The 61142-nt window shown below is 41.5% G+C and overlaps 1 protein-coding gene across 1 annotated transcript; it reads left to right on the top strand.

The window, feature by feature from the left end:
• Nucleotides 1–32300: 32300 nt before the first annotated feature.
• NRSN1 (neurensin 1) lies at nt 32301–51021 on the top strand. The gene is made up of 4 exons (XM_007116245.2): nt 32301–32410; nt 34269–34341; nt 39840–40037; nt 49364–51021. Exons 3-4 carry the CDS (start codon nt 39849–39851, stop codon nt 49760–49762), a joined length of 588 nt encoding a protein of 195 aa, XP_007116307.1. The 5' UTR covers nt 32301–32410; nt 34269–34341; nt 39840–39848; the 3' UTR covers nt 49763–51021.
• Nucleotides 51022–61142: the final 10121 nt, after the last annotated feature.

The raw sequence follows: 61142 nt of genomic DNA, 5'->3' as shown, positions 1-61142 counted from the left end.
AAAAACCAAACAACCCAATCCAAAAATGGGCAGAAGACCTAAATAGACATTTCTCCAAAGAAGATATACAGATTGCCAACAAACACATGAAAGAATGCTCAACATCATTAATCATTAGAGAAATGCAAATCAAAACTACAATGAGATATCACCTCACACCAGCCAGAATGGCCATCATCAAAACATCTACAAACAATAAATGCTGGAGAGCGTGTGGAGAAAAGGGAACCTTCTGGCACTGTTGGTGGGAATGTAAATTGATACAGTCACTATGGAGAACAGAATGGAGGTTCCTTAAAACTCTAAAAATAGAACTACCCTATGACCCAGCAATCCCACTACTGGACATATACCCTGAGAAAACCGTAATTCAAAAAGAGTCATGTACCACAATGTTCACTGCAGCTCTACTTACAATAGCCAGGACATGGAAGCAACCTAAGTGTCCATCAACAGATGAATGGATAAAGAAGATGTGGCACATATATATAATGGAATATTACTCAGCCATAAAAAGAAATGAAATTGAGTTATTTGGAGTGAGGTGGATGGACCTAGAGTCTGTCATACAGAGTGAAGTAAGTCAGAAAGAGAAAAACAAATACCGTATGCTAACACATGTATATGGAATCTATTTTTTTTTTTAATAGTTCTGAAGAACCTCGGGGCAGGACAGGAATAAAGACGCAGATGTAGAGAATGGACTTGAGGACACGGGGAGGGGGAAGGGTAAGCTGGGATGTAGTGAGAGAGTGGCATGGACATATATACACTACCAAATGTAAAATAGATATCTAGTGGGAAACAGCTGCACAGCACAGGGAGATCAGCTTGGTGCTCTGAGACCACCTAGAGGGGTGAGATAGGGAGGGTGGGAGGGAGAAGCAAGAGGGAGGGAATATGGGGATATATGTATATGTATAGCTGATTCACTTTATTATAAATCAGAAAATAACACACCATTGTAAAGCAATTATACTCTAATAAAGATGTTTAAAAAAATAGATAAAATAAAATTAATTAATTAATTTTTAAAAAACAGGTCTGTCCAAACCAAATGAGAGCTATAGCTCACAGTGTAGGATGCATGGTTGCCAGAGCTACAGTAGACATGTGGTTCAATAGCTTGGGCAAGGTAAAAAAAGAGCAAGGTGGAACTAAATGTACCTGGGGAAACCAGTGTAAGTTTCAGAGAGGAGGTAACACTTGAGCAGAGAGGATTTCAAAAAGAAGAGAGAGTAGGGAGGAAATGAGGCATTTCAACCTAAGGAGCAATCTCCTACTGGGGTTTGAGTGATGGGGATCAAATGAGCTCTGATAGCTATTTAAATCCAATACTTTCCACTTCCTTGCTTGGGACAGTTGATCTTTTCACTTGATCTGTTCACTTCAGTAGTATTTATCCAGCAACTACTCTGGATAAGGCACCACATTAGGCACTGTCATGGATACAAGGAAGATTCCAAAGCACACTCCGCCTCCAAGGATCTTCCTCGAGGAAGGAGCTGACTAGGTTAGCTCACTCTTTTTTTTCTTGGCTGCACTGCACAGCATGTGGGCATCTTGGCTCCCCAACCAGGGATCAAACCCGTGCCCCCTGCATTGGAAGCGCTGAGTCTTAACCACTGGACCACCAAGGAAGTCCCGGTTAGCTCACTCTTTATCCCTTTTCTTCCGGTCTCACAAGGCATGTGTAGTTCTCCCACCCTGGCATAGAAAGCAGGTACAAAATGTTTCTGATTAGAGCATAATTCCTGTTACTCTAAGATTGACTATCTCAAATAACAGAATACAGGTTATAAAGAATAATTTTATTTTCAGGAGAAGCAAAAATGTGTCAGTGTCCAAAATAATAAATTTGAGAAATAATTAGGACTCTAGTTTAACCTAGACTATGAATATGAAATGTGATCGAAAAGTGAGTTGACAGAGAGAGTATGACGTTTCCATGGAGCGCACTTATGATGAGAAAATTCCAAGCTGGAAAAATGAAGAGGTGAGCTCATGGTGCAGGCTAGGGAGGAGAGTCAGAAATTGAATCCAGTTATAGACCAAATGTTAATGAGCCTTCTTTGAGGCTGGTAAACACGATGAGAGGTTATGTAGATGGAAGGAAAGTGATTAGAAAATCTACTGCATTTTTAATAAATTTGAAAACTTATTACATTTTCTATGATTGTATGACAAAGCACGATTACACCACTTGTGCACACTCTCTTTGCCCCAGGGAAAGCTCACTGGGTGAACAAGATGTGCCCCCTTTTCCTGTGGGTTCCATAGTCAAAGGTGATAGGAAAACATGGAAATAAGCACTACTGTTACTACTAATGGTAATAATAGTAGCTAACATGTAAGGACTGTCTTTTATGTGGCCAGTGCTTTATCTCTATTTTCTCTAATCCTTACATATACTCTGAGGCAGGTATTATTAACTCCATTTTACAGGTAAGTTGACCAAGACTCAGAGAAGTTTAGAAACTTTCCCAAAATGACACAGCTAGTAAGTAGAAAACCCAGACTAACTTCAAACCAAGATTCACTCGAAAGCCCACGGTTAAATGCCTCCTCCAAAAGGCTCATATTGCTCAGAGTAAGAGAAGAGATTGCCATCTCGGACATGGTAACTGGTGGCTGAACAAGATAACAATGCAAGAGACCAGGATTCAAATCTTGGGTGTGCCACTTGCTGACTCTGTGAACCTTGAGCAAGTCACTAAACACATGGACCTTATGTACAGAATGGAAGTGGTTCTTACGAGAATTAGCATATCTCATTTCATGTTACAAAAGTGCCAGAACAATACATAGCACATAACAAATTCTCATTTAAAGCAAGTCGAACTGAGTAACCAAGTATATTTCACTTTAGGAAACCAAAACTAATACGCCAAAATTAGAGTTAACCAAACTCATATTTCCATTTCCAAAGAAAAGGATTCCTCTAGGATACCATTAACAGAAGGATATTCTTAATGTGTGTAAAATATACTTTAGTTTATAAATATTAACTTTATACAGCTTCCCAGGCACATTTATTTCATTTAGCAAAGTGTACCGGAAGTCTAGTAATTGAGACAACACATTCCCCTTTCATTTCTAGATTTTAAAAACCGATCTCAAAACAAATCATTAGAAACATCATAAAACTTAATCACTCTATTATTTAATATTCAAATCAATGATGACTTACAAATGGTGAAGGAAACCAGACTGTACTATGTGCCTCTCACATGCTAGGTTCATTACATAAGTTTCACTAGGCAGCTTTACTCATAAGGGCCACAAACACTACACTCTTGATAATTCCAGACCCTGGGATCGTGTCAGTCATCCAAACTCCCAGAGGAACAATCAGTCTAACTACAGAGATTTCTCTCATCTGTAATAATAGTGACTTCAAATATTCTCTTATCATCAGACTATGTCTCCCAACTTTGAGTTTGAAAAACGTGTTCATGGTATCTTTAATTTAGAGCCGATTTAAAGCATGGATTTCTCAGGAAGGAAGGAACAGAGGGAGGGAGGAAGGAAGGAAGAGGGAAAGAAAGAGAGAAGAAGAAAGAAAGAAAGAAAGAAAGAGAGAGAGAAAGAAAGAAAGGAGAGAGAGAGAGAAAGAAAGAGGGAGGAATGAAGGAAGGAAGGAAGGAACCTTTACCTTTGCCCACACATGGACCACATTAGGCATGCAGCACACTCATTTATCCAGGAGATTGATGTGATAGCCACAAGGGATTCATTTACAAGGGGAAACTACAACCCTCAAAGAGGCAAAAAGTTAGCGGTAAAGCCTCGTGCATTTGCAGGTCTATCTATCCTACCATACCCCACCCCAACCTCCCCGCACCTTTTTATTGATTGCATGGTCTTTTGTAGAACTAATGAACTGCTGGATGAGGTGTGAATTTGGGCTCCTTAGCTTGTATTTGGCAAGACTGCTTCCCCTACCCTGACAAATTAATTACCTGTGAATACCTCCTAGCAGCCCCGTTCTCTCTTAGATGAAAGAACAGTGGGTACCTGACCGTGCTCACCATTTCAAAACAAGAGCATAATAAATGAAGTGATCAAAACACAAGGCTCTGACCTGGAGCCAAGGACAGAGAGCCTGCTGAGGGTTCTTTTCGACATTGTTTTCCTCAGCATCAAGTACCACAGAGCACAAGTCCGAGGAATGCCAGCAGAATAGATTTAATATTGCCATGTGGGAGGAAGGAAAAGCCACAGGGGCAAAGGAGCTGTTAGAAGGAGATAGGCCCCTAGTAACTGGGAGGCTCAGCCTGGAAAGTTCTCCCGGAGAGGGAGAGCTTTCAAAAGATGGAGGAGAAAGAGAAGGTGAAGCAGGAGAAGCTGCCTACCCTAATCGGAGACAGAACAAGGGGAAGCCCCACCTGCACAGGGTGTCAGAGCTGGTTCTGCGAACACCAGCTCCCTGTGTTATATTAGCACTTAGGGCTACATTTTCATTATATTTACAGGAGCTTGCTTCCAAGTTACCTTGCAATTTCTCCTTAATTGTTCCACCTAGATCTGAGCCTCCAGCTGGTTTTAAATGTCTCAAGGGCAGGAACCAAGGTGGCCATTTCATTTATAACTTTCTACAGGGCTGGGCAGCAAAAGAATATTTGTATAATGCTTTCTAGCTTACAGATGGCTTCTTGTACATCAGCCAGCCCATTTGTTCTTCATCATAACCCTGAGAGGTGGGAACTATTATTATCCTTATTTTATGTGATCAGTGCACACACAAATGCTGCTTTATCTGTGGATGATTACTCCATTTTGTTAAGAGGCTAATATATATATATACACTTTATATACTGTGTACCTATAACATATATAGAGAGAAGAGGAAAACATGCACAATTTTGTGAAAGACGAACTATATACAAGTTAAAGGCTTGGAGAATTTTACATATACGCTTTAGTTTCGAATACCTCCCAGGAGTATAAAAGGATGTGACAAAAAAATGAGATTACATATGATAGGCCTTGGTCTTCAAGTACATCCAGCTGAGAGGCTTGCAGAATTCCCTGGAAGAGAAGTTCCTTATCTGTCAGCACAAGGGGTTCTCCAAACCTTGTGGACACCAAGCACCATCTACAGCTGAATAAGTAATATGTCTTATACATACATATCCAGTTTATAAGTGATGCAATCATACTCAAGAATTATTTCACTCACAGTAGCCTTTTATCATATATGTATTCTCAAACAACAATTCCTAGAAGAATAACTGCTTTCACATGAGAGCCATCATATGGGGTCTCCACACAGTAGATGGTCTTACTGCCCAAGAGCCCGTGTAATATCTTGGAATGGACCCTGGGTTCCTGAGCCCCAGATGACCCTCGGGACATGTGTGAACAGGTCAGATGCCAGACTGGAGAACATATCATAAGCATCAGCTACTCCTGAATGATGCTTGACCTCTTTAATCAAAGGTCTCTTCAGATCTCATCAGTGCTTTGTTCTAAAGAGACTTCAATCAGGGAAAAGGGCTCATCTAAGGAGAGAAACAGTAAAGAGAGAAGATGGCTCATCACCATCACGATCATCTTCACTTGTCCCAGCTGATCCTATTTGGAAATCCAGGAAATGCTCGGACAGAAATCAGAAATCCATGTTTGTCTTCCTCATAAACAGTATCAATATCATCATCACTTCCCCCAGAATAAAGCTATGCATTCAATATGATATCAAACAAAGCCCAGTAAATTTCTTCACAAAACATTCAAACTGATTCTCGAATTCATTTGGAAGAGCAAATGGGCAAGAGCCAAGATAATTTTATAAAAGGGCAGAATTGGAACCAGCCCTCCCACATGTCAAGACATTAAACACTAAAGCAATTATATAGTATCGGTGTCTGAATAAATGGATTATTTGAAGAGAATCAAAAATAAAACAGAGCTCTGTATATTTAGGAATTTATTTGATAAAGATGACACTGTAAATCTATGAAGAAAAAGATTAGTCAATAAGTGATGTTGGGAATAATGGATTTTTGAAGCAAAAAAAAAATTGTTCATATGGAGATTCTATATGAATTAAAGACTTAAATATAAAAAATATACATACAGCTATAAAAGTGCTAAAAAAATTAGGGAATATCTCTGTGACTCTGAGGATAGGGAAAGTTCTCCTTAAACAAGATGCAAAAAAAGTGTAAAAAAATCACAAAATCACAAAAAGAATGATAAATATAGGCACATCAAAATTTAAACTTCTATTTATCAAATGACATCATAGACTAATTGAAACATATGGAAAAACTGGAAGAAAATATTTGCAACATAGAGGACAAAGGATCAGTATCCCCTATTAATAGTAGAAAAATGGGCAACATATATTACCAGGCAGTTCACAGAAAAGGAAATATAAATGTCCAATAAAGATGTGAAAGGCTACTCAATCCCACTGGTCATTAGCACATTAAAACCACAAATGATATATCTTTTCTTTTTTTATCCACAAGATTAGCAAAACTGTTAAAAGTGTTGACAAGTTTGACAAGAGGATAGGGAAAAGAACTACTCTTGTGTGTTGTGGTTTGAAATTTAAACTGGTAGAGTCACTTTGCTGGCCATTGTGCAGAAGTGGTTGAAGCTAAAAATGTGTGCACCTTTTGATCCCACATATCTAATTCCTGATGGCTTCCCCTAGAGAAATACTTGCACAAGAGAGCTGGAAAGGTATTTATTGCAACATTGCTTTCGTAAGTGAAACACTAGAATTTACCTAGATATCCATCAATAGGGAAATGGCTTTAAAACATATCATGCACACTTAATTAGGGACTCTGCAGTAATTAAATATAATAAAGTTATTTTACATCTATTAACTTGGATAGATTTTGAAAACATAGTGAGTAGGAAAAAAAGCTGTAGAATAATACTATTGATATGTACTTTCTCTGGGGCAAAAAAAGAAATTTTATATATTTCAATACACAGCAAAAGACCAGGAAAGATACACCAAAAAATGGCAAGAGTAATTACCTCTCAATAGAGGGGTAGAAGGCTAAGAAGGAAATTTTTTTAAAATAATTTTTAATCGATTTATTTATTTTTATTTATTTATTTTTGGCTGCGTTGGGTCTTCGTTTCTGCTCGCGGGCTTTCTCTGGTTGCGGTGAGTAGGAGCTACTCTTTGTTGCGGTGTGCGGGCTTCTCATTGCGGTGGCTTCTCTTGTTGCAGAGCACGGGCTCTAAAGCGCAGGCTCAGTAGTTGCGGTGCACAGGCTTAGTTGCTCCGCGGCATGTGGGATCTTCCCAGACCAGGGCTCGAACCCGTGTCCCCTGCATTGGCAGGCGGATTCTTAACCACTGCGCCACCAGGGAAGTCCTAAGAATGAAATTGAGGAGGAGAGATGGCTTGAAGGAAATGGTTTTGTCCTTATCTATAATATCTATAATATTCAATATTTTTACAAGGGATGACTTATCTATATAAAATTAAAATTTAATTTAAAACTGAAACTGTTACTTGGTGTTTGTTGAAAATTTATGTCAGACACTATGCAAAGTCCTTTATGGGCATTACTTCATCCAAAACCCAAAACAAGCCTCCATGTGTTATTATTCCCATTTTACAGGTGAGAAAGCTGAGCCCAAGAGATAGTAAGTTATGGGTGTGCTGTCTTCTACTAGAGTGAGTTTAAAGGGTACTTAAAGATAGCATTTCTCCTGGCTCGCCTAAGTCTTTCTCTAAAACGGATGTCGGGAACTTGAATTTCTGGGTCATAAAGTACACTCAGATTCAGCTTCAACAGATTAAGTCAACTTGACCCCTCAGGGTTGCTATGCCAATTTATACCAGAGTAACCCGTTCAGCTGTTAGAAGAGGAGAGACTGGCCCAGGGACCAGAAGACTAGTTAGTCCCAGCGCCCAGGGTCACCATCTTACCCACTATATCCTACCACAGAACTTCATTCCAGTCCCAGACTGACGTTTCACACATGTTGAGCTGATGGGGCAATGGTTGACATCCATTAAGTGAGAGTCAAAGGCCAAACAGTGTTAATCTTCCACTGAAGGGGCCCTGCAGCTACTGGCAGTGGGTTTCAACTGAGTTTTCTTTTAAAGCAATTTTCTCCTTAGTGATGTATCATAAAGAAATGAGACAAGTCTCATTTGGAAACACTAATGAATTATTTAGCATGGGCCAAGCAAAAAGGAAACACAACCTCTGTTAGACTCATCTGGGGTAAAGGAAGACATTTTGAAGACACAGGTTAAGAAGAGTACAGGACATGGGGGAGCAGAGAGTTATGTATTTATTTTTTTTGGCTGTGTTGGGTCTTCATTGCTGCACGCGGGCTTTCTCTAGTTGCGGTGAGCTGGGGCTACTCTTCATTGTGGTGCGCGGGCTTCTTATTGCAGTGGCTCTTCTTGTTGCGGAGCATGGGCTCTAGGTGTGCAGGCTTCAGTAGTTGTGGCACATGGGCTCAGTAGTTGTGGCTCATGGGCTCTAGAGCACAGGCTCTGTGGTTGTGGTGTACAGGCTTAGTTGCTCCACGGCATGTGGGATCTTCCCGGACCAGGGCTTAGAATCTGTTACCCCTGCGTTGGCAGGCAGATTCTTAACCACTGCGCAACCAGGGAAGCCGAGAGTTATGTATTAAAACAGCTCTCTACATAGTGCCCCTCCCTCCAGGGGACCTCCCATCCAAATCTATCCTGTACCAATTCACAAATCTTGACACAATTCCATTTGACTGATGTTGTCCCTGTCTTTCACTAACCCAGGAAGTAAGGATAAAGTCCCTCAGTCTGGCATTCCAATCTCTTTCTGCTGTTTCCCCGCTTTCTGGTCTTTGCCTTTATTCTCCCATAGAAACAGGATGTGGCTAAATTTCTGAGCTTCACAAATGCCTTCTTCTTTTTCTAACTGAGGTAACATTGGTTTATAACAATGTTTCATGTGCACAATATTATATTTGACTTCTATATACACTACAGCATGCACACCATGAAGAGTTCAGTTCCATCCGTTGACCCTCTTTAACTATCCTGACCTCCCCTCATCCCCCTTCCCCTCTGGTAACCACTACCGTATTCTCTGTATCTATGTGGAATACAAAACAAACAAACAAACAAAAATAAATAAGCCAAACAAAATAAACACGAGTGTCTTTGTAAAGAGCCTATCCCCACTGGTACTAAGCACCCCCTTACCTCTGCACAGAGGAAACCTGACTCTGGAAACTTAGACCCGGTTTGTCCTCACACCAACAACAGGCCAGACCTGTCCAAATCTAAAATCCTAGCACATTCTCTAAAGATTTCAACTAAGCTTGACAGCAGATTCAATCACAAGTATGTGTGATAAAGAGGAAAACGTCACAACTTACAGCAGCCATTTCTGCCAGCAATGGGAACAAAAAGATGTTTCTCCACAAGGTAAGCTTTTTGAAGAGGCAGTCTGCTGCTAAAATGGCTCTCCAAAAGAAAACATAAACAAACCAAAAGCACAACAACAACAAGTTCGTAGCATTTACTAATGACTATGGTGTAAACACTCCTGCTCTGGCCAATTTCAAACTATCCGTGGGCCCTAACTTGAATATTTAACCATCACCTCTTTCAAGCCAGCACTGGCAGACTCCATCACACAGAAGACTCTGATTGGATTCTTTTAATACGTAAGGTAAGCCCAAAGGCAGAAAAACAAATAGCAACTGAATTCTCTATCTGTTCACTGAAGCTGGCAGTTGACTCAAGCAACTAAAGCAGTAAAAGGAGGAGTCTGAGGAGGAGAGGAAGCCAATGAGAAACTTGTGATGATCTCCTCTGAGGACTTTTAAATCAGGCAGGTTATGTTCATTTGATTTAAGTGATTTGCAATGTTGTAATATAAATTCCCCCTGTAACTCTGAAGCTCTTGGTACGATCAGGCTCCCTCTCAACCCTGTGGAGATAGTATTCTTGGGAGCAAAAGCACACCAGAGGGTTTCTAGCATGGAATAATATTCATTAATTCAACAGGGTGCTGAGGCTGAGACAATCCCAATAAACTGGATGAATTCAGTAGAAGCAAGTAAATAGAGTTAATGAAGGAAAAGAATCCATCTCATCCTATTCATTCAAAAGCCCCCCAGAGAGACTGGGAGCATCCCACTGCCAGAAGAATAAAGGTTCAATTGAATTCCATTTGACTTTCAAAAGCCAGTGTGACCCCAGTGAATATCTGTATTACAGAGTCAAATTAAATTGCTTTCTTTCATGTTTTGCCTTTATGTATGTCTCAGACACCAAAAAATAAAATAAAATGAAATAAAAATAGGGCAGACTGGAAGAGTCAGTCCCAGTGTCAGTTGATGTGAGCCTAGCAGAAAATAAAGTTGGTTATGAGCAAAGTATGTGGCCAAGAAATCGTAAGTAGAACGACAGATCTGAACCGAAGTCCAGAAGGCAAGCATGGGTGAGGGAGGAATAGGAGGGAAGGGTTTTCCAAACGGGCAAGTAAGGTTCTGTGTCTAGAAAGTCAATACAGTTGAGTAGGACAAACACTGAGTGAGCCAAAGATAAATGAGCAGCACCTCCAGGACCAGGGACCCAGCAGAAGCAGAAGGGAGAGGCCGGCATCCCAATAGATGGCTCAGAAGCTAAAGGGGCAGCTTTCCCCAGGTGGCTGGACGCTGATCATCAAAACAGCAGCAGATGCTCTGTGCCCAGGCGTGGGGCCCCCTCCTCCACGTGGGTGAGCCAGGTTGTGTCTGAGGTCTGCTAGAAAGAGGCGGGATCACAGCCTGAGGCTACCTACAGCTGACAGTCTCCTCTGGTGGTTTTAATGATCTCTCAGCTCTGCTCGCAGGGCACGTGGCAACACTGTAGGCCACAACTTCTTTGATTCAACTACAGGCGGACGACCAGTCGTCATCTTTTGCCGTTTTTTTTCCTCTCTGTGCGAAGCCAATTCTTAAGGAGAGGCTCCTGCCAGTTGAAGTTTAGTTCATCCCTTGCAATGAGCCTGCTGACTCTAACTGGGCAACTATCTTTCACCTTTGGAAACCATAAAGGAAAACACAACATAACAGCTTTGGTGAGAGGAGGGGAATATTTTAATGGAAAACTTGACCATCAACAAAATAAAAACTAGGAAGCATTAGTGAACACCAAATACCCCAGGAGCCCCATAGCAGCTGTAATGTAGACCAGGAATGTCATCACGTCTGGCTACTTGGAGTCCTTTTTGTCCCCCTTTGCACAGAGAGCAATGAACTAAAGGAACAACAGACCTATGAGAGGGCTGATTATTTTGAAACGCTTGCACATTTTTTTTCCATAGGAATAAATTCTTTTGGTCTTTAGCCCCATGCAGCTCAGAAGAGAAGGAGCTTGGCAATTAGCATGCCACTTGCACACTCAGAAAATCTCACACAGTCAGATACACCCTGGAATTCATCTTGGTGATTTTATTAAGTCTCACTCAGCTCTAAATTACTGATTCTGAGCTCAGAAATGGTACCACAGGGGGCTGAAAGAGGTCATTTGGATTCCCAGCGTTTCCACGTCCTCCTGAGTCTTCTGGCCAACACACCATTGCTGAGGAAATTAGGCAAGAATCTAAGGATCTAACCATTTCTCAAAGCCCTCACTTCTCCCCAGCCCCCTGACACCCCCCAGCTCTGACCCCTGTCCTTTCCTGGAGGTCTTCCCACATCCAATCTCACCCCTTCCCAACTTCCACGTAGCAACGCAGAGTGATCATTCTAAAGAACAAATCTGATTACATGATTGCTCTGTTTAAAAGCAGGTTAAGTTTTGCTTAACATGATCTGGCCTCTGCTTTCATCTGTAGCTTTATCCTTCACCACTGGCCTCACCACATGTCCCCAAGCTCCAGAGACATTAAATTTCAGGTCCTGGAGCACCCTTCCTCTCTTCAGTCTCTGGACCTTCCTACTTGCTGTGCCCTTGGGCTGAAACAATGACTCTTTTGCATCTTTGCCTAATTAAGTCTGATTCACTCCTTCCAGGTTGGATGCAGTTTACTCTGGGAAGCGTGTCCTGATCCCAAGGCCTGGGTGAGGGACTCAGCAGTGCTGGCCAGCATCTGCCACAGCCCTTATCACACACTCCTTGGTAATACGCTCTGACTGCTTGTCTGGTCGTCACGGCCACACTGTCAGCCAGAATTCTGCAAAGCCACAGGATATGTACATTATTGCACAGAGTACATGTACAATCAATACCTACTGACTATATAAACGAAAACAAGAAGCATTGAGTAAGTACAATACACTGCATCTGCATTATCTCAAGTACATTAAAGAAAGATAGTAACACTTGCATAAAACCTTAACATTTTTTTTCTGATTTTGTGTGTGTGTGCAAATCTCTGAGCCCGTCACAAGTGTTAGATTAGGGGCCTGACAGGCAAGTGTTAGTTTGCAACCTCAGGAATTACCCCAGGTGAAGTCTGGCCCCCATGCAGAGAGGCAAGGAGAGACAGAAGAGACAGGCCATCCAGACTGGTAGGTGGTGGGTTTAATAAGCAAGGGGCCTCACCTGCGAGGCTTATCTGGGTGGCTGCAAGACCAGGAGATCTCCGCACCCCCCTCCCCACCAGAATCTTAAAAGCTTACGTAGAGCCCTTAACTGGGTTCAGTCACATATTCAGTCCAGATGTTGATTCAGTCAACAGCACACTCTCTCTAGGCTGTGTCCTTGAAAACAGCCCCCACTGCGGAACAGTGGGCACAGTACATATTCCAAGGATGGAGGAGAGGGCATGATTGCCTGGCTCCAGCTCAACGGTCAACTGGCAGGCACATCCTCTCAACGGCCTCCTCCAACAGCAAGCCATGAAAGTTGGGAGATTTGCACCTTGCCTAAAGTCCTCGTGCAAGGTCTTCCTAAAACCTGCGCTAGATGCCCTCCACAGGCAACCCATTACTGCACATAGGGGAAAAAAATCTGACCTCTGGCAAAGAGAAGAGCCTCAATGGGTTCTTGCATGCAACATTTAGAGAGCAAAAGAAGTCACCATGCAATCTATGATTATCTTCAGAGAATTTTTAGGTTGTCAACTGTTTTCCATTTTCTTCAAATTCTTGGAAGAAAAATAATCACATTGCAGACAATTTCGTTTGTCCATTTCATTTTTTAATGGGAATATATTAAGGTGAGAGGAGAAACAAATCTCAAGAATCAAAGAAAGAACCATTTTCATGACACTATCTAGCATCAGTCAAAGGGCAAATGCAGGGAGGAGGCCAGCTGAGGTAGGAGAGGGAAGCTGGCCAATAAGAGAGCCCAGCTCGTCTGTTTCTCTGCTCTCTTGAACTTGTTATTGCTGAACAGACCTTGATTCGAGAAAGTTCCACCCACACCCAGAAGCTGCTAAGAAGCCCTGACTAATTACCTGTCAGAGAGACAGAATGAGAGAGAGAGAGGGAGAGAGAGAACCATAGCCAGTCGTTCCTAACTGCCTCCAAGGGAACAGCGCAGTTGTAAGGGTTTGAAAGCATTTGGTGGTAACAGCCCTTCCTCAGCTGTCCTCCTTACAAAACAGTCTACAAAAGCTTCTTAGCAGCAAGAAATCAACAACAAGACATTAAGCACCCACTATGTCCCTGGTCTTGTGTTTGGTGTAGTCCAGTATTTAAGGAAAGTATAATAGGCAGAGCCTCTGCTCTCACAGAATTTCAAATCTCACTGGAGAGCAAACGCACATGGAAAAGAGAAAGGTACACCACGGACAGAGAGCTTTGTTGAAAACAAAAACATTGAAGTCCAACTTGCCAAACCACGATGAAATACCATTTCACAACCACTAGAAGGACTAAAATCAAAAAGGCTCAGAACACCCAGATGGTACTCTCTTACACGCTGGTGGGACTGTAAAATGGTGCAACCACTTTGGAAATCTGTTTGGTGGTTTCTGATAAAACTAAACATATACTTAACCCAAAGATCCCACTGTGGTACACAAAAGACATGAAAATATATGTCCACCAAAAGGCTTGTATGAGAATGTTTATAGCATTCTTAATCATAAGTAGTCAAAGCCGGAAACAGCCTCAAATGCCCACTAACAGGAGAATGGATAAATTGTGGTATATCTTTACAATGGAATGCAACCCAGTGATTAAAAATAGTTATCTACTGATATATGAATGAATCTCAAAATATTATGTTGGATGAAAGAAACCAGTATAAACACAAATGAGTATATACTGTATGATTCCATTTATATGAAACCCAAATGCAGGAAAAATGAATACATTGTGAGAGAAATCAGAAAGCTGTGGAGAGTACAAGTTACCAAAAAGATGCAGAGAACTTTCTGAGGGGGATGGAAATTTTACATATCTTATTTTGGGTGGTAACTATATAAGTGTATGTAACTGTCAATATTCATCAAATTTGTCTTAAATCCATGTTTTATTTTATGTTAATTGTTTCTCAATTTAAAAAAAGAAAAAAGCCTAATTTGCCAATTTGGCAAAAGAAGCCCTATTCAGAGTTGCCAGATCTTCCTGGTCTGTATAACTTTACTACCAAGTCCTTCCTTCTTAAACCTTTTATATGCCCCAAACCTCCCAGAAGAGGGACTTGTCAACATCTCCAGGTTTTGAGAATAGATACGGTCTTTGGGGAAGGCAGATATTATTATTCCATTTTACAATAGTAAACAGAAGCTCAGAGAAGTTAAGCAACTCTCCCAGTGTCACCAGCTGGTTAATGACAGAACCAACATTCAGTGTCAGACTACCTGTCTTTAAAGTTGATATCCTTTTCAATACCCCTATGACATCATTCTATAGGGTAGATACTTCCCAAAAATTCAGTACCAAGATTCTGCATCTGGTGTTCCAAAAGAAGGAGGAAATTTTATGACCCACGGAGTTTCTCAGGGAAGGGGAGATTAATACCCATTAACAAGGAATAAGAGGAGATTTACTCAAGAACAAGGAAAAGCAAACCTTTGCAATGTATCTAACAAACAAATCTTAACCTCCAAAAGACATAAAGACCTCCTACAACTCAGTGAAGAAAAGCCATTGAAGAATGGCTGAAAGATCTGAAATAGCAATTTACAGAAGAAATAAAAAAGCCAAAAAACATGCTCAATCTTTTTAACAATTAAAGAACCACAAGGTAAATAATGAAATATGAATTTTGTCCATAAGTTTGTCAAATGTTTTTAATCACTGATAACATCCTATGTTGGCAAGAATTTGGAGTATTCATATATGTAGTGTAAGAGAGTTAAATTGGTACAGCCTTCTGGGAAGACAACTTGGCAGTATCTATCAAAATATAAAACATAAATTCTCCCCAACTCACAATCCCACTTTCATTGTACAGAAATACTAACACAAATCCACAAAGACGTATGTCCAAGGATTTTCATTAAAGCATTGTTTGCAACGAGAATAATTAGAAGCAATATAAATGCCCATGAAAAAGGAACTGATTAAATATATGATGCTAAACCATAGTAAAATACTATGCAACTGTTAAAAAGAATCAAGTGGTCTTAAAGTAGCAAAGAAAGGGTTATACTTGTAAAGTTGTCTATGATAAATAACTAAGTGGAAAAAGAAAGCTGCACAGAATATAAATAAAATGTTGCCATTTTTATTTTAGAGCAAAGTAGGCAGGAGCTAAACTATGCCCTGAGCAATGATTCCTCATTCACTAGACTTTCAGGTATTGAATAAGATTATGTATTTGAGCATAGTAGGAACTCAAATACGATTTGAAATTTAATTTCAAGAATGCTAATTTAAGCAACCAGCAAAGAGGACAGATGCTGATTCTTGGCAGGAATCCTAGGATTCCTAGGAGTTGAGGCAAGGTCCCATCTTGATAATCCACTAAAATATAAATGACAGCAGTGTTTTTTGTTTCTTCAGTACATCAGAGTTTATGAAGTACTTTCACGAGTATTCTCTCATTTAATTTAATACTCTCATCAATTTCTTGAGGTTGGCATTGTCATCCTCATGCTGTGACAAGGAAATCTTCCAGTAGGTTAAATGAATAACACATGTCGACTCTAGAAAGCCAGAGATCAAATCTGACCACTTCCCCCACAGGATCCCAGGCTCCTATCACAGTACATCACAAAAAGGGTGAGGGGACACTCAAAAATTTATTTGACGAATGTGTGAACGAGTGAGTAAAAGTGAGCAAATTTGCCCCCAGGTCTTCGGTTTGTTGATTGAACCTCTTTCTGTTACCGACTCGGGTCCTTGGACTCGAGGACTGCTCAATAGAAATTGAGCAGAGGCCAGAAGAGGAACTCAGGCAAGGCTTTACTGGGACTCATGCTGCAGCACGAGGGAGTGGAAACAAGTAACAGGTGCCCTTGCTCGCTCCCTGAAGAGCGCGACCTAGTCCCTTTAATGGGGTGAGGGTGGGGGCAGATCGATGGGTTGGGCAGGTGGGATGGGATGGCTTAGGTGCTCTGCTGACCCCTTTGGTGGTGCTGTGTGTAGGGATCCCGTGCAGGACCCTGCTTTTGCTCCCAGCACTTCAGAAGTGGCTGTTGGGTTTTGGCCTTTTTGTATCTTATTGTTCATAATTCGCATGCAATTATTTTTAGTCCCTTGTAGTTTCTTTGTATTCTGTTGCTCGAGGGAATGCTTGTCTAGGTTTAAGTGCTCCAGTAAAGGGTCCCAGGTCCCGGACTATCTCATTTCCACTCGATGCCACCACGGCCAGGAGGTAGGCAGGCAGGAGGTGATCAATATGAGACAAGAAGGTCTCAAGAACAGAAACCAAAATGTCCAGCAGCCTCATCGCCATCTCCTATAGCAGTGAGAGCCAAACTCTCTAGGGCAGAAGCAATGGCACCTAGTTCTGAGCGCCTCTGCGGCACAGACTTAGCAATGCCAACAGATGCCAGCAGGGCAGTCTCTGGGGCTCTCCCATTACTGTGAGTTCTAGCTCCCACAAACTCCCTGATGTCTCTTGCATCAAAACGTGGTGGAGTGCGGCAGAGACCTGACTTCACATCTCTGCTCTTCCCCTCACTACCTTCATGGACTGAGGCAAATCATGTAACTTCTCTGAACCTGTTTGTTCACCTGCAAAAGAGAGATGCTAATAGTTGCTACCCAGCAGGTATATGAAGGATTAATGGGATCATGAACAGCATCTGATACCTGGCAAACACTCAATAGTTTGCTATTAGTTTCTAATTATGACATGGTAGGAAAAACATCAAAAGTATGGCCACAGAAAATGTGCAGAGAACACAGGAAGCCAAGATGTATGTGTACAGATGTGTGCGTGCATGTGTATACATTCACGTGTGTATGTGTGTATGTGTGTGTTTAAGGAGAGTGGGGAGTCTGGGTCCTGAGCAGAGGTGGTTTAGTGTTTTGATAACAGAGAAAGGGCTATTTCGAATAAGCCCTCTGAAGAGTGAGGTTCTCAAACTGTGTTAATGCCCTTTTGGAAAACCATTAAGACAGTTCTCAGGCCCAGACTAAAGGTTGGAGTCACCCCAGGCATCTCTCCCCTGCCTGAGTGGCCTCTCTAACATCCTTTCACACACATGGGTACAATCGGGGCTCCTGTAGAAAGAAGGCATTCTAATTGGAAGCTTGCTGTTCCATCATTCAGCCCCCCAAGTAGTAATGTTTCGTTACCTGATTATTGTAAAGAATGAAAGTGATGCCACAATTTGCTGAGCTTTTGTGATCCAATCGCATTTGTTAATCAAGAGTCTCTATTCTAACATGGTACCAAAATGTTAGTCCTTCAAATTGGAGATGCCTCCATTAGCAATTTTTTTCAGAGTCTATAAACACTGGGGAAATGAAAAGATAGCTTTTCTGTTATCACTCTCATCTCCCACCAGAGATTCTTCACACTCCCGTTATTAATAGAGCAGTGCCAATCACAGGGACTCAGCTGTGTTTTTCCCACTGGCAATGTTGCCACGATACTCTGAGCAGGCTGCACCAGAGGGGCAGAGCCTGGGCTGGGCTGTCTTTCTCACTAAAACCCTCTAATACAAGATCTTAAGAAGTGTCATGGAGTGGCACAGGCAGCAAAGAGGAAGGGAAGGCTTTTCAGAACAATCACGTGGCTCCCCATACCACACCAGCCCCTGCTCAAAAACCGAGCATCTCCCCAGCAAAACTGCCTCTGCTTTCTGTTTCTTTCCACAAAAGAAAAAAAGAGCAGCTGTGGCATACTCCTCACCAGCCTGCCAGAATTCTAATGAGCTCACATGGGGATAGCCTGCAAGGATTGGTGGAGGCCACCCATGGCACTTAGATACATAGTAATGTAGAAAGCCATAGGGTTGCAGGGGGCAGTGAGGAGGGAGGGAGAGCTGGCTGAGTATTGCTAAGGTAAAAGGAAACCGGCTGGCCCCTTCCAGTAGTCTCTACATGAGCTGTCTTCTAGAGTCTCCAAGTAATATTCCTAAAAAGGCCAACACAGAAGTTTCTGTTTTGGGACACCAACACGTGTAGATCATTGTCCTAATGCTGAGTATATAAAAATGAGCATAGCACAGGTCTGGCCCTTGAGGAACTCGCAAGCTAATATTAAAAGGTCCTTGGAATTCCCTGGCAGTCCAGTGGTTAGGACTCCACGCTTCCACCGCAGGGGGCACGGGTTTGATCCCTGCTGGTAGTCAGGGAACTAAGATCCCGCATGCCCTGTGGCACGGCCAAAAAAAAAAAGAAGGTCTACCTGCTTACCTGTTGCTCAGATTTTAAAAAAACAATGACAGAATATGATACTGTTACAGCTTGAACTGTGTTCCAGAAAAAGATATGTTCTAAGCCCCCAGTACCTGTAAATATGACCTTGTGTGGAAATAAGGTCACTGCAGATGTAATGTAATCAAGTTGAGTTCAGATCAGTTAAGGTGGGCTCCAGTCATTATAAGTGTCTTTATAAGAAGAGGAAAATACCAGTGAAGACACAGACACACAGGGACAATGTTATATGATGAGAGAGGCAGAGATGAGAGTGATACAGCTGCAAGCCAAGGCTTGCCAGCCATCACCAGAAACTAGGAAGAGCCAAGGAAGGATTCTATCCAGAGTCACAGAGGGAACACAGCCCTGCTGACACCTTGATTTTGGATTTACAGCCTACAAAACTGTAAAAAGAATAAATTTCTATTGCTTTATGCTACCCAGTTTATGGTACTTTGTTACAGCAGCCCTAGGAAACTAATAAACTCACCATATACTGTTAAATGGAAGAAAAAAAAAAGAAAAATACTAACTCACTAGTTAGTTATTCGCTAACTAGTGAGTTAGTATTTTTCACTATATGTTTACTGGCCCTCTTAGTTTCTTATGTGACTTATGTGTTCACACACTTCCAGGAAAGGTAATTCTTGAGGTTGAGAATTAGTCAGCTCTGGGTGCTCCAGGACTGACCCCTTGGCCAGTCCCCTTGAGCCTCCTTTGCTCTACTCAGAACAGGAACTCAATGCTCTGAGGGTTAAAAATCTCCCCTCCATTGCCCCTTAGTTCCCTTCCAACAGTTGGTCTGGCCACTGACCTGAGCTTCTTCTTTGGCACAGAACAGATTTAATGCAAAATTATTTAGCTTCAATTACTCCCAGTGTTTCAAACACATTTCCTGTCCCAGGACTACAGAATTAGTACAATAGCTTAGGAACATTAAACATTGCATAAATTGCCTGATAGGACTCTTACTGTTGTCAAGCTTTTGGATGACCTTCCTTGGAATTTAAGATGGGTCCAACTGGGCAAGATGCATATTCCCTCCTGTCCCTTTCCTTCCTCACCCAAGCTCTCCATTCTCAAAACCCAACACTGTGAGATGGGAATTCACAGGCATGAGAATCTGCAGACTTGCCCTCCTCCCTCCATGCCTCTCCCCATCTACAGCAAGCCTCAGACTCTCTCCCTCTCCAGAGGAAGCTGGCCACAGGGCAAGGCTGTTAATAGGGGGGCAGGGCATGATCATTTTACAGGACACACTTTATAGCATCAGCTGCTTACTGAGTAGCTTCAAACTATTCACCTTGCTAATATGTAGAGATTTCTAAATATAATCTGCAGTCATTACTGTATAATTTTTCACAAGTAACCTATTATATTTTTTAATCCCAAAATAATGAGTCTCAAATTGGGACTACTTAAAGTAGATATCAAGTATAAACCCTGATTCTCTTATAGCCTTTATGTGTTGTTTTATGTACAAGCATGGTTTTATGTACATGTATGGATGGGTTTCCATACCAGACTATGAGGTCTTAAGTTCAGGGTCATGATTTATCTAATTGTGTATCTTCCTAGCTTGTACCTTGTATGGTACATGCTCAATATAGTCAATGTTTTTTTTGTTTTTGTTTTTGAAAGATTGTCAAAAGCTTAATCTGAACATCTTCGGCCCCCAATTGGCACAGGAGGGAGGGACATGTAGAGAGAGGTACAGAAATAATCAGGATACCCTTATGGAGTAGTAGTTGGAGCAGTTTAGACAAGGTCTCTCGTATGAGGTGACCTTTTAATTGAGCCTTGAAAGGTGACTATAATTTCATCAAATGGGAAGGGGAAATGATTCGGGAACCAGCACAAGATGGTACACAAGCAAGTCTTTGGAAAACTGTAATTAGCCTGGTATGGCTGGAGCATCAGATGGAGAGAGGACCCAATGGAAACTTGCAAAAAGTTGCAAAGTGTTTTTCCAAATTAGCCCTTCACCAATAATGAGCACAATCATTGTACTGTGGTTTCTTCCTTACTTTCAATCCAACCAGTCTTTCTCTCATTCAGCAAGCACATTGAGTATCTACAGAATTGGGGGCACTTTGTTAAGATTCAGTATCTGCGTTAATCCCACCCCTACAGTAGATCATCCATTGCTTCAGAAATGTTATATGGATGTTTAATGTAGTTTGTCTTAGCTCTTATCTTATAGGATAAGCTAGAGATTGCATCTTTAAATCCTTAATATCTTTCCACACAATCTGCATAAACGATTTATAGACACTGCTGTTTAATAAATGCTTTCAAATTGAGTTAAGCTAACCTCGAGTGGAAGGATAGTAGAAGGAAGAGGGTTAATAGGCAGAAAGAAAAAATGTGAAAAGGAAGACCTAGAAAGGAAAATATTAGTGCAAGGAAGGAAAATTAGAACTGAGAATAAAGGAGAATTAATTAAAAGATGTTAAAGAGCATAGAATCTTAGGTCTAGAAGGGATGAATCCGAGGTTTAGATGGATTTCTAGAAGCCACCACTTAAGGATACCTAAATTTTGTAGAAGGATAAACAGGCCTCTAACATTTACTCTAATGTCAAGGTTCTAGGCAGCATACAGCAATATTACTTTGACTCATATTTGACTAGGCAACTGTAAGACTATTTAAATACCCATCCCAAAGATGTGGCCCTTATGTCCACATTCTGAGCCATCTGGCAAAAGGTGGAATGGTAGTTACAGCAGCTGAAATAACTCCTCAGTACTGGGAAAATTAGGTTGATAGAATTTCAAAGCATTTTTAAGAAATCACAATACTCTTTCTTCGTTATTTCAAAACTAGAGTGTTCAAGTTCTGAGCTTGTGCAATCAGAGGACCCTGTCTGGATTGCATTATGTATCCACATGCATTATTTCTGACAGGCCAAGTTAACAACACTGTTTTTAACTTGTGCAAATCACACTGCTCTTCAAATTTGCTGCTTCCTGATAGAAGAAACATTCCTCCAAAGTCCTATCTCTCCATTATGGTCTTGGTGGGCATATGGGCATCATAATAGTGAAACATAACTCTCCTGTACTGTTGTTATAACATCAGGTTCAAGGGGACCTTGGGCAAAAGATGACTAATGACACCCCCTCCTCCTTCAGTGTGGCATAAATGAATCAGACACCACACCAGGAAGCAGTGGAAATAGAAGAAGACTATGAATCAGGAGGCGTGGGTCTTAGTTAAAGTTTTGTCTCTAGCTAGTGATGAACTCTTAAAAAGTCCCTCTTGGCATCATTGATGACCTCCTCTTTAAAATGTGTCCCCATTAAACTTTAATATTACTGACTCTTGACTAGTCCCCCCAATCTAACTGAATTGCTATTTATTGTGAAATAGGTTTTATATTTTCATTGTCTGAATATTTTGGAGAACGAAGTACTCTACCCAGGTACTTGGATACCTGCTTAGAAAAACCCAGCTTATGCTTCTTTGTCTCCATGACAGCAATTTAAAACAGAGAAAGCCTTCGGCACTGATTCCTCTGGAACTTAGAGAAGCTACTTCATACGAGGTCTGCCATTTAGTTAGATGGAATTTTTTAGGGCTTGTGCATGAAACCGGCAAAGCTGGAGCCAAGGTAAGCTAGGAGAAAGAAGCTATTGCACACACTTAGTCATTTTACATTATAAAATCATGCTTCCATTTCTTCAAGAATTCAAAGCATTCATTAGACTACCAGGTTATACTATTAGAACCCAGAATGGAAGAAATCCGTAGTCACTTACTCCACAAGAGGCAGGGACATCATCAAATTCTTTGATCTACTCCATTCATCTTACAAAATAGTATAAATACACTAATATTGTTACTGATGGTATTTATATTTGCCATGACAACAAAGAGGGAAGTCATCCAGCTTTAATCTAGAGAACATAAAACTTCAGAAGGCAGCTATCATCATGATTGCCAAGCATTTATTGAGCATGTGCTAGGAACAGGAATTATAAAAATTTGAGAAGCTTCAAATCAAACTGGAAGAGGTAGGACATACGCAGAAAAAAAAAAAAAAAAAAAAAAAAAAGAACCCAGAAGTAAAAACACTTACATTTCTAGAGCTATGAGGGTCCACAGTGGGCATCTCACCAGTCCCATCTCTGAATTTCCTCCCTATAGTCATAAGTTTACAAATCTCACTTATGTTTCAAGATCCAGGTCATTCGCAGACGTAGAGAATGGACTCGAGGACACGGGGATGGGGAAGGGTAAGCTGGGACAAAGTGAGAGAGTGGCATGGACATATATACACTATCAAATGTAAAACAGATAGCTAGTGGGAAGCAGCCACAGAGCACAGGGAGATCAGCTCGGTGCTTTGTGACCACCTAGAGGGGTGGGATAGGGAGGGTGGGAGGGAGACGCAAGAGGGAGGAGATATGGGGATATATGTATATGTATAGTTGATTCACTTTGTTATAAAGCAGAAACTATCACACCATTGTAAAGCAATTATACTCCATGTTAAAAAAAAAAAAAAAAAAAGATCCAGGTCATTGACCATACTTTTCTCAAAGCCTTCACAGATCTATCCCATTTATCCACATATCAGAAGTAATTTCTCAGCTCTTTTAACTCCAACAGCAGCTTATCTATTTCTCTCCTAGGGTGCCTTCTACCTTGCATCATAATTATTTATGTACGTGTCTTATTTCCAGGGCCTGATTAGATTAGAAGCCTCTGGGAGACAGAATCTTACATATCTGTGAATCTCAACATAACCTAGTACAGAGCATTGGCCGTAATAGGTAATATATATTTGAGGAGTGAATCATTCATTGTAACCTGCTCATTTGACGGTTTAAAGAAGAACTAGAGAAACTATTAAATATCTTGTCCAGGGTCACACTATCAGGGCTGATGCTCAACTGGGAAGCTCCAGTACGACCTTACAGGATGCCAGAATATTGAAACACATCTGTGTCAGTTCGTAAGTAGCTACTGATCCCAAGTGGCCTCCTGCTGTTCCAGCTGTTCCAGAATATCCCTTGGAATCTCTTGGGTCCCTCATCCAGCATCTACAAAAGTGATAACCAGCAGAGCCGGGGACTTCCAAGACACTGCTAGTTCTGCCGCTGACATCCATCTGGATTGTTCCATGCTCCTGCTGAACCAGTTATTAATGTTTTGAATATCACCACGAGCATAAAATAGTGACTTACAGGGCTGTGACAAGAAACAAATGTCTTACTGCTCTCCCCAATACACTGATGCTAATTTAGCATATGATAAACTGAGTTCTACAGAACAGAATTCACAGCAATGAGTTCTCAGTGACTGGACTTTTTCAAAGAAGTTGAACCAGACCTCAATGTTGAAAAAATAAGAAGGAGCTGAATAAGCAGAGTTTTGGGAGGTCACTCTGAGCATGAAAATGAAATCACAGAATGGCTTAGGAGCAGATCTTTGGTATGTTCTGTGTTGGCTACATAAGTTGCAGAACCTGGTATAAAATAAAAGTGAAGAGCCTCTGGTCCAAAAAGCAGGAAAAAGTCTTCTTCCTTTCTGTGGGATATCTCTCCCAACCGGTCATGTGTCCTTTATTTGCTATTTAATGTTGTGCTCCCTTGAGCACAAGATAATCACAGAGCCAAGTACATACCCTCATAGGAGTCCAGGGCCCCAGTTATATACATATGACCTCAATTCTCCCAGTGTCCCCACCAAGCCCAGGCCAGAGAGAGCTGAATGAGTGGCTGGAATCTGTCCTGGGAAGGTGGGTGGGGAAGCAGCAGGAGGTGGGACCACATGTAAACCAAGGCTCCAAACCCCCAGCACATGCTCCATTTTCCCATGAGACTTCACTTATAAAACACAAATCAAAATATAAAATTATTAAGAAGTTCAAGATGGCAACCACAGAGCAGCTTTCAAGCACAGAGCCCTGTGTAATTGCACTGGCTGCATGCCCATGAAAGTGGAGCTGGATGTGTCCAGAAGGCAGCGAACAACAGAGTTAGGTGGGAGTGTGAGGCCAGTGTAGGGGAGGAGTAGGATGAGGTGGGGCAGGAGAGGTGTAATCTGTAGGGAAAGCCCACAAGCCACGCATTGCAACACACAGCTTAATTTCTATGTCCCACAAATCAGTTACTTTGGGGACCCAAATAAAATTAAGCAATAACAAAGTTTCTGGCTACCCCTTTAAGATCCTCCCCTTGACTTGCTTCTCCAAAACACTGAAAAAGGTAGTCTAGAAGGAGAGGAGAGGAGAGCAAGGGGGGGGCAGAAAGCACACTTGAAGAAATAATAGCTGAGAACCTCCCAAATCTGGGACAGCTTTGGATATCCAAATTCATGAAGCTCAAAGCTCACCAAATAAAATCAACTTACAGAGATCCTCTCCAAGACACATTATAATGGAACTATCAAAAATCAAAGACAAAGAATCTTAAAAGCAGCAAGAGAAATAAAGCTTACAGGGGAACCCCCATAAGGCTATCAGGAAATTTTTCAGCAGAAATCTTACAGGACAAGGGAGATGGAATAATATAGTCAAAGTGTTGAAAGAAATTGCCAACCAAGAATACCTTACCTGGCAAAGCTGTCCTTCAGAAACATTAAAGCGATTAAAAACATTCCCAGACAAACAAAACCTGGGAAAATTTGTCACCCGCAGACCTACTTTACAAGAAATGCTGAAGGAGCTCTTCAAGCTGAAATGGAAGGACACTAATTGATAACATGAAAATATAAAACACACTGGTAAAGATAAGTATATAGTCAGAAAACTATAATAATGTAGTATGGTGGAGTGTTAACCACTTAACTCTAGTATAAAGGTTAACAGACAAAAGTGTTACAAATAACTATAGCTATACTAAGTTGTTAATGAATACACAATACAAAAAAGAGGTAAATTGTGACATGAAATAGGAGGGGAAATAGGACATACAAGGAGAGGAGGCAAAGGATAGATTTCGTGTATAATCAGAATGACGTTATCAGCATGTAATAGACTATTATATCTATAAAATGTTTTATGTAAGCCTCATGACAACCACAAAGCAAAAACGCATAGTAGATTCACAAAAATAAAGAGAAGGGAATCAAAGCATACCACTCTGGAAAATTATCAATTCACAAAGGAATGCAGCATGAAAGCAAGAAGTGAATGAGGGAATACAAAACTGCCAGAAAATAATAAGATGGCATTAGTTAGTCCTTACTTTCCAATAATTACTCTAAATGTAAACAGATTGAACTGTCTCTCAAAAGACAGCAAGTGTCTGGATGCATTCAAAAACAAGATCCAACTCTATGATGCCTGCAAGAGACTCACTTCAGCTTTAAGGACACACATAGGCTCAAAGTGAAGGGATAGTAAAAGATATTCCAGACAAGTGGAAACCAAAAGAAAGAAGGAGTAGCTATACTTTTATTAGACTAAATAGCTGTTAAGTCAAGAACTCTAACAAGAGACAAAGAAGGTCATTATATATTGATGAGGGATCAATTCATAAAAAAGATACAAGAATCTTAAGTATACATGCACCCAACATCAGAGTACCTAAATATTTTAAGAAAATGGTAACAGATCTGAAAGGAGTATAATCAACAATGCAATAATAGTAGGGGACCTCAATACCCCACTTTCATCAATGGGTAGATCATCCAGAGCAAAAGCAATAAGGAAACAATAGACTTAAACTATACTTTAGACCAGATAAACCTAACAGACATGTACAGAACATTCTACCCAACAACAGCAGACTACACATTCTTTTCAAGCACACATGGAACATTCTCCAGGATAGATCATATGTTAGACCACAAAAAAAGTCTTGGAAATTTAGGAAGACTGAAATCATACCAAGTATCTTTTCTGACTGAAATGGTATAAAACTAGAAATCAATAATTTAATATTATTATTAAATTATTAATAATAATAAATATGAAACTAGAAATCAAGAGAAAAGCTTGAAAATGCAAAAATATATGGAAATTAAGTATCACACTTCTGAAAATACGAGTCAAAGAAGAAAACTAAAAGGAAAATCAAAAAATACCTTGAAACAAACAAAAATGGCAACAACATAACAAAAACTGTGGAATGCAGCAAAAGCAGTTCTAAAAAAGAAGGTTATAGTGATAAATGCTTACATTAAGAAAAAAGAAAGATCTCATATAAACAACTTAATTATCTCAAAGAATAGAAAAAGAATGACAAAATAAGACTGAAGTTAGCAGAAGGAAGGAAATAAAGATCATAGCAGAATAAAATAGAAACAACAACAACAACAAAAAAAACAGAAAAGATCAACAAAACTAAGAGGTAGTTTTTGAAAAGATAAACAAAATTGACAAAACTTTACCTAGAATAATCAAGAAAAAAAAGAGAAGACTCAAGTAAATAAGATCAAAAGTTAAAGAGGAGACATTACAACTAATACAGCAGAAATACAAAGGATCTTAAGAGACTACTGTGAACAATTATAAGCCAACAAATTGGACAACCCAGAATAAATGGATAAATTCCTAGAAACATACAACTTACCAAGACTGAATCATGAAGAAATAGACAACCTGAACAGACCAATATAAGTAAGATTGAATTCGTGTTCAAAAACTTCCCAACAAAGAAAAGTCCATGACCAGATGGTTTCACTGGTGAATTCTACCAAACTTTTAAAGAATTAACACCAGTCCTTCTCAAACAGTTCAAAAAATTGAAGAGAACACTCCCAAACTCATTCTATGAGGCCAGCATTACCCTGATTCCAAAGCACAGAAAAAAATTAAGGACCAATATCTCTGATGCATAGAGATGCAAAAAATTCTCAATAAAATATTACCAAACTAAATTCAACAGCACATTAAAAGGATCATACAAATTGATCAAGTGGGATTGTTAGCACTGGGACTCAAGAATGGTTCAACAAATGCAAATCAATAAATGTGATGTACAACATCAACAGAATAAAAGACAAAAATCATAGGATCATCTCAATAGATGCAGAAAAAGCTTTTGACAAAATTCAACATCATTTCATGATAAAAAATTTCAACAAATTAGGTACAGAAGGAATGTACCTCAGCATGATAAAGGCCATACATGACAAGCCCAAAGCTAACATCATACTCGATGGTGAAAGGTTGAAAGCTTTTCCTCTAAGATCAGGAATAAGACAAGGGTGCCCACTCACCACTTCTAATCTACGTAGTACTGGAAGTCTTAGCCAAAATAATCAGGGAAGGAAGGAAGGAAGGGAGGGAGGGAAGGAGGGAGGGAGGGAGGGAGGGAGGGAGAAAGGGTATCCAAATTGGAAAGGAAGAAGTAAAGTTGTCTTTGTTTCTGAATGATACGATCTTATATAAAGTCCTAAATACTCCACCAAAAAAAAAAAAAAGTTAGAACTAACCAGGAAATTCAGTAAGGTTTTAGGAGACAAAATTAACACACAAAAGTTAGTTGTGTTTGTATACAGGTATACCTCTCATTTTGTTATGCTTTGCTTTATTGCGCTTCACAGACATTACATTTTTTACACACTGAAGGTCTGTGGCCACCCCGCATCAAGCAAGTCTATCAGCACCATTTTCCAACAACATTTGCTCACTTGGTGTCTCTGTGTCACATTTTGGTAACTCTTGCTATATTTCAAACTTTTTCATTATTATTATATGTGTTATGGTGATCTTTTATCAGTGATCTTTGATGTTACTATTACAAAAGCTTGTAACTTGCTGAAGGCTCAAATGATGGCTAGGACTTTTCAGCAATAAAGCATTTTTAAATTAAGGTATGTACATATTTTAGATATAATGATATTGCACACTTAATACATTACAGTATAATGTACTTAATAAATTACAGTAACTTTTATATGCACTGAGAAACCAAAGAATTCATATGATTCCCATTGCTGCAATATTCGCTTTGTTGTGGTAGGCTGGAACCAAATGCACAGTATCTCCACAGTGTGACTGTTTGCTAACAGTGTAACATCTGAAAGAGGAAAAAGTACTCCCTCCAGTCACCTGCTCCACCCGATCAAGGCTAAGCGCCGCTGTCGCTCCTGCCCGCTGCACCCTCTGTCCACACTAATCTGCAAAGCAAAGATTTCCTGCAAAGAGGGAGGCTGGGCCTCAGAATTGACCAAACAGAATTTCTCAGCCCAGGATTTCAGAAAATGTGAAATTGGATCTTGATCATTGGGAACCTGCCACCATCATGAAGCAGAAAAAAGCAGACAGACATCTGTTCTGTCCAGGAACACAGAGAGCATACTAATCACAAGCTACTGCCTGGTACAGAACACTGTGGCCTTGGCATGGCAAGCTCACAGCCAGACAGGCAGACGCTGACCAGGCTGCAGTAATCCCAGGAGCAATCGAGGCCACCACCAAAGTGTCCAGTGGCTGAAGGCTCTGCCTCTCAACAGTGAGTAAATGAATAACATGGCGTCCCTTCTCCATCCTCCTCTTAGGGACCCTAAATTCCAGGAACAAATCTGAGAACTGAGCCTGCAAGCTGAATCTTGTGCTTTTTTATTCCCTAAGCCTGTCATAATACTCTCTTCTCTCTTCCTTTTATCCAAAACTTATCCACCTGTCTCTCCAGATCCCATCATTCATTTACTAATTTATTCATTTACCATAAATGAGCGCTTAATTTTTACAAAGTGATGTACTAGTCATTGTAGAGATTACACAGTGAATTGTAGGTAAATCCTTCCTTCACGATGTTTACAAGCCTAACAAGGGAGAGTAAATAGATATATAAATAATGCCAATAAAAGGCAAAAATAAAAGTGGCAGTACAAGACAGGTAAGGATAGATATCTTCATATATATGTATATGTACATATATATATTCAAAATAAAGAACAATGAATCATATTCAAGCATATCAAAGAAGGCTTTATGGAAAAGATACTCGCCATGCTAGGACCAAATGGCCAGCACTTGGAGACATAGATATGAGGGAAGAAGCATAGAGAACCACTGAAGTAAATAAAGGGAAGGAAGAAAGTACAAGCTGTGTTTGAAAAACACCGAATATGTTCACTGCGATGAGAAATGAACTTGGAAGGGGAACAGCATCCCTCTGGAAAACAGCTTAGGAATTGGCAATCTCTCCTGACCTCTCCTCTCTGTGACTTTCCAAAATGCTTCTGTTTGTATCTCACCCTTTGTGCTCTAAATGGCGGACACTAAATAAATGTGTGTTGAATAATGAATTAATAAGACATTCGCTGGTAAATATTTCTATGTAATATAACTCAGGGAAAATGTGCAGTGTGTTTGAAGTGAAAACTTAACTGCTTCAAAGTGATCTTCTCTGTTCCCTAATGTTTGCAAAACTCAAATAAAAACTATGGTTTGTAAAATGCAAGATAATGGTGATAACTCACATTTTAAGGGCATCTTGGGGTGTGTAACTGATATCTTACTTTATCTCACTAATTCATGTTACTTCAGATAGAAAGAAAACCAAAGGCAGATGCACTAGTGAATTTGGAAGACCCGTATTGCCCCCAGGTTCCTGGATAGGTATGTCCATCCCTGTGTTACTTCATCGGAAACTTACAGAAAGGCCAGAGATGCCACAGGTTGGAAACAGATCTGGTAAAAGGAGATGAAGCAAGTGGATAGTGCCTAGGAAACTTAGAAGGCTTGAGACTCCAAGCTGAAAATATTCACAGGCTCCCAAAAGGTTTAACTAAATCATCAACATCATCATCATCACATCATCATCATCACCATGGCTAACATTTATTGAGTAATTTCTAAGAACCAAACACTGTGATAAATGCTTTATAAATATAATTTTATTTAATTCTCATAACTACCATATGAAGTAGATATTTCTATAACCAGTTTTTAGATGGAGAAAATGGGGTCTACTGTGGTGAAGCAACTTGACCAGGTTAAACAGCAGGAGGTTGTAGAAGCCAGGATTAAACCCAGGTCCGTCTGATTCCAAGCCCCATTTAGACTAACTCTCTGGATTAATGGATGACAGATTCTTCGTGCATTGTCAAAAGAGACCATCACACTTAGCAGAAACCAACAAGAAGTCAGCCACGCCCTTCCCAAAGACTAACCTCTGACAGATGTACAACTCTTGAGCCCCTGAATTTTTCCACATGTGCTGATTCTTTTGGACTTTCAAGGATAGGAAAGCACAGTAGCCATGTCACAATCTAAGAATAAATAAATCTTCACCAGATCCACACACTGATTATGGAAAAAAAGCAAGCTACCAAGCCACATGTCAAAACTCCTGAAAGATGCACTTTCATGAAGACTGGGAAGGGAGAAAGAAATAAGTGGCACCTACAGGCTTAAGTGGTGTTGAAACTGGGACATGAGTTGCGAACCAGAGGAACATGGAAGACACAGCCATCTTTTGGTTTTCCTCGAAGCATTTGCTCGACATTTGCTTTGATATATCCACTGTTTAATAAAAACAGAGTTGTTTCTTAGTTTTTTAAAGCAAAATATCACTTATACCCTAAATCCTCTCCAGGAGATAACCTTGTAGATTCCAGTGCCCCTCCACCATTTAGCAGCTGCGTGCCCCGTGATGAGCAATTGTGAGCCTGTATCACCATGGGGGCAGGTCACTTCTCTCTATGCCTCAGCCCCCTCATTTGTAAAATTGGAATAATGAAGAATAACCCCCACACATAGGGCTGATGTGAGGATTTAATGATTTAATATGCATATAATGAACATATATATGTAGAATACTGAAAGCAACGCCTGGGACATAGTAAACACCATGTAAATATTGGATGTTATTATGTGTAGAATGGCTGTGCAAATATTAACTATTTTAGTAATAATTTTCAGCATTATGCCACTTACCAGGGGTCTGCAGAAAGTCTCCTGAAGCAGGGGTCGTTGTATTTATATGCTAACCTGCCCACACCTACACACATTTTCCTGAGGTGTTCACAGGTAATTTTCTAGTATGTTCTTGCCTTCGTGCATTTGTGTGTTTTTCTTGAATATCATCATTTAATTCATTTTCTCCATCATTCTTCCATCTCACCCATGTAAGTCTAAATGACCTTGGGATCGGGGGCGAGGGGAGACACTGAAAGTGCCCAACGCTGACAGAAGTGAGAAGGTTCTTTCAGTTGGGCACCGCTCTGCCAGGCGAAGTTCCTCACCTCGGGTCTCGTCAAGGACAAAAAACCGGGTCCGGATAAGCCTTTACAAATGGGGGGCTGGGGCGGGGGTCGGGGGGCGGGGGATGTGGAAGAAACACACAGCAGGTCCGTCTGCCTTCTCCATCCATCTAAAAAATACGTGTATGGAGCCTGCTACGGCCAGATACTGTGCTGGGAAGGAGAAGAAAACTGGACAAGGCACAAGGCAGAGAAGATGCCCGTCCCCGTGGAGCTTCCGCAAAGTAACCAGCCTCCCAGAAGGCCAGCCACGCTCCTGTGCGGACCACCAGACTCGGGGCGCCGGAAGCGGGGCTGGCCAATCCTGGCCCCGCCCACTCGCCTCACGTCCGCGCAGCGCCGACCCGGCCCCTTCGGCGGCGGCTGCGCGGGCCTCGGATGCGCGGGCACGCGGGACGCCCAGCTGTCAATCACGCGCAGGTTAAGCTCGGCTAGGCTGGAGCGGCGGCGGCGGCGGCGGCGGCGGCGGCGGCGGCGGTGGCGGCGATGGGACCCCAGCGAGAGATCTGCGGCTAGTTGGCTGCATTTGCTCCACGGGTCAGGGGATCGCAGGGGGCAGGTAAAGCCTTGCGGAGCCCAGGGTGAGGTTTTTCTAGGCTCGATGTGTCCTTCTCCCGCTTCTCCTTTTTCTTTCCTTCCTCTCTCCACACGCACAAATATTCATATTTTCTTTCTCTCTCTCTCTCTCACTAGGCTCGATGTGTCCTTCTCCCGCTTCTCCTTTTTCTTTCCTTCCTCTCTCCAAACGCACAAATATTCATATTTTCTTTCTCTCTCTCTCTCTCTCTCTCTCTCACACACTCACACACACACACACACACACACACACCACCCCTAACTCGTTCACGTTTATTGTATGGACACAAATCTCTACAAAACCCATGCGTATTAAAATCAACGAACACGTACAAATTAGGAGTAGCCAACTCCATGCTTTGGCGGTTTGTGGTTTGTGTTATGTAAGAATTTGGAAGGTATACAGGGAAAACTCAGGAGTTTCTTTCCTGTGAGACAAGAAAAGTTGTAATATTAGATAAGAGTAAAAATGTATGTATTTGGAGTTTGCAAAGCTGATTTGATTTCTTTTCCAGGCTGAATTTACCCCCTCCTTGCCTTCCCCACTCCTCTGCCGTATCTAAAGACGTTTGAGTTTTTGATATGATCTCAGCACCTACTTCTTTGTGTTGTTAGAAAGGGGGCTTGGGTGGTCCTACCAAAGCTGATGACCTCAAAGAAAACAGAGCTGGAGTTGAACAGATTATGTTTACTTAATTGGTTCCTGGCCCTGTAGCAGAAATGTTTTCAGCACCTTGAAGAGCTCCTTTGGCTCCAGACCAGGCCAGCCTTTGGTGAAGGGCATGTGTGGAGTCAATTCCCTCAAAGAAAAGGGGGAAGGCGACAGATAAAAAGAAGGGACATTTAATGAGAGAGACAGGCACGGATGAGAGACAGACAGACAGACTTGTTTTCTTTTACTTATCCAGACCCAGAATCCTAATATAATTTGCTTCTTTGCCCAAATCTGCTCACATACCACCTACAAAATAAAATTTCAGGACAAATAAATGAGTCTTGAAGAAGGTTGGCTTGGCCATGGTACATACAGACTGAACCTGGAAAATACTGAAAACAGTTTTTCAGGGCTCAACTAGGCTTACACACCTCAAGTCTTTGAGATTCTCCTGCATATGGATGGGGAACTATTCATCAGAAAGAATTCTTAATGCCTCTTGAAAAATATAGCCCCAGTTATTTTATTTCACATGACTACAGTAATGTAGGAAACCAACAGCTCTATAGCTGGCAATGGCTTTTTAATTAAATCTTGCATGGGCACCTGCTTTTCTTAGGCAGATGGAAAGTAAAATGATCGTGATAGGAAGAAAACGGATATAGGAGTAAAAATCAACCTAATGAGTAAATCATCCAAAGAGCTTTAGTAAGTCTAAAATGCATGTAAATGGATCAGAAAATACAATGGCTATAAGATTAATTTATTTTACACTATAATGGGACAGGCACCAAAGAGATCAAGTCTGGAGTATCTGGGAAGCAAGTCATCTTTTTCTTTACAATTTGTAAAACACAAATTGGTCAGTCTAGTTGGTATTACTGACTACATGGAATAGAATTATATCAAAATGAGAATATATTTGTATAATGTGTTATAGTTTACGTAGCCCTTTTCATTTATATTGTCTCATTGACTCTATAAACTCTCAGGAGAGCCCATTAAAAAGTTATAAAATATGTTATACTTTTGTAAAAAAGAAAAAACTATCTTTGCTCTTGAACAGGAAGTCCTTTGTCAATGTTTTTGTCAATATTAAATGATTCTTTACAAGTTATAAAAATGACTTATGAAGTTTAGACTTTTATCTGGATCACATTCTGCAGAGATTTTTGTTCTTAAATAGGTTTGAAGAATGAGCCATTAAAAGGAAAGGTCAAAGAGTAAACAACAAGAAGAGGAAGAGGAGGATTTCAAAGGTAAGACTCAAACCTTGTCACATGTAAATTCGTAAGCACCTTCTGGTCTGCACATTGATAAAGAAGAGGTTTAAAGAGAATATGGGTTCTTTTTCTCTTCTCATTGCAGGTTTGGACTTTATTTTACCTTACTTAAAAGTACATCTCAAAGGGGCAAAGTAATAAGATAACTGCATATCATTACCCCCTTTTTTCAAAATTATAAAAGTGGCTGCATAGCCACTGACTTAGAGGAAATAAAAACTCACAGTGCAGAGCCACAATCTCTACCACTATTCCAGGACAATAAAATATCTCTGAAATGGTTCATTGGTAGAAATACATTTTCAGGTTTTAAGGTTATGCTTATATAATTCCAGAATGCCTGATTTAAATATGAAAAAGCTGTTAGCAGGCTTTCATGCCTTCCTGCATCCACTCTTGAGTCTAACTGATTCTTTTAAGCAAATTGACCTTTTGGTGTAGTGTTGGATAAATGGTCTAAATCAGCTATGCGCCTATACCTTGCAGCACTGGCCCTGTGTTAAAGTGTCTCTAATGGGAACTTCACTCTCATTATCTCAGAATGATTTTATGGGAGAGAAAAGCAGTATGAAAACTTGAGTGATCTTTCAAAGAGAATAAATAGAACAGGGCCTGTGCCTGGCTTCACAACTTACTCACACATAGAGACATGGGAAAACACTCATCCTTTTTGTGCCTCAGTTTTCTGCATCTCTTCTCTCAAGGAGACCATGAAGACAAATACTGTAAAATCTCTGGTATTCTTAAGGTTTCATAATGCATAAAGCCTTATTTCTGTTTCCATGGCTGTGAACATTTTTCAAGTAAAATAAAGAGTAACTGCTTCTATTAGACTGAAATTCAAATTTCCAACAAACTGATACTGTAGTGTAGTAGTACACATATAGATCATGGTAACACACACACATGGGTTTGTTTGCTGAATAATCATTCAAGGGATTCTCAGCATTTATACTTCTTCCTGCTGCAAATACCTCGTTTTGGTGCCCATTCTGTTGCACTTACTGCTTCAGAAGTGTTTCTTCTTCTAACCCAAGAGTCAACTGAGAGCAAAATGTGTTCCCCACTCATCTCTGTAAGCACCGTCTCACGTAATCTGGCATATAACCAGTGGTTTAAAAACACCGAAGGAAGGGAGGAATGAAAAATCAAGGACCACTCAGGCCATCATCCACACCAACCCATCTGGAACTCTGTGCCAAGAAATTTCAAAGTGGTAAACAGGACAGAAAATGTCTCTGCCCTGGTGAAATTTACAGTTTATCATGTACAAGGTCTATCAGACCATCAAATAAACCACATAACAGAGGATCAGGTAATAAGTTCTATGAAGGGCAACAAATCTAGACAAGGGGATAGAGAGTGATAGAGGGCTGATATTTATTATGCTCATTGTAGAAAGCCTCTCAGAAGAGTCTGGGGGATTGAATATCCATTTAGTGTATAACTGTGCATGCAGTTGAGATAGATACCATAAACAAATGATAAAAAGAAGAAAACCATGGATGGATCCTCACTTACCAGCACCCGTAGGTCCTTCAGGAAAAATGAAAACTATCCCCTCATAGATGGCCAAGTAACCAGACACTTATGCTGCTTGTGCCCCGTCACGATGGCCATGCTGGCAGTGAAGATGCAACAGGCTCCACCAGAGTGTTTATAAAATGAAAACTCACAAGGACTCATTTAAATACAATACTGGAGAATATTTTCACTCACCTCCCCCTATGCATGTACTTCCTAGGATGTTAAGTCTTTCTCTCAAGAAAGGAGCCCCGGCTTCCCTGGTGGTGCAGTGGTTGAGAGTCTGCCTGCCGATGCAGGGGACACGGGGTCGTGCCCCGGTCCGGGAGGATCCCACACGCCGCGGAGCGGCTGGGCCCGTGAGCCATGGCCGCTGAGCCTGCGTGTCCGGAGCCTGTGCTTCGCAACGGGAGAGGCCACAACAGTGAGAGGCCCGCGTACTTCAAAAAAAAAAAAGAAAAGAGCCCCTTCAGGATCCATCACTAACAGCAGCCATAGTTTTAACATTACTGTTTTTGCTGCCACTACTACACCTATTGAAACACAAACACCACAATTCTCATGAAACCTTACTCATTAAATAAATGCTGAGGCCAGCTGAAACGCCTTTGCACATACCTTCCCTTTCTTCTCAACCCTAATTTATCGTATACTCATCGCCCAGCTTTTAAAGTGACTTTATGAAATGACCTCATGTATCCTCTTTATGATACTGGAGGTGTCAATCAACCAAGTAGATTCCAAATAACTGTAACATTTTCTATATTGGGACAAAAAGTTACCTATGAGGAATGTAACTCTCTGTTGAGATTCTGCAAGTGCAAAATTTCTACTCTAAAATGTTATATTTTAAAATACATGTTCTACCAAGTGATCTGTCTCCTCTAACAGTGAATTCCAACAAATTATGTGTTTGGAAAGATGTATGAAACCTCTAAGAACCCCCCGAGGGATGACTATTTTAGGCAACATACACTATACTGAAATAACTTATTGAAAAAATAACAATACACAACCATTCAGTCTACTGAATACCAAGTAACTAACCTAACTAGTAGCTTATATACTCTTTTAAACTAAAGCTTCATGCACACTATAATAAAGCAATCTGACAATCAATCATTGAGAGCATGGGAGGAGATGGGAAATCCCTAAACCCAGTTGTTTATCGAACAAAAATAATCGACTCATTCTGTAAATTCACGGCCAAAGACTCTTGAAAAATCTATGTCTAGAAAGAATTAGAGGTTATCTGGTCCAGCCATCTTATTTTAAGGATGATGCAACCATAGCCCAGAGAGGTTACTGAGCTTACCTGAGATGTCAAAACCAGTAAGTTGCAGATCAAGAACTAGCATTAGAGCCCATTCTCTGCTCTGTGTGGTTATCACAGCGCAGGCCGTGTTCTTGTACTTTGTATGCCTGGAGGAGAGAATAAGACTTGTTGGGATTTCTCTTCTGGAATGTATCTAACATCACTAAAAATCCACTCTGACTTAAGAGTAGAGCCATCTATCACTCAGGCTCAAAAGCATTTGTTTTATGACATTTTCTATCTCTTTTATGATTTTACCTATATTGTGTTTAACCAGGTTGGACTACTGAGTCTCATCCTATAAAGCAGAAACATTTAACCTAGTGTGCTGGAAACAAGCAGTGCAGGGAATGACTACAATATGTCACAAGGTTCTGCTCTGCACCAAAGCTAAATCCTGAGAAAGAATGACTTTAGCATCTAAGGAAGATAACTCTTACTGTTGCTATGAGGGATTGTTTTTATCCCTATCATATCTATTTTTGTCCTTTTTTCATATTAAAGTCTCCAATGCTTTATTGAAAACCTGAACATATATATTTGTATGAGTTGGTTCTGATTATGCAAATATATGATTCAATCTATACTCCTGTTAACTGTATTGTCATCTTTCAGCTGCCCCCTGACTCATGATATAACCGTTAGCAGATGATTTTTCTATGCCTCAGTTTCTTCGGTGACAAAGCAGACTTAGTAATACTAATCCCATTTCCCCTTGACTGAAAGTTTATTAGAATGTCTTAAAAGAAAGTGCCTTTAAAATTATTCTACTTGGATATCACTAGTAATGGGCCCTTATTAATCATCTATATTGTGTAAGCATTAAATAAAAGGTACTGAAGAGATCATCCTAGCATTTAAAATATGAAAACTAGGTTAACAAAAGAATTTGGTCCATCAGACATTGCGGCTCTAATCAGGCAAAGTCCCTTCTGAAATCTTGATTTTTTTATGAAATAATATCCTTCTGAAATGTTAAAAAGCAAAAAGCAAAAAAAAAATTTCCTTCCCTGATCTCTCCTCCTGGGTGATTTCTTTAGATGGTAGCTGGACCTGAGACAGGAGGAAGTCACTAGGAGGTAGGCACTAAATGTAACACTGACCAACACTTTAAAAGATGTGGTTATCAGTCACCATCAGTTATACCTGTTTGCATCATTTTTCTAAGGTCAGGGCCATATTTTCCTGAATTTGACCACATGTTCTAACCAAAACCCACTTGTGGCTGAGGGCACACATTTACAAGATATTCTTAAGGGTTCATTTTGTGGCTATGGGACAGTGAGTCCCTGGGTTCAACTTTGACTTTAGCCCCATGATTCTATACAACCAAACTAAGTGGCCACACAGGAACACCTGCTAGAATTTTAGATTAAGTTTTTCTTGTAGGTAAACATTACTACTTGGTTTCCTGGCAAGTAATTGGAAACATTTAATATGTCTTCTGATTGCCTGGATTATAGCACAGGTCCTGAGAACCTGGGTCAGTGGGAAAATTATTCTCCTTCTATATTGTTCCCTGCTTTGTCATGTTGAGACAGGGAAGACTGTCTAGAGTTTAAAACTATGTCCACACAGGGAAAACCATCTAGAGGATAACTGAACAATCTAAAAAAGTATTTCACATTTCTAGCTACCTATTTATCTGCTTATATGGAGATCAGAAAACCAAAGAAGAAACAGAATAACTGACAATTCTCTTACTCACCAAAATTTCTGTCCTTCAGTAATTCCTTTTTTTTTTTTACCATGAATTATTAACCATATGCCTCTCTCTAAGGTCAAATTAGATCAGATCAAGTTGAAATTTCCATCTGAAGAAGGCAGAGTCCTAAACAACCCACCCAGAGCTTAGTTTCATTAAACAAGTCTCTACATTTTTTATTTATAGTAGACACTTAATGGAAAATAGTAAAAGGTAGGTCTACCCTCTACATTATGCTCTAGCATCCCATGTGGACAGATGTATCCACAAATAATGCCTGAAATATGTGGAGTTAGAGTCAGTGAGGTATCAATTATTGGCCAAGCCATTTGTGATAAAGCATGAAGCGTAAGTTGCTCAGCAACTTTTTAATAAAGCTTCTGTACAACTTGACAATTGTTAGAGTAAGATACATGAGATCCGAAGGCAAAACTTCAAATAGCTACATAACACCATGTAGTTTCCACAAGGGAACATGGTTAAGCATTGAACAGGACAGTCCAGGACAAATTCCATCTGTAGCACGTGAGAGTGCCTTCCTAATCCTTTAACACGGAAGTGTAAAGACTACTGGATTCTAAGAGATTAAAGATTTCTTGTCAAGACACTGAAAATCACAGCTTCTTTGTTGCCATTTCTCATGTGCTTCCTGCTTAAATTTCTGCATCATCTAAGTGAGCTGTGCTGTTATGTCTCGTTTCATTTATGGAGAACCAGTTCTAGTCATTGAATGTTTGGGATAATTTTGCATTCACTAGAGAAGAGCAGCTTGGGTAAAAAAGGCAGGTCTTTAAACGTGTCTTTTCTTGCCAGAAAAGAGCACTGTTCAAACAGGCTGACATTATTCAGCCTGGTTCTTACCTTTAATTTGCCTTTTGATCCTGAGGCCAGAGCTCATGTGGTTGATGCCTGTGGGTGCTGTCATTCCAGCTGGGAAGGATGAGTTCCTGCAGCAACGTTTGTGGGTCCAAGCAGGCACAGGCTGCTACCGAGGGCGGGTACCAGCGCTATGGAGTCCGGTCCTACCTGCACCAGTTTTATGAGGACTGTACCACCTCGATCTGGGAGTATGAGGATGATTTCCAGATCCAGAGATCACCTAACAGGTGGAGCTCAGTATTCTGGAAGGTAAGTAAAGAGCATGTGTTTAACTCAGGAAGTGGAGAAGTCATTTGATACGGGAAATAATTCAGCTGTAGAGAACTGAGAAGTCTGGGACTCTGCGTGTGCATCCCTCTCAGTGACACTAAGTGCAGTTTTCTTCCTTAGGAAAGGAGACTATAACCCTTGGGCTGAAGAAAGCCTCTACACACAGAACAATTGTTGATTTGCAGGTTAAACATAAATAGATATAATTGCCATCGTTAATTATTATTTTTGCTATTGTTATTAATGTGCCACTAAATTCACCAACTATGACAGCCATCCAAAGGCAAAACATGCTTTAAGCCTCCCTTAAGGTTTGGTAAGTATCATTTGACAAATTATAATAATTATTAAAAGAAATAGTTGGATACTAGAGAGTTGATACTGAGACATAATACAGTGGTCAGTCTGCCGGCTCTGCCTCTCCTGGGTATGTGGTCATGAGGCTTTATGAGCTTCAGCTTCCTCAAATGGAAGCAGCCTCACTAGACAATAAGTTCAGTCATTCAGCATATAATCAGTAAGCACCTACTCTGTGCCAAGAAGTTGCAAAGTACCAGAAATTAAAGTGGTAAATGGGAGAAGAAAAAGTCCCTGCCCTCAAGGAACTTACAATCTATCGTGGGAAACAGACCATAAACAAATAAACCACACAACAGAATGGTAGTGGCAAGTGCTATGAAGAGAAATAAATCAGAATAAGAGGATAGGGAAGGATGGAGAACTGGTATTTAGTTATGCTGATCACAGAAAGCCTTTCAAGGAGATGACCTTTGAGCAAATACCAGGGAGTAAACCATAAAATTACCTGGCTGAAGGTCATTGTAGGCTGGGAAAATAGCAAGTCCAAAAGCTCTGAAATGGGAACACTGGTGTGTTTGAAAAATAGCAAGAGATCCAATCTGGAGAGGAATGAGAGAGGGGAAAGAACAGGTGATGGATTCAGAAAAATAACAGGACACAGATGATTTGTGTGGAGCCTTGTAGGTGACAGTGAGGACTTTGGCTTTTACCTTGAGATCCATGGGAAGCCACCTGAACATTTCAAGCAGATGAGTGACATGACCCGACCAGTATTTTAACAAGATCATTCTGGCTACAGTACGGAAAATAAATTATAGGAAGGCAAGGACAGAAGCAGCTAGATTATTTAAGAGGCTGTTAAAGTATCCACGCAAGAATAATGGTGGCTTAGATTTCGGTGGTGGTAATGGAGATGGCGAGAAGTAGTCAGATTTAGCATAGAGTTTGAAGGCCAAGCTGTCAGGACATGTTGGCAAATTAGAAACGAAAGAAAGAAGAGTCAAGCATGACTTAGAGACTTGCAGCCTGAGCTCTTTAGTGGATGATGTTATAATTCACTGGGATGGAGAACACCAGGAGAGCAGTGGGATGGGTGGGGAGTCACGAGTTTGATTTTGGCATCGCTACATTGGAGGTGCCTATTAAACAGGCAAGTGGAGATCTCTAGTAGCAATTTAAATATACCAATCTTCAGCTCATGAATTGGGAGTCGCTGATATATACAGTGTATATAAGGTACCAGACTAGATAAGATCACCTAGGAAGAGAGTATAGACATAAGAGAGAAGAGGGCATCGGATGTTCCAACATTTAGAAATCAAGAAAAGGACAAGGATGTAGGAAGGGCTACTGAGAAGGCACAGCTTTAGATGACGCCTCGGATTCCCTCCAGGTCTAATATTCTGTGTCTTGGAGGTTTCTGATCATTCCCAACTTTCTCCCAAAAGATCCCAGAAACTTTGACATTGATACTGACATAAATTTACAATGTACTGGCAATAGAGTTTAACAGGAGGCAATATAACATAGTGATGATTATGAGCACGGACTCTGTCCTCAGATTACATGGGTGGTTCAAATCTCAGCTCTGTAACTTTGGGCAATTTAACTGACCTTAAATGAGCCTCTAACGGTGATACTTAGAGTACCTACCACATAAGTTGTGAGAATTAAATAAGATAATAGATGCAAAGAGCTTAGAACAATGTCTGGTAGGCACTCAATAAGCACTTAATATATTAGCTTCTAGTACCAGATGTCATATGGAACACTGAGTTCTGAAATAGAAATAAAACTGGAAATCTAGTTAATAAATTAAATATTGGTAATATAGTTGTTACTATGGATTACCCAAGACCTGTGTTGATTCAAAATTTTACTAGTGTCAGGCATTCTGTATTAGAATTGGTCAAGCCAGCCTTCTTATTCTGTACAAGTGTCACCTCTGATGACTCCGTACTGGCCTGGACCAATGAAATACATAGCCAAGCTTGGCACATCTTGTATTTACCCAGGTAAGTGGGTGGTTGCTTCTCTATATGTCAAAAAAACAAATATTTGCCTCACAGGTCTATTGTGCCAAGAGCCTAAAATGCCACTGACATACAGAATGTTGCAAATGCTAGTGGTTCCAAAGCACTAGTGGTGATATGAGTTGTGAAGCTATAAATCCATCAAATAATACATGGGTACGGATTTACAATAAAGAACTCTCAGTAAATTACCAAACCTAGAATTCAGATTTCAGTATTTCCTCTCTTCTGTTTTACGCAAACAAGATCCAAAAGTATTTGTTCCCTGTTGTGCTGGACCTACTTCAGAGAATAAAACCAGGCAAAAGTCCATGGCTTCATAGAGATTATATTCCAGCAAAATTCAAATCTTAGACTCACATCCTAACCATAAAACACTAGACTGGGCACTCAGAAGCCTACAATCAACCTGAAAAACCAAAGAATTCACTGTCTTAGAGACCTCACCTCTACCAAGGGAATAAACCAACCATTCTTGGGTTTCCTCCTAGGGAATATAAGGGAACTCATGCCAGCGAGCGTATGAAGTGCTTTGAATCAACACAGAGAAAAGCACTGATTATGCACGTGTTTCTATTATGATACTTTCTTATGTTTTTTCTTTCATTTCAATCTGCATCTTGTAAGTGGTTCAAGATGTGGGCTCCCCCTTCCCTCTCTTCCACTATAGCATTGCTGAGGCCATGTGGGTCTCTCACTGGGGTCCACGCTCACAGAGCCTCAGGAGGACTCTGCCGCTGAGCCAGCTCCTTAGCAGTGGGCAGCAAGGAGGGGCTTAATGAGAACAGGGATTGGAATCAAATGGGCCTGAGCTAGAAACTTTGCTCTACCACATGGACCGATGTAACCTCGCCCTCACAATGCTGTTCTTTCTACACGTTTATATGTCCACTGCGCACAAGCCTCTGTGGTGGGCTCCGGGATTCAGTTGTGAACACAACACTGTTCTTCACCTGATGGAGTTCACAGTCAAATAAGGAAGGTAGATGTGTACAGAGATTGTTACAATCCACCGTGCCAGCTGTTGCAGTACTTACTGGACAGACCTGATGCAGCCTTGGGAGGAAGTGACTCCACAGAAGAGTTCACAGGAACAGAAAAGCACTATAGAAAGAAGAGCATCGCAGAAGCTGCGTCATGAGAGAAGATGGCATGCTCAGGAGATGCCAACAGTTCACTGTGGCTGGGGTAAGAGTTACGCGTGGAGGACAAAGGCCAAGAGATGAACACGGTTATGTATGCAAGAGCCAGGTCACAGAGACTCAGCAAGGCTGTGAAGTAGAAATTTCTCCAGAACCTTCCTGCTTGATTGAGTACAGGGAGAAGGTAAGATAATAAAGCTAGGCTTTCTTGGGAAAGTTGTCTCACAATCAGGTATAAACAGCCCCTGCACACACACACACACACACACACACACACACACACACACACGCAGTATTATACACATTCTCTGTGCCTCACAGCTTCTGGATTACTGCATGGTGGCCTCCGCCACTGCTAATTTACCTCCAACTGCTGCCATCTGCAAATATCTATGTGACACGGTCCCACCTACCCCCGCCACCCACTGCCTCTGCCCAAGGACCTAACAGGCTGTGGTGGAATTTTTCTTTCTCATCCTTGCACTTGACCTTGACTGTTGCTACTTGATTGTGCACCAGATAGCTGAAGTACTGCAGGTATGAACTAATGGGAGCAGTCTTCTTACCCCAATCATTCTTTCCTCACCCCAGGATTATTCTCCTCCTTACCTTTCCCTCAACCAATATTAGAAATCTCCCAAAGGGTGTTAAATAGCAATGGGCAGGTACAAGGCAAGACCGCTTCCTCCACAGACTTACTAAAAGTGAAAATGATGCTGGTACCTCTCTTTTCTCTCAAGACCCTCCTCCTACCTGTCCCAATCTCTCCAGTTTCCCCCTTAAGCTAAGTCAGAGTTTAAACTTACATCTTGGATTTCTCTTCAAGTCTTGCTAGATATTAAGGAGATGGTTTTATTCTAGAAATGAATAAGGAAGTCCCTTAAGAGGAGAAACCATGTGGTATTATTTTTTTTTTTAATTTCTCAAATGGCACTTGAAAAATGGACAAAGGATGAGACTAGCCATGGAGACCATCAGAATGCTGTTGCAATAATCTGGGCAAGAGTTAATAATGCTCTGTTACCATTAGAGTAGCTGTAGTGATGGAGAGACAAGATTCAAGAGAATTCTATGAGACAGAATCAATAAGATTTAATTATCCATTGACTACGGATGTGAGGAAGGACTCAGTGAATGGGCAGGTGGCAGGAATGCAGAAAAACTGGGAAGGAAAGAAAGGAACACCATCTTGAATATTTGGGTTTTGCAGAGCCTTTGGGACATTTTTGTGTAGATCCTCCCATTGGCTGTCATAAATGTGGGGCTACAGCCCAGGAGAGAAATCTAGGCTGGAGCTGGACATTTGGAAGTCACTGGTATATAGGTGGGAGCTGAAACTGCGGCCACAAACTAAACCATAGAGAGAACATATTGAGTAAGAGACGTCAGGGCTGGAACCCTGGGGGACACCAGTAATTTAAGAGTGTCTGGCCACGCAGGTTAAGAGTCAGTTGCTAAAGACAGCAGCAGAGAGAGTTGTGGCAGGGATAGCCACTGGGGAGGGCTTTAAGAAAGCCTCAGTACTTAAAGTCAGTGACTGCAGAATATGCAAATGCAGAAAAGAAAAATTGGATTTGACAATTAGGTCATCAGTGACCTCAGAGAGTGGGGTTTCAGTGAAATGGTGGAGGACTAGGCTTGGCTACCAAGGGTAGGAATGAGTTCAAGCAGTAGCTAGTGGGGGACACAGGGCTCTAGAATAGGTTTTGAAGATGGAAGCGACTGACTGTGCTGACAGGCTGGAGGGACAGAGCCTCTGTAAGGCAGCGGAGCCAATGCGGGATCCTGCTACCCAGGTGAAGGAGGGCTGTGGAGACTGCACCAGGGGATGCATATGTGGAAGGACCTGATCCCAGCCCAGCACGGGTCCTTGCTTTGCAAAGCTCAGTGTCCCTACAAGCGGGTCAGGCAAGAAGTTCAGGACAGACGAGTTAGAATCTGCCATCGCTCTGGCAGGTGACAGCACTCCGAGCTCAGGTCCTGCTAAGGAGAGGTGGGCAGCAGCCCCCAGGGCTGATGGAGGAGGAGGAGAGCCAGTCTTCACTCTTGCTGCGCTTCCTCTGGATGTCACCGCTAACCCAGAAGGCTTCTTCCCCACTTAGCTCCATCCAGCAACCCCCCCAGCCGCTCTTCCCCGCCATGCTGGTTCTGGCTTCCACCAGTCCTTACCGCCTCCTCTCTGCCAGAACAGCTGCGTCGCTCCTGCTGCCAGCTCCGCTCCGCTTATTGGACTGAACTGCATTTTCAGATCTCATCAGCTCACAGACAGACCACGAAGGGGATGCTGGTCAAAACAACAGCAGCTTCTGGCTTGTGGCCCCCAGCAGCAGAATTTCTGGAATCCAAGCTCTCCCCCATGTCCAATCCTCCTTTCCAACAGCAGGGACTGGGTTTCCACCCATCCTTCGCACAGTCAAGAGAGTCATCAGAAGTCACAGCATAAAAACTGCTCTTGCTGCTGTCTTTAAAGTTTGCTTTTCATCACCTGGAGAGGCCCTTCTCTCTCCCTATTGGTGTTGATCTAACATCCCACACCACCAGGCTACTCTGGGAAGCCCCTCACCCAGCAGCATTGCAAATCTTTGCATGGCTCCAAACAGAGCTGGTTTGCTCTTAGAACCTTTACAAAAACCTCTGTGTTGCATTTCTTAAACTCTATTTAATAGAACCCCTTTTCTCTTAGACCTGGGACCACTTCAACTTAGAGCTGTGTCCAGAGACAAAGTTTATGATACCATATGGCATCACTCCCAAAATTTTTATTCCATTCAGTACTCCAAGATGGTACCAGGATTAAGCTGATATATCCCAGCATGCCTCCTCACCACTACTACACTCAGGGAAGCATTCCCAGCATTTTCCCTTCATACCTACCATCCCATGCTCTCCCTGACATGTTTGAACAGGTTTGGAGTCCCTCTCTGGGCACATCTTTTGGAGATCCTCATTAGACTTGCATTGATGGCACCCTCAGAATCGTGGGCATTACATACTATTCATTACGTCATGCTCCCCTCCACAGATGGCAGGCCTCTCTCTGATCCTCTGATTTAACAGGGAAAAGGGAGAAGGCTTGGGGAGGCCAGCCACTTTCCAGTTCTTGAAATGAGCAGGAGTTCTGCCATCTGCAAGGAAGGGTTTGCCTTTTAGCTTCTGAGTGATATTCCAAGAGTGGATTTTAATCTATAAAGCACTGCTCAAGTGAGGAACAGACTGCTCTGAGAATCAATCACCTGGCTCCAGATTCAGCAGTCTGATGGTTTAAGTTAGTCAGTCAGGAATATATATTGGACACAGGCTGGACTGACTGCTGCGGAGAGAAAGACAGAAATAGAAGGTGGAGCACCCTGGCCTCCCTTGCTCCTAAGAACCTTAGAAACGAAGATGGATACGTTTTTGCTGCCCTCAATTTTTGAGAATCTGTACCAGTTCTTGAGGAGGGAGGTAATTTAGTGACATATGAAGCATGTCACCATGGATATTTAAGTTAATTTAGTTTGTGCAGTCAGAATATTCCAACATGAGTCATCTTTTAAATATTATAAATAACAGTTAGTCTTTGAAGGTGAATTTGACACCATTCTTCAAAAAATGTAGAAAGCCATCCAAAGTGTGATATTTTACAACCCAATTTTTTCTGCAGTACTTATATCTTATGTACAATAGTTTCTTTCTTTTTTTTTTTTCAGAAGACATTACACTGACTCTTTTTGTTGGTTTCTCAGTTTCTTTACACTATTACATAATGGAAATTTGTTCATATATGGTGACTAAAACTTTATTGTAATTTTTTAAAAATTATAGAGGTAATGTACAAAATAATAATTGGTGAAGTATCATGGGAGAATGAAAGTGGGGAGTGGGGCTTACAAGTCACGCAGACCTGGGTTAGAGACCACGTGCTTAAAGAGTGGACTTTGAACTATGTTTCTTCAATCCAATAAACCTCAATTCCTTATAGGTGAAATGGGGATAAAAATATCTACATCTCATAAGATGCTGGTAAGGATTAAGTGAAAAGCACAGTGCCTAGGTCATAATCGATGCTCAGTAGTACAAGCTCTCTTCCCCCCTTTGTTAGGGTGATGGATTTGCGAATGTTTTCTATTATCCAAACCTTCTACTAAAGAAGTATCTAATAAAGTGTATTACCCTGAAACATAGTAAATAAATAGATAAATATACTTTAGATGTTCAAGATTAAATGGTGTTATACATTTTATTTTTCCAACCTTGTTATTTTAACTAAAAGCAATTAGGAACAGGAGGAAATGAAAAATGTGTTTAAAAAATAAGCTGTATTAGCTGTTCTTTATTCCAAGTACTGAGTGACTGTTGCAATGCTCTTGCCAATGCAGCATAATTTTACAAGAGGCACATTTCCAAATAATAATAATAATATCTACTTATTACAACATATGACTTAGGCAGGCACAGGGCTGAGTGCTCTCATGCATGGTCTCGTTTTGTCCTCACAGCTTTATGAGGTAGGTACTATTATCATTTATCATTTTATAAATGGGAAAATTAACGAGAGTATTTAAGTAACTTTCCTTCTATGATTCAAGTACTAGTTGGCAGTGCTAGAATCCAAGCCTGAGTCTGCTAATTCCAAACCCCTGAGCTTAAACCGCCAAATGGTGTATTACGTTCCATTTTCAGTGGCTTATATTTTATTAGAACTTGAGCTAATGCAGTTTCATCTTCATCTGCTGCTCTTAACATTTCTCAACATCTGCACAAGTAAAGCCCAAACAGCTACATGTTAGAAGAGAAAGAGCACTGGCCTGGAGGTCAGATCTGTGGCTTCTGGCCCATCCTCTGCTACTTGCCAGCTGTCTATCTTTGGGGCAGTGACCTACCCTCCACGAGGCTACATTTCCTTGCCTATAAACTGGTAATGATGGTTCCTTCTTCACTTGCTTGGGGAAGGGGTGAGTAGTTACACAGACTGTCGATGGCCACCTGCCGAAATCACCTCTATGTTGAACAAGTTGAGTATATTACTCATCACAGTGAGACAGAATGACACCACAGGGGCTCCTGGGCATTTCAGTAAGAGAGTGTAAGAAAGGATGTATTATAGGATGTGGGCTTTAGTTGGGTGACTTGGGGTTGCAGGGATTTGGGAAGTCTACAGGAGCCAGAGTTCACTCTGGATTATCAGGAATAATCCTATGATTGGGTATCTTAATAAATCTTATCTATACAGAGGGCGGACTAGAGTGAGACTAAGACTGTAACTGTAAAGAAGCAGCAGTCATTTATATTGGGTGGGGTGGGAGGTGCGCAGAATCTTGTGGTTTGCACAATGACCTTGTTTTTGTCTGCACTTAGACAAAATTATGAAGTGGCCTTGGTTTGTCACACTTCATCATGGGTGCAGAATGAGCTTGTCTGATGTTAAGGTTCTGCAAGATTGATTGTGCCCACAAAACAACATGGTATCAATGGGGGCCCCAGGCCGGCTTCTAAGAACATCAAAGCCTAGTGGATAGAGTAAGGCCAGCTCCTGGGTATCTGGGCTGCTTTTCTCTTGCTCAAGAACAAACAAGACAACATAAGCCGAAGGGGGCTCTGTTGACTGCAAAGCATTGAACAAACAGGAAGCTCAAAGGAAAAATCAAGGCAGTGCTGCAGTTCCTGGCTGGCATCAAAATCAGAAAAGTCCTCCTTCACCTTCTTTCTTAACTACAAAATTATGCAGGCTTCTCATACAAATTAGAGGTGACTGGGGAAAGTCTCTTCTCTCAGAAAACAAGGCCAGTCCTGCCCTGGAGACCTGAAGTACCAGGTTTACTCTGTCTTATTTCATTGTGTCTTTCGCTAGGTTGGACTCATCTCGGGCATAGTCTTCGTGATTCTCGGATTGACTGTCCTGGCAGTGGGCTTTCTTGTGCCCCCCAAAATCGAAGCCTTTGGTGAGGCAAATTTCGTGATGGTGGACACGCACGCTGTCCAGTTTAATGGAGCCCTTGACATGTGCAAGCTGGCGGGCGCCGTGCTCTTCTGCATCGGGGGCACATCCATGGCAGGGTGCCTGCTGATGTCGGTGTTCGCAAAAAGCTACTCCAAAGAAGAGAAATTCCTTCAGCAAAAGTTTAAAGAGCGAATCGCAGACATCAAGGCCCACACCCAGCCCATTACAAGAGCTCCAGGCCCGGGAGAAACAAAGATACCAGTCACTTTGTCCAGGGTTCAAAATGTCCAGCCCATAGCGGCAACCTGAAACGTTTTCCAGCCCAGTCCTCCCCTCTGTAATTTATGCCCAGTGTTACGAGGGAGCAGGCCAGTTTGGGAAATGATAAGGATTTGGCGTTGACCTGCCCCAGGGCTGTGCTGGGCTGTGGGCAGTGTGGTGTGTGAGCTCACACTCATTCCATTCAGTGGCCCTGGGGACCATTGATGCCATGGGTCAGCCTGGGCACCTGCACCCAGCTGCTTAAAGAGGTGCTGCTGGGTGCCCACCAGGAGCTCTCTGGAACTCCCCTCTTATATAGTGTGACTTTGTGTCATTTTCCGTGTTCTTGGAAAGCGCTGAACAGTTTAGACCAGCCTATCAATGGCTGACATGGTCCGTTTTACTTTCTAGTATTGGTTTTTCTAATCTTTCCTGTGTGGTGCTGCCTTCCATTCCTTGTCTCACTACATGTAAGATATTGTCGTGTGTTCACAGAAAAATCAAGTTCCCTGATTTTGACCCAAACTTTGGTCTTTTAACTCTAACTTAACGTGAGGTTCTTGAAATCAGACACAAACGTATCAGAATTCTCCATAAGTCTTTTTTTGTTTTCTCTAGTGTTTTCCCACTTAAAGAGCTCAAATTGCCAACTTTAGAATCTTGGGAAGGAAATTAATATTAGGAGAATCTATTTATGCAGTGTACGAAAGCACTGAATTAGAAGCCAAGAAATTTGAGTTTCTATTACTAACTAGCTGTGTGATCTTGGGGAAAGCACTTAACCTCCCAGGCCTCAGTTTCCCCACCTGTAGAACAGGCATCCTGGTCTGTGACGTCTGAGATTCCGTTTTTGCCGTACGTCATTGTGTGTCTGCGACCAAGGATGTTTACAGCATTCTTGTGGCTCTCACCACAGTGGGATTCTTCCAGACCTGGACTCCCAGAAAGTCACCAAATCAGCAGCCTCCATGCCACCTACTTCTAAATATCTAACTCCAGCAGTTTATACAATGCAGTCATATTTTTATAAAAACAAAACTAAGCCATCCTCCAATAAGAAACCCCTGAGTAGATATTAACCTTAAAGAGGGTTTTCTTTCTCAGAGAAGACATTTTCTTCTCCAGTAAAATGTTCATCTCATCCCTTTACACTTTTCTTTAATCTGTGGATTTAAACTAGCCTGAGGGAAATGGAACACATGACCTTGGTATCCTCTCAGAATCTGTGCCACCTTCAAAGTCTGTCTTTTTTTTTTTTTTTTTTCCCTTTCCTTCACTGGATAAATAAAATATGCGAACAAGCAGAACTCGAATTGCACTGTCATTCCTTTGGTGTGGCTGTTTTCTCTCCAACATGTAATTTTCCATTCTGAGGCTGAGTGAGCTCTGCTGGTCCCCTGGCAAAATGGAAGAATAAATGAAGCAATAAGTGCTTTTGCGCACATGGTTTGTTTTGCCCCGTCCAGCATAAAACACGGGGCAAATCAGCATCCTTAACAAGGATCATTAGCTAGGTTTGGGAGAAACTGTTCTAGTTTCCTCAGGTTCTTACCTCCCTGTGGCAGTGCCATTTTACTTTTGTTCTTTGAAGCCTTATTCAAGTCCCCAGGCACCTGTTCAAGGCAACATCGTGAGGCTTTCCATGTTGGCTTGTGTTGTGCACCAAGAAATCTCTGAGGATGAGATGACTTTTAAAAGCCTCCAGAATGAAAAATAATGACTGTAGGGCTTGGGGATTTTTAGGTGCAGGCATGCGAGCAGCCATAAAAAAATCAGCTCTGTGCCTCAGATAAAGGCCTCAAAGGAACTGAGATGGAGGAAGTAGGAGCTGAGTCTGAAAGAGGGATTCGGCATGCCCTGTCTTTCCTGTCCTGCCTAAGCTTTGTGGAAACAGGTACTTGTAAGGACCCTCCCAGTCTGTGGAGCAGGGATTGAGGAATATTGAAGGAAAGCAGAGGAAGGAGGCTGAATGGTATTAGGAAATACAGCTTGATCTTTGCAAAGAGTACAGGCCTGTGTAATCAGAGGGTGGGGAGCAGCCGACTAAAGACTTCACAAAGCCATTTTCAGGCCTGTTTGGGCAGATGTCAGGGGTATGGCAAACTGCAACAGTCCTAGAGCCTTGGTCTCAGCCTGCTTGCTGGCACCGAACCAATCCATCCCTTCAGTACTGAAACTTCTAAAGCAAAGTAAAACCACACCCCTATAGTTGGGGAAAGAGGTGGACAGAAGATGCTGGGACTGCAACAGAAGAAACTCAGAAATGAGTTCTGGCCTAGATATCACGCAGCTGAGGCATGTGGAGTAAAACCTCGAATGATGTAGGACCAACCCAGGCAGAAAACCCCACACCCACCCCATATCAGCTCTGATCTAGCGACCTCCATTCGCTCAGGCACTTCCAGTGACTGAAGCCCTCCTTCCTCACAGGACAAGCCACTACATCTTCTGATGGCTCTAGATGGTTAGAAAGCTTATCTTCACGTCTTCCCAAAATCTGCTTTCTAACCCTTCCACGACTTGGGCCAAATTCTCTAATTCAAGGTTACCTACAGGCCTAACCCCTCTTACAAAGGACCACCTAACCTCCAGTCCATCACCACCACCCCAGGCTACAAACGTTTCCATTCAATTATTTTCAATCCTGTCACCTCTTTGATTGTCTTCTTCAGGGAGACATTTCTATAAAATCTCAATGTTCCCTGTTTGTCCATGTGATACTGAGCAGGACCCTGTGGGGCTCCTGGACACAAGAGCCTTCCTGTGTCCCCTTCCCTGAGTTCCAAAGGGCAGTTTCAAACAGTTATAATCAGGGAAAGGAGGAAATGCAGAGATAAGGGAGGAACAGTCAAAAAACAATAGCATAGCCTTGGGGGCAGGGTCCTGGTTCCCCGTCAAGGGATACACGTCACAACATCTTAGAGCCGTTTTGCAGATACTGAAGCCCCCACCAGGTGGGAGAAGTTAACGGTATGCCACCCACTAGCAGGTAGACCCCAGACCAGTTGGAACCAGAAGGTTGATGATGCTGACTCCCACTTACCTCACCACCAACCAGTCAGAAGAATATCCATGAGCTGATCACACCCTCTTTGAACCCTTGCCATAAAACTTCTCACTACTCCTTCCAAGTTGGGACACACAGTTTTGAGAGCATTAGCCCACTGTGGCCCCCTTTGCCTGGCAAAGCAATAAAGCTATTCATGTCCACCTCACCCCAAACTGAGATTTAATTGAGTGTCAGGGTACAGAGGCCAGATTCAGGTTCATATGCCACCTATTAAATGGAGTCCCTAGAAGTTTTCAATTTGACATAGGTTGTAGATTCCCTGACTTCATTAATTGCCTTGCTTACTATGTACACAGTACCTCAAGCCAGAAAACTGATTGTGTAAGCAGCAACTCCGTGTGCTTCCAAGGCCTCCTGTCATCTGATCCAGCTCCTTTCTAGTTTTATTCTGACACATGCCCCGGAACCCTGCATCCTACTTGTACTCAACCACTCTCCTCTCTAAATGTGACTGCACTTTCATGCCACTGCGCCTTCACTCACCATGCTTATTTTACCAGCAATAACCATCTGCCCATTCTCTGCCTGTTGAACTCTTCATTCAAGGCCACGTCAAGATACGATAGCAATAAAGGGAAGAACTAGTATGTACTGAATGGGAAGCACCACTGAAGCATTTTTTGTATAATAATACATTCAACACTCATGTTAGGGGAAACACTGACTGAAACAGCCCGCCCTGGCCAGGCAAAGACAGTAACAATTTGCATGAGTTATTTTATGAAAGGAGATCCTGGTAAAGAACACAGAACTAACAAGCCACCGTCAAGCGGAAGAATACGGGAAAGGTCAAAAGGAGAAAGGAGACACCAGTCCACATGTCCTACCAACCTCCCAGAATCCTCCTTGCTGGAATCCATCTTGGCTGAGCGGTTCCGCTCACCACCCGAAAGGACCCTGAGTCACAATGATTGGCCAGAGACAACCCGGAAACTAATCCCATCACCATAAAACTCGAGACTGCAAGCCACGTGGCAGAGCAGTCCTCCTGGGTTCCCTTACCCTCCTGCTCTCCAACTGGCTGCCCCTTCCCAATAAAGTCTCTTGCTTTTCAGCACGTGTGTCTCCTCAGACAATTCATTTCCAAGTGTTAGATGAGAGCCCACTCTTGGGCCCTGGAAGGGGTCCCCCTTCCTGCAACACTCACAAAAACCCTATGAGGTTGGGGCTATTATCATATGCCCATGATACAGGGGAGAAGAAAGGCAAAGAGAGGATAACTTGGCCAAGGAGAACTAGTAAGTGACAGAAGCAGGATTCAAATCTAGACAGCCTGGCTCCAGAGGCTGCAGGCTACACTTTCATCCAATATTCTCTTCTGCCTCTAGAAGGTCACCTTCTGTCTGCAGCTCTCTCTCTCTCTCCGTCTCTCTCTCTCTGTCTCTGTCTCTCTCTGTCTCTGTCTCTCTGTCTCTCTCTCTCTCTCTTACTCTCCCCATGGTTCAGACTTAATTTCTCTTCCTCAAGTGCCAGCATGTTGTACAAACATATTTTATTGCACTTATTATAGTGATTTGTTTCCATATCTGTTTCTTCCATTAGAAGCTAGACTATTAGCTGCTTGGGTACAGGGAGTGTATCTTAATGAGTGGTGAACCCTCAGAAATGAATATATAAAAAGCTATGTGCTATTATATGGTCATTTAAAACAATTATTGCATTTTACTTAGAGCCAGGCATTGTGCTGGCACTACAGAAAACAGATGATTAACAGGAGCACTAAAGTTTTTTCATATCTAACGTGTGTGTGTGTGTGTGTGTGTGTGTGTGTGTGTGTGTGTGTGTGTGTGTGTATGGGTAAAGAAATGGATTTTGGGAGAGGACTAAAGACTGAGAGCATAGATTTGGGTACCCCTGAGCAAAGCCCTCCTCAATCTAACATTTGGGGTGGGGGGAGCCTGGTCTAATGGCTAGCTGGCCATTACTATATGTAAAAGCAAAATTCTCCAGCCAACCAGCCCTGCTCTGGGGCGCAGAGCTACCAGCTGTACTTCCCAGTCCTGGAAGAAACTGATGGAAGAGATAGACCTGCCTAGTCATGAGCAAAGTAAGTTGTCTCCCGCAGTCCTAAATTAACAACCAGATCTTCATCCTTAAATATGAAAGTAAAATCAGAATCATCAGACATCTGAGGGAAAACCAGCACCTTGAAAGAGTGTATACATATAATAGACTTCATAGGAAACATAAGTATTTCAGAAATCACAGGAGAACTCTAAAAAAAAATCCAATTAGTCTTTAGGAAGAAATTGCATCTGTAAGATAAAAATAGAATACTATGAAAGGGAACATCGTATAGTTTTAAAATAACAAATGAATAAAAGAATAAGTTGAAGAAGTTTTTCAGAACGTAAAATCTCCCTCACCCATTTAAAATTTTTTTTAAAATGAGACAAAAGGTAAAAGACATAGAAACTTAGTCAAAGAGAAAAATATAGGAAAAAAGATTAGAAGTTTTAAATGAATTAACAGAAGAAAATTTCTCAAGGCTATAGAATACAAAAATCTTCAAATTGGAACTATCTCCTGAAGATTCAGCAGTGTGAACGGTTAAAAAACGTCCCATGTTTTTGTGAAATTTTAGGACAGAAAAGATAAAAAGGATCCAAGAAGCTTCCAGAGAAAACAACCAACATCTATAAAAAAATAAAAATCAGACTGGGAAAAGAGAAGGGCTGTGATTTCATGCAACAGATGGTAAGGTAACTTTTAGTCTACGGAAAATACATTTACTCTTATCAACAAGGGGGAAAAAAAGCAATAGAAACTCCAAAAGGAAAATTTAGAAATTTACAAAGCCAAAATAATGCAAACTGTTTACTTGTTTTCAACTTTCAGAATCAAACTATAGACAAAAGTCTAAATTATGATTATGAAACTGACTGCATATGTGATAAATCTGATGATGTTAGAATAAAGGTAAAGCAGCAAAAATCTGTAAGCAGAAGGGAAAAGATAATAGGAGATAATGGTAGGAATACTAATGTCCTCACCTAATCTACTGAGAAGTCAAGAGTAACTGTTGAATGTTTATGGAAAGAAATAATGGTCTAAGTTTATAACTTGCAATTATAAAGATAACCCAACTAAAGAACTAAAAATGAAACATAAACATTGGAAAGGAGAGATGAAATAACATGAGACGTAGAGAAAGTAAATTAATCCCTCATCTTTCATTACAGGAAATCAATCATTACTGTGTCAGTTAATAAATCAAGATATTATAAATAAGTGCATTATTTAGGGTCATGGAAGAAGTCACTAGAAGAATTTCAAACAGGAAACATTAAAAGAGGTTGCCCTGAGAAAGGCTGGGGGAGGCCAGGGGTAAGGTCAGACTGTATTTATTCACATAATGAAGACAAGACAGATGCAGTTCCTGCCCCCGTGGTCTTTATATAGACTGTAAGCAAATCACTGTTGTATTAGAAGCTATAAAAAGGAGTATCAAGGGATCTTGCTTAAACAAAGGGATTTTTCCTAGATTAAGGTTCTGGGAAGGACTCTCTGAAGTAATGATGTTAATCTGTATATTGAAATATGAGTAGAAGTTAACCAGAGTGATCCTGGCCTAAGGAGAAATTTGTTCTTCTGGTGTTGGGGGATGGGGGCAGTGGACTATGGGAAGAGAGATGAGCTTTCTAGGCAGAGGCAATGGCACCTACAAACTCACAGAGCCAAGAGTGAGCAGGGCACGGTGAAGGAACTGTATTTAGTACCTTCTAGATGAAGCGACCACATGCCATGGGAAGAGCGTCTGAGATGCCAAGGCCACCTAGCCGCACGACCCCAACCTCCAACATGAACAACACCCCCTAGAGTTGTGCAACAGGCTGTATGGATGATGAAGGTGAGCAACAGTGTAGGGTAAGGTTTTCTACAGAAGACAAAGATTAGGCCAGAGGAGACAAGAGAAGCTTGAGGACAGCCGAGGATGGCTGGGAGCAGCCACTGTGGGGACAGCAGCTGGGAGCCGATCAGAAGTGAATACAGAGCTGATGGAGGAGAGGAGACGCCCGGTGCCCCAGTGCTTGAGTGCTCTGGCTTCCTCTCCAGGTCCCTGTCTCCAGCACATCCCCAACCTCAGAGTCTAGTCCAGAGGACTCACTCCCTTGTCACTTCCTTTGCCTTCTGAGAAATGAAAAATGCCAGCAAGAAACTCTGAGCTTCTCACTCCCATATCTTGCCCGTGGATAAATTTACTATCTGCTCTAGGGAGTAAAAACAGAAGAAAGAATCTATCATCTTTGTTTTGCTAGACAGCCTCTTCCAGAGTACTGCATGATGCCATGGAACTCAGAAATGAAACAATGCCCAGAAAATAATCAAAACAGCTTATGCTTATCGAGAGCTTCCTCTGTTGCATGCGATGTGACAAAATTCTTATGCATTTTTGCATTTTATTTAATCTATTCTTGAAAGAATCCTAAGGCTGACTACTACTAATTCTTCCATTTTACAGATGAGAAAGTCCAGGCTGAGAAAGATGAAGCATTGATAATTCACCCAAGAACATGCAGCCAGAAAGTGATCAAACCAGCATTTACTCTCAGGTAGCGCCTCAATGATCTCCCTCCCTATGAACAGACTCTTCTGGAAAGGATGAGAAAGTAGGTGCATCTCGACTCTGTTCAAAATGTCCCAGATTAAACATGTCCTTTATCACAGAGCTCTGCACGTCTATGGAGCATTAAAAAATGGGCAGGAAATATTACATACGTATGTTACCACTACCTGGGAATTCAGTCTAAACCAGCGCAAGGCAAGACTCCCTCTGAACTCAAGTGCGAAGTTTACAAAAACATCAGTCAGATTGCTATTTCAGTTTTCCCAGAAATCTGATAAAGGGAAAACCTGCTAATCTGTGAGCTCCTTGAGGTCAACACCTTGTCTTACTTGTATTTCTCCCCAACACCTAGCACAGTATCTGGTTCCCAGTAGAAACTCAATAAATGTTTGCTGAAGCTACGTATTTTAGTTCAAAAAAACTGCAAAACTTGTTCTCTCCAACCCAACCTCCTGGTGACCTCCACCACTCCAGATGGCATTGGTAAGAATCATGTTTCCCCTGAAGCACCCAAGTGCCTCGCATTGTTTGATCTGTCCTAAAACGCATTTGCGGGAACTCCCAGAAGGTATCAGTGCCTCAAAACTCACAGGAGGCTTGTGCATTTTTAACTATGTGAGCACAGCCCAACCCCTAATTGAGGGAGGCAGCAGGGCCTACAGGTTCTGAAGGTTCTGGACACAGGCTATGGAGTCAGACCTTGTCAAATCTTGGCCCTGTCACTTTGTAGACTACAGAACTCTGGCAAATCACTACAAATCTCTGTGCTCAGTTTCCTCCACTATCAAGAACGATAACAGCATGCATCCACAAGGGTTGTTGTTGAGGATTAAATGAGTTAATGCAGCTAAAGCAATTCGGAGCAGTGACTTACACGGAGCTGGCACTTAATAAAAGCTAGTTGTTATTTACAGGGTGTGGCTCATTTAAAAGGCACCACTTAAGGCTACAACAGAAGGCAGGTGTCTCCTGCACACATTTGCAGACACCCCTACAATCACCCCTACTGTCGGTCTGAAGTGATTTGGAACACGCCAGACAGGGCACTGACCTTTTCAACATCAAGTTTAATTAAGGTTGGTGAGGAGCTAACATGAAATGTTTCATGTCTTTCCATGTAGTTCAGTGAGAAAGATTTATTAACTCATTAAAATGTCTTGTTAGTTATTTTCAGCTGCTCAAAATGACTGCTCTTTCCAGCCAGCGACTTCTCCCAGGAAAGACCAAGAATAGATTCCGACCATGTTGACTTCCTAGGCTGGCATTTGCGTCACTAGACCGTGTTTCTCCAACGTGAGTATCAAAAGCTTAAACACGTGTGGTGCTTGATTAAAACTCACCTGCCTCTGGTAACATGCAGAAGGCTGTGGATGTGTCATGGTGAGGCCACGTCAGGCTAGAACCTTCTCCTGCTTCTCCTTGCTATGGAGTGTTGCACTGGCCAGAGGAACCTGGTTCCAGGGAGCCGGGTCTCTGTGATGCGTTGACCTTGCTTCCTGAAGACCAACTATCTGAGCCCATCAAACTCAAGCTAATTCACCCCACTCTCCATTTAGCCCATCAGACTGTGCCCATTTCTACAATAAAACCACCCCAGCTGCTGCCCCAGCTGCCTCACCCTACCTCTTCTGTCAAGTTGCAGATGTCTCCTGTTTGTTTTTTTTTTTGAAGAGAGCAGAAATTCTGTTCAATACACAACTCCCGAAATTTCTTTCTCACCTCCATCCCACAAAATGTGCTTAACTCAAGTGGACAATAATAAATCCCCGCTTACATTGTTCGTGGATATATGCTTCCTCTCTGCTCTTCCTAGTGTTTTCTAGTTAGATTAGAAGCAGTAAAACATAGTGGTTAATAATGTGAGCTGAGAAGGGAGGAATCCAGACACTTCTTTTTACTAGTCGTGTGACTTTGAGCAAATTATTTAATTCATGTCTCACACATTTTGTCAATAGCATGAAAGTCATAATAGTATCTTCCTCATACAGCTGTTGTATTAAATTTTTTAAAAACCAAATAAGATGCTCAGAAGAGTGTTTATCGACAGTTATGTATCAAATTAATACTATCATTTTTGTTGTTGCAGTTTTGTTGCTGTTGTTATTATTGTTACAAGCTGCTAGTGGGCAGGGGTCAGATCACCCAGTCACAGTGCCAAGCAGAGATAGATATTTAATAAACTTCTTTTGATAATGGCTATTGATGAGGATAAGAATGAGGGGAGAAAGTGCCAAATAAGGTCTGGGTTTTTAATAAAGTAGGCAAAAATGATTTCCCTAGCAACCAAATTTCTGAATGCATTTCCACCATCTTCTCAAGCTTCCTATTTATTATGACAATTTCCTGCTTTCAAATATTGAACACTAAACAGGAAATTAGTTTGAGGATGATGGTCTCCAGCCAAGGAGAGTAAAACAATTTCCGTGGCAAAAGTAACCAGACACTCTTCCTGGGACATTTCCTTCAGAAAATGGATATAATGAACAGGGACCTTGAAATAATCTCAGTGGACTTAAAAGTTTCACTCCTAGAAATGAAGGGCAAAGTTCCACTTCATCTGAATAGCCCAAATTGTCATCACAATTATGGTTAATTTTCTAACTGGAGACTGCCTTTCATAAACGCAAAGAAGGATCTGATGCTGCAAGTTGGAAAGTGGGTGGCCCCCTGGCGACACCCTCACCGTGTCAGGGTCACTTACATGTACAGGAGCCGAGAGGCCAGGATGCAGAGCCTGGAGGCACGGTGCTAAAAGTGCAGGTGTTACCAACGTAGGGGCCTTGGACACTTTAACCAATAGAAATTGGTAAGAAGCCAGACGAACTCAGGCAAGGCTTTACTGGGACTCATGCTGCAGCACGAGAGAGTGGAAACAAGTAACAGGTGCGCTTGCTCACGCCCCGAGGAGGGCGAGCTGGTCCCTCAAATGGGGTGAGGGTGGGGGCAGATAGGTGGGTGGGGCTACAGGGGTGGCATAGGCAGTCTGCCCACCCCCTTGGTGGTACTGTGTGCAGGCAGCATGCACAGGACCCTGTTTTTCGCTCCCCACACCTCAGAAGTGGCAGTTGGTTTTTGGCCTTTTTATATCTTATTGTTCATAACCTGCCCCAAATGGTGCATGTGCATGCCTGCGTTATTTTTGTCCCTTATAGTTACTTTGTATTCCACTGATCAATAAACATTTCATTTAACTATTAACCTTGTGATTAATCCTTACACCATTAAAACAAAACTCCTTGAGCAACATCATAATTTATATCTATATCTGTATCTGTATTTGCATGTAGTAAACACATTGAAAAGGATAAATAAATAAAAATAAACATTTCATTAATGATGAAGATGATAATTTTTAAAACTTCACACTAACTTGATGTCCAAACCAGTATCTGGTTACCTACTAGAATTTCATAGAAAGTCTACCACTTTGGTCATTTCACATTCACAGAAGAGGAACTTTCCAATACGCATCCAGATTATCTGTGGCTTTTCACTTGGGCTGCGTGGGTTGGGATTAACAGTAATTAAGGCTCTAAGGTAAATACAAAGACGAAATCCGTGAATTTTACATGTAAACAGCTTGTGTGATCAATGTAAAACTTACCAAAACTAATGCCAAGATGATAAAACGTCAAGCAGTATGGGTTTGATCCACCCCACTCTCATCCATACACATACTCACACACCAGCATCACCATCAACACCATCTCCCCCTTAAGATTTTTTTTTTTTTTTTTGCGGTACGTGGGCCTCTCACTGTTGTGGCCTCTCCCGTTGCGGAGCACAGGCTC

Source organism: Physeter macrocephalus, chromosome 18 (assembly GCF_002837175.3).
Source record: "Physeter macrocephalus isolate SW-GA chromosome 18, ASM283717v5, whole genome shotgun sequence".
NCBI lineage: Eukaryota > Metazoa > Chordata > Mammalia > Artiodactyla > Physeteridae > Physeter > Physeter macrocephalus.
The sequence above is the reverse complement of the archived record's forward strand: the minus strand, read 5'-3'. Positions and strand labels throughout refer to the sequence as shown.

Coding starts and splice junctions, on each gene's coding strand:
- NRSN1 (XM_007116245.2), top strand. CDS start 39,849: ATGAGTTCCTGCAGCAACGTTTGTGGGTCCAAGCAGGCACAGGCTGCT. Junction 40,038..49,363: donor GGAGCTCAGTATTCTGGAAG/GTAAGTAAAGAG, acceptor GTCTTTCGCTAG/GTTGGACTCATCTCGGGCAT.